This window comes from Quercus lobata, chromosome 6 (genome assembly GCF_001633185.2).
Source record: "Quercus lobata isolate SW786 chromosome 6, ValleyOak3.0 Primary Assembly, whole genome shotgun sequence".
NCBI lineage: Eukaryota > Viridiplantae > Streptophyta > Magnoliopsida > Fagales > Fagaceae > Quercus > Quercus lobata.
Genome location: NC_044909.1, coordinates 41,715,696 through 41,776,643, shown reverse-complemented (window position 1 = coordinate 41,776,643; position 60,948 = coordinate 41,715,696). Strand labels below are relative to the sequence as shown.

At 38.5% G+C, this 60,948-nt stretch overlaps 5 protein-coding genes across 6 annotated transcripts in view; 2 read left to right on the top strand and 3 right to left on the bottom strand.

Moving 5' to 3' along the window:
• Nucleotides 1-4,036: 4,036 nt before the first annotated feature.
• Nucleotides 4,037-5,111, bottom strand: LOC115949647. Its single transcript, XM_031066935.1, has 2 exons — nt 4,546-5,111; nt 4,037-4,436 (listed from the first exon to the last, which is right to left on the bottom strand). Exons 1-2 carry the CDS (start codon nt 5,011-5,013, stop codon nt 4,422-4,424), a joined length of 483 nt encoding a protein of 160 aa, XP_030922795.1. The 5' UTR covers nt 5,014-5,111; the 3' UTR covers nt 4,037-4,421.
• Nucleotides 5,112-13,812: 8,701 nt separating this feature from the next.
• On the top strand, nt 13,813-16,114 carry LOC115950307 (cell number regulator 2-like). The gene is made up of 3 exons (XM_031067528.1): nt 13,813-14,041; nt 14,159-14,371; nt 16,041-16,114. The coding sequence occupies exons 1-3, from the start codon at nt 13,813-13,815 to the stop codon at nt 16,112-16,114; spliced, it is 516 nt and encodes a 171-aa protein (XP_030923388.1).
• A 1,676-nt stretch (nt 16,115-17,790) lies between these two features.
• LOC115950648 (calmodulin-like protein 1) lies at nt 17,791-18,540 on the bottom strand. The gene has a single exon (XM_031067869.1). The coding sequence runs from the start codon at nt 18,460-18,462 to the stop codon at nt 17,893-17,895; it is 570 nt and encodes a 189-aa protein (XP_030923729.1). The 5' UTR covers nt 18,463-18,540; the 3' UTR covers nt 17,791-17,892.
• Nucleotides 18,541-28,735: 10,195 nt separating this feature from the next.
• LOC115995276 (eukaryotic initiation factor 4A) lies at nt 28,736-32,262 on the bottom strand. 2 transcript variants are annotated; one of them, XM_031119781.1, is made up of 7 exons: nt 32,106-32,262; nt 31,939-31,987; nt 31,704-31,841; nt 30,269-30,502; nt 29,447-29,486; nt 29,263-29,360; nt 28,736-28,963 (listed from the first exon to the last, which is right to left on the bottom strand). In XM_031119781.1, the coding sequence occupies exons 1-7, from the start codon at nt 32,162-32,164 to the stop codon at nt 28,946-28,948; spliced, it is 636 nt and encodes a 211-aa protein (XP_030975641.1). In that variant the 5' UTR covers nt 32,165-32,262; the 3' UTR covers nt 28,736-28,945. The 2 variants fall into 2 exon arrangements, with proteins under 2 accessions (XP_030975641.1, XP_030975642.1); XM_031119782.1 differs by having other exon boundaries at nt 31,704-31,857; nt 31,939-32,022; nt 32,106-32,194.
• Nucleotides 32,263-52,750: 20,488 nt separating this feature from the next.
• Nucleotides 52,751-60,948, top strand: part of LOC115994337 — a 9,432-nt gene continuing 1,234 nt past the window's right edge. The window contains exons 1-6 of the mRNA XM_031118428.1: nt 52,751-57,830; nt 57,916-58,169; nt 58,253-58,400; nt 59,298-59,496; nt 59,584-59,914; nt 60,004-60,712. Of these exons, the coding sequence (XP_030974288.1) occupies nt 52,848-57,830; nt 57,916-58,169; nt 58,253-58,400; nt 59,298-59,496; nt 59,584-59,914; nt 60,004-60,712 (6,624 nt within the window). The 5' untranslated portion in view covers nt 52,751-52,847. The remainder of the gene's footprint in view (nt 57,831-57,915; nt 58,170-58,252; nt 58,401-59,297; nt 59,497-59,583; nt 59,915-60,003; nt 60,713-60,948) is intronic.

Sequence of the window (60,948 nt, the reverse complement as noted above, 5' to 3'; positions counted from 1 at the left end):
GATGGAAATACCAACACCCATTTGGGCCACAACCAATGTAATGAATAAAATTGAGGAGCAACATGTGCCATTTTCAATTTTGGTAAATATGTTATCAAAATGAGATATGAGATAAGGAAAATGCTAAAACTATGAATTATTTTACAAAATTTGTTACAAACTATTAATGTTAATAATGAACTTAGATAAGAACCAGTAATAATTTGTCACATTAGAGACTTGTATAAATATTGTAAAATAGTTTTTTTTTTTTTTTTTTAGCATTATTTATAAGATAATCACCAATACTAAACATTTCTTAATAAAGATGATTGCATATTGATACCAACTAAGTCTAGAGGTCTAGGCTCTCAAAAAAGAAAAAGAAAAAAGAGTCTAGAGGTCTTCTTTCAAGGTCATCACCACCAAATTAGTCACACAAACACAATGAAAGCATATATAAAATCTTAATTACCATATGTTTTTATTCCCCATATCTTAGGTGTATGATTTAAGGCATTTGGTCATGTTGTGGGGAGTGAAATTATTAAACAATCACAAATTGCCACGTCATCCAACCAAGTTTATGTTGTTCTTTCAAAATGGCTAATTACAAAATACCACATGCTATTTAATGGATTCTGTAGTCATTATTTATGAATTGATAGAAATTTACCAAGTGTCACTGAATAAAAATGATAAAAAATATATTTAAGAGCCAATCACATGTCTATACGTGTTGATAATTTGATTTAAAATGAGGCTCTCATCAGAGATGTCTTTAAATTTTTTCAAGACTGCTATAAATAGAGACCTTCATCAGTTTTGTAGAAGGATATTAAAAAGTCTTGAAGTTACGTTCAAGCTCCAAAACCTCCAAGAACTTCAATTGTTGACCACTGTTAGATTCAAGTTCCAAAACCCCAAAGAATTTCTACATCAAAATCTTCGAATACAAAGAACAATCAAAGAACATTAATCCCTCTTCAAAAAAAGAAAAAAGAAAAATAAAAAGAACACTAATCTCTCCAAGCCTTAAAGTTTATTGGAAGTAAGCTCTAAAGACTCCAAGAATTTTAAGAATTTCGTCCTTTGAAACTCTATTAGATCAAGCTCCAAAGCTTGAAAAACTTTTACATCAAGATCTTTGAATACAAAGTGTAAGGACACGATTCGTGGCGGACCGTAACAGTGTCGGGTTCGTACGTGAAAAGGCCCTAACAATATCATTTGTAGAGCGTGGGTTTGGAAGGCTAGGCCTTGATCGACAGGCGGTGGGTTTTTCGCGGTGTTCGTACAAGGTTAAGTTTTCCTTCACCCCTGGAGTCTTTCTCCTGGAGGTGGGCTGGGAGGCTCTGGTTTTTGGCCATTTTTCCCCAACCTCCCTCTTTAGGTTACTTCTTTTTCCTTTTATATTTGCCTGCGTTCATTGTCCTTCGTCCACGTATAGGGTCAACCTTTCCAAGATTGATACTTGTCCCATCAGCCCATATTCAAAGTCGTTGGGGGTGGTTGTAAAAGCCAAAGAATGCGGCTCTGTCAGGTTCAGAGCATTGAATGGCAGTAAGGGCAGCTTTCCTTGGATTTTTTAGATCTTTCTTCCAAGTTTCAGTCCTATACCGTTTTTACCCCTCTTTCAGGGGGGGACTTTGGGTTTGCCGAGGACTGAGCTGTCCTCGGCGGTATCCATAGGCTATTTTGTCGAGTTTGGGCCATTGCCCTCCTCGGCTTGGGTCTTCGGATTCTCTCCGGGTAGATGGGCCTGGCCCATAAATCATTTGGGCCCCACACAAAGAAAATTCATTCAAGATATCATTCTAAATCTTAGAGTTGTACTGGAATCAAGCTCCAAGGCCTCCAGAAACTCTAGGGACTCTAATCCTTTAAAGTTTTATTGGATTCAAGCTCTAAAGCTTCAAATAACATCCACCCCAAATCTTCAAAGACAAATAATGCTCAAACAAGCATACAACTAGAGATTCATCGTAATTATGTTACAAAGACATTTAAATTCGTTTTTTAATCAAAGTAGATGACATTTTGTGTTTGAATCAAAACTGCACTGGCACTATCCTTGAGTCGAAGACTTTTCCAAAGAGACTAAATCAATGGATTATTTTGTTGGAATAAAATCTAAGTAGAGAGGATTGTACCCACTTATTCATAAATACAAATTTACATTTGTAAAACATTTTCAACTATTTGATTTCTAATCTTGAAATTTTATGTTTACACAAGTCATGTCGATACTCAATATGATAAATCTAGGATAGACTCAATTTCACAACTTATTGAAATTGTCAATTATGAGTAATGGACAACTATAAATTTTTTTGTTCTCCCACAATGAGAATTGAGAGTGTGCTAGGGTAGTCATGGTCCGAAATGGCCGAAGCCTCGCCTCTGAAGGCTCTCCTAAAGCCCAAGCAAGCTGAGGGTTCAAGAAAATGCCCTGGGGAACTCCACCTGCCAAAAACGAGACTTGACATCAAGCACAAAACTCACCTCAGTGACAGGAAAATGGGTCCCCCCCCCCCTGACATGTGATTTGATATGGAGGAACAGTAGCCTAAATCTAGAGGAGCACCAAAACCACGGGAATGGAATGACCCACTGACACACCTAAGATTCCTTCATCATGGCTCCCCCAATAACACGAGCCTATAAAAAGGAGCTTGGGGGGGGGGGGTGGAGGAAAGAGGTTGTAACAAAAACAGGAGAGGGATACACAAGAGAAAAGTGAGAACATAGCCTTATGATAGAGGTTTTGCTCGGACCTTTGAAGGGGAACTCGGCTATAACTAAGCCTTTTTAGCTAGGCTTAATTCAAAGTAGGCTAACAGAAAAATAGAATTAGGGTGTGATCCATCATAGCATGAATCACTTCAAGGATCTCCCATTATGAGCTAAACCCAATCCAGAATACAAATAAATTGGAGGTTTGAGCCCAACCAGCCTCGGGCCGTTAGGAAATAGCCACCACACTCATCATTACAGTAAATAATAAAATTAGGGGTACGTTTGGTATGTTGTAATAGCTCTTGTAATAGAATAGTTATTCATGTGTAATATCAATTCGGTCATTTGGTTACATCTTTATTACATGGATTAGTTATTACATTGGAATAACTATTCTTCAATTTGAAGAATAGTTATTCCTCTTTAAAGTGGATGTAATAGCTATTCCTTAGTGTATATAATAGGTTTTAAAATTAATATATTTCCAAAAATATAAAGTTTCTTTATACATCATCTTTTACAAGCTTTCTATATGTAACAACCAAACTTATGAATAGTAATAGTTATTCTATTACAATGTCTTCAATTCCCTATAATAAAAATTATTATTTCTAATGTAATCTACATTCAGTGTACCAAACGTACCTAGATGTAAAATTAGATGTCTTTAGATTTATTGTCTTCTATAATCCAAAGAATCACGTTAAAAAGGTCACAAATATGGAAAAAAAAAAAAAAAAAATTTATAGGTATAATGCTTATTAGTTATTACTTTGTCATGTCCTCTCCGTCCTGCACTCCCCTGTTGGCAATGGTGGTAAAAGAACTCACAATGGACAGGCAAGTAGGAACAGAGACATACAGTAGGGTTGGTGCGTGTTTCTAAAATGTTTAAAACTTAAGACGTTGATGGTTTGACCATTCAAATATTATCCGATTTAGGGCCAGACCATCTCTGTGGCCAGACCCGGTCCCCAATGCACTGAGATCAGATTTTGATTTTGATTTTGATTTATTTATTTATTTACAAGATGAACAGCCATGGCTTAGCTGTCACATTTATAGTCCCCATTAAACTATCTGAACCCTTCCTCAAGGGTGATTTCTTTTTTCTTTGTCAAAAAAGTGTTTTGACTGAGAGTAAGTAGCTAGGGTTAAGATTTTCATCACAATATTAAGGAAAAAGTTAAAGAAGAGAAAATCTTGGAATCTTGGAAAGTTGGGAAACATAATCAATGAAGGCCCTGCCTCTTTCTGTGCACAAAAACAAATTCTGACTTCTTACACTCCCAATTTCCAAAAGTTAAGATCCAAAAGGTGAGATACATAACATGCACGATTGATTTCTAGTCAAAATAAGATCCTCTTTGCTTAGGAAGAATTACAAATTAACAAGACAGATCACATATCATATCATTGATCAAACCATGACACAGGAATTCAACCGCAAACATTTTGTACAGTAAACATCTAGACACTCTTACTCCTACTTCCTAGAGAGTTCAAAAGAAAAAGTAAAAACAGTCAATCCCAGATCACAAAGAGAGCCCACTAAAGCAGATCAGGACCTCTAAATTTTGCCCTAAAACACCCCTATCTTCCTTCCCAAAACTACAAAAAAATTGCCACATTAGCTTTACGTATCTATCACCTTCAACAATAACACTATAACCCAATCTCCACTTTCCTGTAACTTGACCTCCTTAATTCAACTGCTCCTGAAAAAATAAACAAAAAATGAAGAACCTAATGAGACAAAACTCAAAATAAAGAAAATAGAATAAAAAGTATGTTTGTGTGTGTGTAAGTGTATTTTTTTTTTCTCACCTGTGAAGTGTGGCCAACATTGGCGTCCTCATGAACCAAACTAGACCTTTTATTTTCAACAGATCCTTCACCCTTATCAGCTTTCTTGGAACCAATGTGGGTCGATCTCTTCAGACCCAGAAGCCCTTTCCACCTCGTGGAACCCTTCGGTGGCCTAGACGACACGTCGTCATCATCACCAAGAAGAAGCTCATCCCTCAAAGTTGTAGTTCTCTGCATTTGGTTGTTGTTATTGTCCTTGAAAGGCAAGAACCTGCCTTTGCAGAAAAGCTCGTCAGCGCTCATCATGGAATAGTTTGACACTGAAAATTCGAAGTCTGAGGACACTGGTGCTGAGGCTGAGCCTCTTTCTTGCTTTGTGGTCTGCTGGACATCGACGAAGTCACTGGAGAAGGAGATTCTTGGGCTCATAGGAGCATAGTGGTGACCCTTATTGTGCTCGGAGTTATACATGTCTAAGCATGCCATGGACTTTCAAACTAACATGGAAAAGAAAATAGTGAGTGAAGGAATAGCACAATGAATGAACCCTAATAAATTCTATTCGGACCCTCTTCCATTGTATATAGATGTTTGTATTTATATACAATAAAAAAAAAAGTTATAGAGATTGATGGTTTTTTATTTTTATTTTTTAATTTCTTGCATTATCACATGCCATGATAACAATTTTAAATTTTGTCTTGACATGTTAAATTTCCATTTAAATGACATCCATTCTTTGCGGTACAAAAACGTCACTGTCTTCATTGGATGATAGTGAAGTTGCTAAGAAGCTCTCTCCTTCATTCTATCCCAAGATAATTAATATAAATAAAAATCTTAGAATAGTAAAAAGCTTTCCCTTTTTTACTGGAAACCCCTTATGTTCCACGTTTTAGGTAATGAAATACTGGAGATTTTATGAAGTTTCCAAGAAAAATATGCCTTCTAACTTTAAACTTTACACTTTTTTCACAGGACGTGGTCAAAGATTCTTGATATTTGTCATTATATTAGTACTATAGTACTCTTCGGACGTTGGTGTAAGAGGAGCAATCCAATCTTATCAAGATTCTAAGCGGGTCATTATTGCTTACCATAATACCATGCATATGGAAATCCAACGGCTAGAAATGATGCAGGGTTATATCAACCGAATCATACTTTCACAAGAGTGGTAATATTAACAGTGATGACAAAGCCCGCATGCACTATTTTTTACTAACTTGGTCCGAAAATGTGAAAAATATGAAAAGTAAATTTTTTTAAAAAAAAAAGGGAATCAAAGTGGGACAGGCAGGCAGAGATACGAAAGTCAGTTTAATGCAATGGACAGAGAAGGAAATATGAAATATATGGATGGAGGACGAAAGAGATTTTATTTATTATATATGGGATCGATGTCATGCATGTAGCTAGCCAGGTTTAAGAAGTTGATAACTGTCTTTGTTGCAGGCATGGAAAGCAACAGAACTCACATTCAAAAGGCAAATAATATTGGTGTTGAAAAACTGAGATAAGAATTTTATAGTGAATTTTAATTCTTCATAGCTAAAGTTTTGAGAGAGAGAGAGAGAGAGAGAGAGAGAGAGGGCACAGAGGCAGAGTGCAGAGTCCAGAAGGGGTTGGCATGCATTTGCCTTGTTGACCGAGCTTTGACCATTAGTAAAATTTGGCAGTGAATGAGCTGGCGATACAGACGGCTCAAAGGCTCCACGTGATATCACCCTGTGCCTTCCTTCGATAAAAATAAATAATAATATCATTGGCAAAACAATAAGAAGATTATTTCCTTCCTATCAAAGACAAATAGTTTAAGATAATTTTGCTTTTCTATGTTTAGATTTCTTTTTTTTCCTTTTGGTAAATGTAAAAATTAGTTAGAAGAGTGTGACTTTCTTACTTAAGCGATATTATAGTAATCTTTAACCGCTCTAGAAATCTTCAATTATGGTGAAATATAAGGAACACCGAACACTAATAAGTTGCTAGTGGAGGAAAGGTGACTCAAATCCAAGATGTTTTGCAAAGCGAAATCTTGTTGGCTCAAGGCTCCTTCCACTGTACCACCAAACAAGTTGGTTGTTAAGATTTCTCGTACATTAGGTTCTTACTTGTAACATCCAATCATGATAACTAAAGATTATTTCTAAATTTAATTTTCTCAAACCATTCATAAATGTTCTTATTAGTGATTATATATACTATAAAATCTAACAGGAAGGAAAAAAAAAGAGAGTCAAAAACAGAGGAAAAAATGAAGTAAACTAAGCCACTAGTATTGGCCGAACCAGACGGAGATTTATACTGCTTTGATGACCAAATGTTCGCATTGTAGAACATGTCGGAAGATTAAAGGGAAGTGGGGCTATTAGGATTTTAGAATGACCCCATTATATTAACTTCAACATTAAAGACATGGCTGTCATTCACATGGCTGAAATTCAAGTGGCTCAGCCAAATAGAGGTAGGACATGTGGTAGCTAGATTCTCACGAATCAGTGCCTACAATTGGGAACCAGTCAAAACGCAACGGAATCAGCAAAGTAATTTGACCAGAAAAAATTGAAAAACAAAGAATCAGCATGCTATAGAGCATGCAAGGTTTTGGGATTTTCTTTTTCATCCATTGTTTGGTCTCCCATCTTGTCAGCAAGAACTAGGGTCTTTCGAATGTTATGATTAATGATACTATTAGTACTTGTTTTGTAGGCTTTAATGTATAGTTTATTTTCTTATTAGCTCATTTTCCAATATCAGATCCAAAGGAAAAGAAAATCAATTTTCTAATCTTGGGTGCAAGTTTATGCTTCATGTTATAAGTGGCTTAAGTACGGAGGCGTACCAGCCACAAGTCTGGCAAAGTTACAACGGTAGCATATTCATAAAACTTCACCTTATAAATGTGGTAACTCTCATTGAGATTTAATATATATTCTTTGAAAGAAATAGATTCTATTAAATATTCTCTCCAACACTTCATTATTAACTAATCTCAAATAGTTTCTCAAAAAAAAAAAAAAAAAAAAAACTCAAATTAATCAATAGCTTAAACTTTTTTTTTTTTTTTGAGATGTAGCCCCTAGAATGTGGGGGTATTGTTCATTAATCAAACATAAATCATAGTTGCAAACATAAAAAATATCAGGAAGAAGAAGTTCTATCCAGACAAGAAAAGGACTACAAATAGCCCTTCTACCTAACCTATGATTACACAATTTCTTTGTCTTCTAATATGGTAAAAAGAAATATCTCTAAGAGAAGAGCTAAGAAACTTAGGATATGTTTGGTAATGGTTTTTGTTTTCCATTTTCAAAAACTTGTTTTTGGAAATATAAAGAAAAAACAATTTTCTTATAATTTTGAAATAAAAAACATGTTTGGTTAGTTGAAATTAAAAAAAAAAAATAGTTTTTTGAGGAAAAAATAGAAAATACTAAAATATGTTATTACTAGGATTTGAATTCTAATGCTAACTCATTAAATGAGACAGATTCATTTAATCAAATGTATGTTTTCATTGATTTTTGAAAACTAGAAACTAAAAACAGTCTTTTGCATGTTTTTAGTTTCCTTCACAAATTGAGTTTTGAGAACAATTTTTGTTTTCTGACTATTTTGGATTGCCAAACAAGTTTTTTAGTTTCAAAAACAGAAAATTGTTTTTTAAAACAGAAAATAAAGGGAAAAAACAGTTACCAAACATACCCTTAATGTTCTATAATAGATGACCATGGTCAGACAAGTTTATATTGTCACCCTTAATAGCATTAATAATGATTTTAGAATCACCTTCCATCACCAAACTCTCAAAACCTAACTCTTGAGCAAAAAGGAGTGCTCGAAGTGCCGCTAACACTTCCACTATCTCTACTGAAGTAGGTAATAGAATTTTTTGTGATAAAGTAGCCGTAACTAATCCTTAATCATTCCGGATTATTATATCGAGACCATCAATTTTATCTCAAGAGAAAAAAGCACCATCAAAATTTACCTTGACTAACCCAGGTGGAGGAGGGCGCCAACGTACTGATCAAGCTGTTCGAGGAATCCTACTGTGAGTGGAGCGGAGTTGCTGAAATTCCTGAAATGAATCATAGGCCATGGAGCTAACTCGAGTTAGCTGGTAGGAATCTTCACCAACTCTCATTTTATGCCTTCGCAACCATATCATAGAAATTGTAATAGCTAATAAATCAAATCATGATAGATTATGTTGGGCACGTTGGATAACATCCAGGAAGGCAATGCAACCTGAAGTAGCAGCTCATAAGTTTGCAAAATGAGCTTGCCACACAGCTGATAACTCAGGGCGGGACCATACAGCATGAAGGCTATCCTCGGAGCTAAGTTTGCAGTGGGGATAGAGAGCATCATCCAGGAGTTTTATCTTCATCAGATTTACTTTAGTTGGTAGAGAATCATTCCCTGCACGCTATAGAAGATTTCTAACACGATTAGGCACCTTGAGCTTCCAAATTCTGCTCCAAACACCCTTCATCACATTTGCAGTAGCCACACCAGCTACGTCTTTGCCATCCTCCTTCAAAATAAGTTTGTATCTAGATTTAATTGAATAAATTCCATCAGGTGTCTTCGGCCAATAAATAGAATCTGCACTCATAGAAAAACTCAGTGGTATAGCTTTGATGATGGCCACTTTAGATGGTAGAAAATTTCTATCAATTTCACTGTCTCTCCAACCACGTCGGTCATGGTCAATGAGGGTAGAAACTGTAGCAGAAGGAGGAATATTCCTAACAGGGGAGAGTACTCTTCCCGATTAAGATTCCTACAGCCAGTTGTCTTGAAAAATCCAAACACATGATCCATCCCTAATCCTCCATCTTAAACCTTTCCTGATGATGTCTCTTTCTTTAAGTATACTATTCCACGCAAAGGACCATCTATTCTCTTTAGCATCAAAAATCGTCCCATGAGGGAACAATTTTGCTTTGAAGAATCTATAAAAAAGAGTCTTGATTACTCAATAGTTGCCAAACTTGTTTCGTCAACATTGCATCATTAAATTTCTGCAACTCCCTAAAACCCATCCCCCCTTCATTCTTAGGCCAACACAATTTACTCCATTTAATTCAGTGAATTTTCCTCCTTTCATCTCTTTGGCCCCACCAAAATTTACGTATCAGTTTCTAGTTCATGGCAAAGTGTTTGGGGTAACTTGAAACAATTCATCGAATAAGTCGGAATAGCTTGCACTATCGCTTTCAAAAGCACCTCCCTACTCGCTTGAGAAAGAAGCTTCTCTTTCCATCCCCGAGTTTTGACCAAAATCTTCCCTTTATGTACATAAAGCTGGCTTTTTTCCTACAACCTACAAAAAAAGGAAGGCCCAAATATTTTTCATATTGTTTGATCTCTAGTACTCCCAATATTTGAATAATATCCTCTTGAACCTCCGCATGAGTAGCTTTGCTGAACAAAATTGTTGTTTTGTCTCTGTTTAGTTGCTACCCCAAAGCTTCCTCATAGGTTTTAAGTAAACCTTAAATGTAATGACACTCTTAGACAGAAGCTCTGCAAAACAATAGGCTATTATCTACAAAAAATAAATAAATTGGTCTAGAACCACTTTTGCAAATGGAGATGCCTCTAAAATGGCCCAAAGTAGAAGCTTGGTTGATCAAACCATGAAGTCCCTCAGTACAAAGGAGGAAAAGATAGGGAGAAAGAGGGCCACCCTATCTAATATCTCGGCTGGGATGAATAATATCAGAAGGTTCACCACTTATAAGCATAGAGTAAGAGACAGTAGTCATACAATCCATCATCAATGCTACCCTTTGTCATGAAACCCCATTTTTTTCAACAAAATCTCCATAAAAGACAAATCCACTCTATCATACGCCTTACTAATCATATCAAGTTTAAGGACCATAAAACTTGATTTCCTAGACTATTGGTGCTTCATATGATGTAAAATTTCAAAGGCCATCAAAATATTATTTGTAATAACCCTCCTTGCTTGGAAAGCACTTTAATTTTTAGAAACAACAAAAGGCAGCAACTTTTTTAGCCTATTAGCTAGCATTTTAGAGATCAATTTATACACCACATTGCAGAGACTAATAGGTTTGAATTCAGAAATTTATTCTGATCTCTTAATTTTAGGAATAAGAGTCACGTAAGTATGATTAAGCTCAATAGGAATATGACAATTATTTAGGCAATCTAAGACAGCAATAGAAACATCATCACCCACCAAATACCAAAAAGATTGAAAAAAGATAGGAGGCATACCATCCGGTCCAGGAGCTTTAAGTGGCTCCATATGTTTTAGTGCAAATTCCACCTCGGTTCTAGTAAAAACTTTGATTAAATCGGCATTCATCTCATCCGTGCTTGAGGGGCTGATGGCATCTAGAACAATCCGTGAAGCTGGAAGATGTGCAGAAGTAAACAAGTTTTTATAAAAGCTGACCATAATTTCATAAATCTGCTCATCAAAAGTACACCAAACGTCATTATTGTTCTTCAAACCAACAATACGATTTCTCCTGTGCAATTAATAGAAAAGTTGACAAAAAACATCTATTACGGACTATAATGAAAATGTAAGCAAACATGAGAAAATCGCTTGAACTACTGATCATATTGGCAAATAATTTTGAAAGGATTAATAGTTTTTGGTAGTATTAGTTATTATCTCTCTCAATGTATTACTACCATTTTCAAAATATATTTATTTCACATTCAAATGCAAGAGCACAATTTATAAATTTAATTTGAAAGTGGTCTCTTTTTTATATTATATCTTTTTCTACTTTAATAATTAAAAAACACAATATTTATTTATTCTTGAAAATGATGAATATTCATTTGGAAAATGCTTGAATTTCTTTAGATATTTTTTAATCAATTTTGATAATTTTAAAAAAAAAATTACCTTTATTTGAATTTTATTAAATATTAAGTTAATTATGAAATCATCATCCAATTTAACTTCATAAACTTCACATTTTTAATTCTTTAAATGGTTCAATTTTTAAACATATATTGGTGAGAACAATAATGCACATATATGTGAGCGTTTGGATTGAAATGAATCCGGCGTCTGCGTTTTCAAAGTTCTACGATTTCCTTTTTTTTTTTTTTTTTGGCCCGCATTTGTTGACTTTGGGAGACAAATTTTGCTTTTATGAATAGTGTATACACTGTTCATGTACTGTGCATACACTGTTCACGTATTAAAAAATATTAAAAATGGGTCCCACAATACCATTTACACATTTAAAAATTATTTTGTTACAGTGTTTTCAGTTTCAGCAACAGTAAATTTAATCCAAACGGACCCTATATATTGGTTACATAAAATGATTTTTATGGTCAGAGATATCAAGCCCAATTGTCAAGGTGCAAGCACCCGGTCCTTGGTGTGCAAGCAAAGAATCCTCATTTAACTATACAATAAACCATGGTTATTGAGAATTCTTCGCTTGCACACAAAAGATTGGGCTTGGACCTTAAATATTGGACTGGATATCTCTAACATTCATATAATGTGTAAGAGTCATAGATTGTGATTGAAAGGTAACATGGATCTAAAACATGGTATTCTTTTTTCTTGTGTTGAGTTTTGGATGGCTAGATGTGTGAAAACAATACACTGTCGGTAGAGATTATATGCATAAGATACACCAAATACCATCTCCAACCCAAGACCAGAAGTTTAGTCTAACCGAAACATGTTTATAATGGACACCTAAAATAACATTCACTGGTATATATGCAACCCAATTTTTAAATAAGGTGTGGTTGGGACAATGCAGTGACGACATGCAACTGCTACGCCTATCAACAGCAATAAACAAGGAGAAGAAAATTAGTCATCCAAAAAGAATATAATAAGTAATCAAAGAATTCAGCTGCACAATCAAGTTGGCCCTCTCCTTTGGGCTTTAGGAAGGGCGGGTTGGTGGATAAATTTTATTATACCAAAAAAAAAAAAAAATTAATAATAATAAAACATAGAAGTGTTCAAGATTTACTTAAATGATATATCAGGGTTATTTTTTTTCATAGTCTTTTCTTAAGATGATTTAATAATATATAATATTGTTGCTATTAGAATCGGATTTAATTTGCTTTCAAATCAAAAATCAACAGGTTGTCTTTATTGCATAGGTCTCATAATAATTGCATTATGACAATTATATACATGCACGATGGAGCATTTGGGTAGCAAATGATAGTAGATAAATAGCAGGAAAAATAGAATTTTCAATCGGTATTTTATTGTTAAGTGACGTATTTGCTTAGGAAGTAAATTAGACATTTTTTTCGAAATTTTGGTAGTATGATCTGCGCAAAACTGGAATATTTGTCCTACGAATTATGAACTTCTCTCCCATGCAGGAAACCTTAACAGGCATCTTCAATATGTCATCTACTGTAATACTGTTAATGGCATACCTGGTCATCAACTCTGAAAATTAATCAATTTAGTCTTCCAACAAATAAGAATTACAACTAGTTCTGCGCTCTTCACATCCAATTATTATTATTATTTTTGATGAATTAAAGTTCTTTATTTTGTCATTTGCATTTGACTATTACAATGAAACTCGAAATCTCACCATCTTCAATGTGTATGATTTGGATTCACGTGGACACCATAAGATGTCGGGTGTTTAGTAAGCTCTAAGTCTTTTTATATGTTACATATTCTCTACTCTATATATTTCGTACATTGGGATATGATCCTTTCACATTGATAGAATACATTGCCATTTTCAACTTTCAAATTTTGGGGCCCGAACGTAGCTGCCAAGAATAAGATATACAGTATATCTTATGATCTTAAAAAATGTGTTTTAAAGACAAGTGAGTTTGACCCTTTGCAACGAAGAAATGACTTTTACTTAATGAGTCTTATTCTAGCTCAATCCTTTGCAAGTAGATTAAAAAACAAATACTAAATTTTAGATTTTAAATGGCAAACTTCTTCTGATAGGAGCAAACTTTTATTACAGTATTGTTTTCAACCTTTGGAGCGAGCAATTTCTTGGAAATGAGACTCAACACTTTTTCTTCTTTTTAAGGATGTTTAATATAGGTATATATGACTGTATGAGTACGAAATTTCCAGGCTTAAAACTTTTACATTAAGATAATGTTCCTACATGTTATATCTAGTCTCACTTAGAAACTTCCCCAGGCATTATCTTCCTAACAAAAAAATCCCTCTTTTTCTTCACTCCAAAGTTTTCTTTTTGGTTCTTACCTTTTTTCTCTCACATACTTCAACTGAACCAATAAGAGGAAATGTATTCTTCATCAGATGGGGATGGAAAATATGGTCCACAGGGATATCCACGTCCATTGAACATGGCCCCTAGACAATCTTACCCTACTTCATATATCCCCTCCGCAACACCTTGGTCTACAGGCCTTTGCCATTGTTTTGATGACCCAGCAAACTGTTTGATTACTTGTATATGCCCATGCATCACCTTTGGACAGATTGCAGAGATAGTGAATAAGGGATCTGTTTGTAAGTTTTCGAAGCACAATCTATTGGTGCATTTTATTTTTTCTTTTTTAATGGAACTCAAAACTAGTCTTATTTGATGTTTAAAGTATATGATTGATGTTTGAATATTTGGTGCAGCATGTGCGGCAAGTGGTTCACTTTATGGGCTACTACTGGGTCTCACTGCCTTACCATGCTTGTACTCGTGTTTTTACCGATCGAGGTTGAGAGGGCAATATGACTTGGCGGAGGACCCCTGCGTGGATTGCTTGGTTCACTTCTGCTGTGAAACTTGTGCACTTTGTCAGGAATATAGAGAGCTTAGGAGCCGTGGTTTTGATATGGGAATAGGTTAGTGAACTTGCTCTTTTATTTCTCTTTTATTCAATGAAGCGAGATAAAACAAAGTTTACGGAAATTGTTGTTTTATTTACTTTCCTTGATGTACACTAGTTTACACAATGTCCACATTTTACACAGCCGGATATCATAATTTTTATTAGTGTGCATACTTAAGGTGTGTATTATCAGTGTGTATTAGATAGTGTACAATATGATCAGTGCTCCAAAGTTTACTTGCTTTTGAGCCAAGTGGCACACATCTGGGTATAAGTTGGATATTCTTAAAACCACTTTAATACTTTTGTTTGCATGTGTCCATAACTCTTTGAAAGTCTAGTTACTCTCTTGAGTGTGTATAATTTTCCTATCCCACAAATATGAGAAAATTACTGCCAGAAATCTCTTGGGTATGGTTCCAAGGAGTAATTATTAGATACTCCTATAATATGGTGATATAATGCTTTCTCTTCTCTCACATTCATGATTGATCTCACTAATTAAATTGAAAATGGAGTTTATCATAAATGTGAGAACAAGAAACACCAAATTATCATACTTTGGGGCATACCTAATAATTTTTTGTATTGAAGATGCTTACCATAAGTTTTGAATTAAAAAATTTATGGATTTCATGAGACCTTAAAAAATAAAAACTACCGGACTAACCTTTAGGGTTAGACTTCTTCACCACTTGCATTAAACATTTTTTTTTAAACATTTTTTTAGATAATTTCAACCTACGGCGTCTACTCCTGATGATAGCTCTTTATCATTAAACCAAAGTATCAATCAGTTTTTTATTTAAGTGAGGATTGAACTTCAGATCTCTTATTCAACCATCAAAGATTTTACTAGTTAAGCTAACTGAAACCTACAAAAAAAAAAAAAGCAATTGTGTTGTGATAACTTATTGAGGACAAATATTTAGCGATCAGCTAGCTAGTTTTATTTTTGCTTAAAACTATTTGAGCTTGGAAAAATTAACAAAATAAATCAATAATGAACCAAGGAAAAAGTTTAGCTCTAAACTCGTTTGTGGCTATATCTTCCTCCAACCCACTATGTGGAGATTAAAAAGACTATCCATATATATGTAGTTTTAGTTACATGACTTTTTAAATGAGTCATATGATTTTTTTAAGTAATATGCATGGATAGTCTTATAAATCACCATGTAATAGATTGAAGAAAATAACCTCAATTTGGTGTAGAACTAAACTTTGTTTATAAACTAACTTAGGCAAAAAGGGGAGGGGGGTGATTGACTCACCAAATCAAGGTGAAAGACGTATGCGAGGTGGGGTGGGGAGTGGGGACTGGATTCTCACCCTTTGAACCTCTCCTCCATGCCATCTCGTGTACTTTTTGCCATTTTAATTAAGGAAAAAACTTGATATATTATATTACGTTCTTTAATTAAATTCAAATACATGGTTGTATTAACCAATGAAATATAAATAGTGTTTACTTTTATTAAGACAATTAAAATCAATACAACCAAGTTTCTCAAAAAAAAAAAAAAATCAATACAACCATGTGATTGGATTCAATTGGAGAACATAATATATTGCACCTAAGTTTTACCTTTTAATTAATTTCTTTAATTTGTTTTCCTTATTTGGATTGCTTATTTTCTTTTTGATTTATTCTTTTGTTGATTACTCAAATTGTGATATAGGTTGGCAAGCAAACATGGAAAGACAGAGCCGCGGCGTCACGTTACCTCCAGTTGTTGGTGGCATGACCAGATGAAGTTTCAAATGCTCTAGTCATTCTTAATCCACACTATCATTCCTTGTATTGCTGTGTTTTGCATAGTCTTGTGTGTCTGCATTCTGCATTATGCTTGCTTTGTTGTTGACTACTTGTTAAGTTGTAATTGTTACAATGAAGGCACAACTTTTATTTTATCTTGCACAGTGTGATTGAAAAAAGGTTGATTTGGCACTAGGTTAAAACAAGAGATCATTATTGTGGTTGTTAAATTGTTATGTCACGCGATCACATGCCCTCACCTTTAATCAATTTTGTATGTGAGATGTACAACTAGTTGATAGTTGATACCACATATTGTTTAAACTTACGTTATCTAATGTAGCCACTCCAATTGCAAGACTTTTTCCCATTTCCGCCAAATCAAATCTTGTTCATCTTCTTAGTCAGGAAATTGAGCCTCAGAATTTGCTAAAAAAAATTTTAGCTCATGATTTAGTCCAAACCTACTGAGTGATTCAAGAGAGAAGAAATAACATCAAAGTATTTCTGTCATGTTCTAGAAATTAGAATGCTAGAATTTTATTATGAACAGGAAGGTAGAACTAAAGTGCATAGATCATATATAATTTTTGCATTTCCTACTTAATCACGTGTTTGTTTAGATACCCTGTAGTTTCTAGTAGCTTTTAGGGGTTGTTTGAATTTCGGTGTTTCTATTATCCATTACTCTGTTTTCATTACTCATCACTCAAAAATGATAGGTCTCACGGAGCAATAGCTTGTTCTAGTGTGTTTTCAGATTTTGTTTTCATCACTCAATTCTCACCAAAGTGAGTAATAAATTAGGAAAACAGGAAAACAAGTTTGAAGTGTTTTCAGATATTTGAGTTATGAGTTACATGACAATTTGGTAATTAAATGAAATATGTAGGACCAATGCTTTGTGTTGTCACATCAAACACCAAAAGCTTTGTTATTTTTTTTTTATTATTTTTTTTTTTTATTTTTTTATTTTTTTTTCACATTTGCTCCTCCTCCATTCTTTCCATCCGTTGCAGCTGGATTCTTCTTCTTTTTTTTTTCTTCCTTTCTTCACATCTATTGCTTCTTTAGCTGAAACACCATCTTCCATTAAATTCACCAATTCTTTTTTCTTCCTGACAAGACTTCATGACAGCCGTTGAATTCTCTGCAGAAAATCCTTATGGAAAAGCCGTGGCTTTGCTCAACCTTAAATCTGGCTTCCTAAAGGTTTTTTTTTTTGCTTTCTTATCTGTTTTTTTGGAAGGCTTAGAATAATAATGATGATGACGATGCTTGTAGTTTATTATTTGATGAAACAGATCAACGAAGTAGAAATATTTGATCAAGTGCTCAGGTATGGGTTCTACAAAAAGTAGAAATATTTGAGTGATGAGAAGCTGAAAACAGTGTGTCAAATGTGTAGGGTTTAGAAAATTTGGATATTTTAAGTGATGAGTGATGAGTGACGAAAATTGAATGAGGAGTAATGAGTAATGATTTTTTTAAAACCAAACAGCCCCTTATTGTTGTATGGTTTTATATATATATATCAAAATAAATAGTTTTTTTGTAACTTTTATATTAAATGTGTGACAAAACTAACCGATTTTCAAAAAGAGATTAAAAGTTAAATTATTTATTAAAAAAAAACATAAAACAAAAGGCAAAAAAAAAAAAAAAATCAAACATTTGTTCCAAACTTCCAGTACATATTATTAAGAACCAACACAACCACACAAGCACAAGAACAAGAGGTCCATAAAAAAGAGCTAGAACATATATAATATCACTCATGCCAGTTTCTTGGAGCTTGCCATCATGGCCATGAATTCATTTATATCAATGAAACCATCCCCATTGGTGTCCACTCCTTTCATCATTTTCCGGCAAGCCTTCAGACTATAACCCTCTCCTAGCTTCTTCAGAACCTGAGACGGTTCCTCCGCGCTTATTTTACCATTGCCATCCAAATCAAACACTTGAAAAGCACTTTGAATGTCACTTGCTTTAACCCCACCACCCGCGTTGTACATTTCCATGAACTCTTTGAAATCAACGAAGCCATCTCCGTCAGAATCAATGCTCTGAAATGCCTTGGCCATCTCAATTTCAGAAATTCCTGAATCCAAAGCCTTCAGGGCTAACTTGTACTCCTCCTGGGAGATTTTCCCATCTTTGTTGCTATCATATTTATTGAAAACCCATCTCAACTCCTCCACGTTTGCCTGGAAATTACCACTTGATGACATGCTCTTGCTAGAGCGTTGTCTTTCCTTGGAGATGCTTGGCCTCTGGGCTGGTTTTAGTGAAGGTTTTCTTGAAACTCCATATTGGAAATTCAGAAAACTCAAGTTCGACATTATTAATATGATTAATGGAGCTGTGTTGCAAGAAAAAGTCACACAGAGAAAAGATAGTTTACTTTTACACTATCAAAGACCATGCATTCTTCATATATATATATATATATATACAAGCTTTGAATTCGTCCCTTTCATCTTATAAGAAAGAAGATTGTGCTCGAGTTTATTCTCATTCTCATTCTAATTAATTTGTAAGAACGCGTACAAACAATCACTTTCATTTTTTTTCTTTTTCTTTTTGGTTAACCACTTTCATTTTGCCACTTGCCTAAAAATTCTATTCTAAGTTCGTGGACATTATCACCGGAGAGATAAAGAAGAAGTAGGGTAAATTAGTGCGAGGTTGACGCAGATAAAAAGATATTCTCCCTAACAAGTTGAAACACGTCTTGTTGATTCTTCCCTCTTGCCATACGGCGAATAAAGCAAAAGGAGAGTCTATTACGTATATATATAGGAGGATCTTCAACCATTCACCGCCTACAATCTAATATTATATATGTGATTTTAAAATTTCAATCATTATCCCAAAAAAGTATTATAACCAAAATTATCAAGTTAATAAAATTGACAAAATTTTGCTACAAACTTGATTGTAGCCTAACTACAACTTTTATTAAAAAATTAATATGGTTATATATTTTGAAAATTTAACTGTTTAAATTGCATGGTTTTAATGGTTTTAATACACATGTTACCACCGCGCACCCTTGATATAATGGTCACTCTGCAAGTATAAGTGCTTGTGGAGTGTAAGGTGTGGGAGGTAAGGGCTGAAGTTCAAGTCTCCAAAATGGAGTTTTATACACATATAACTTAGATTAGGTAATTCTAAACTACAAAAAATTGAAATTTAAACATTTGATTGATGAATTAACTATTGATCTATGGAAGATATAAGAAGAAAATGTAATTAAATTAATGGTGAATTTGTCAAAATTTACATTCAATTAAAAAATATTAAGTGGAGTTGTAAGCGTACGCTACAACAAAGTTTGTTAAAAAAATATCAATCACATCCAAGAATAAACAAATTTACGTGAAAACTATTTTCTTCTTAAAAAGAAAAATAAAATGTGATAACCCAAAATAAATTCACAACAATAAAATCAATCATGATATCTTTTCAACTTTATGCCCAAAACTTGAGTCATTAACAAATACAAAATAACAATCCTCTAAGAATTAATATAAACTCCTCTATCTGTAATTGCACACACCAAAAAATTCTTTCTAGCGGAAGTGGAAACCCCCAATCTCCTTGCATGTCTTCCGGCTAAAGAAAGAATACTTGTTTTTCTTTGTTCCCATATAAATGCACTAAGGATTTGGATCCTCTCCATTTCTAATAGAAATGGAGAGTGTCCAGTTAAGGGACCAGATTCACTTAAAATAAATCAAAGGCTTAAACTATGCCACGTCAATTAAAATTAAAATCATTTAACTCTTCAAGTTTAACCGGAGTTAACAAACTAAACTCTTCAAGTTCAACAGGGTTAACAGATTTTAACTCTTCAAGTTCAACCGGAGTTAAACCCTTCGCTTAAACTCTTCAAGTTCACTGAATAGAAAAGCTTATGTTTTACTTTGTGTTAACTCTATTGAAAAAGAAGAATGCAGAGATGGACACTAAGAACACAAACCAGATTTGATGGGGTTGCAAGGTAGACATGGGCGAACGGTGGCTCACTCCAAGTCGATGAGGTCGGGTCTGGTAGTGCTGTGCTCGCTGGGGCTGGTGGCGGTGGCAATGGTCATTGGCGGTGACTTGATGGGATCTGGTTTGGAAGATGAACTTGTGGATCTTTCTTCCAAATATTTATGATCCATTAAAATCATTAGGAAGAAATTTATAAGTTTCCTTAATGGTTGTCATGTCTAAAAGTAATGCCTCTTTTGACAAAAACATTTGGCTTAAAGTTACTTAGTCCTGTGACGGCAACTTGGTACAGATATTGGAGAGAAAGATGACTGGGAAGGCTGGGACATGTGTCTTACCTTGTACTCTGAGAGAAATCTGGTTGCGAGAGTATACAAGTTCTTCCTTAGATGAGCAAGTAATTTATTATTTTTATGAAAATGATGTCAGTTCTTGTTAAGGCTTTGGTGGTAGCAATTATTCACCGAATATATCACAAAGCTCCAAAAATCCCCCGTCCATGGTCTGTTTTGATACTAGAGAAGGAGATAAACCTGGAGAAGATATTGGTAACCCCGGTTGAACTTGAAGAGTTAAGCTTGTTAACCCCGGTTGAACTTGAAAAGTTAAGTGATTTGAATTTTAATTGACGTGGCACAGTTTAAGCCTTTGATTCATTTTAAGCAAATCTGGTCCCTTAACTGGACCCTCTCCATTTCAAATAGAAATGGAGAGGGTCCGGATCCTTTATTTTTTAGACTTATGGCTCTCACCCTCTGTCGATGGTAGGAGTGGAAATTTTTTTATCTATATCCATATCCATTAAGCCATCTATTATCCACCTAATTTGGGTAAGCTTTTGACCCAACCCAATTAAACATTTGGGTTAAATGGGTAAAGACCCATTAGGTAAAATAATTAAATGAGTTTTAATGGGTAAACCTATTGGGTACTGTTGGTAACCCATCTTTATTTATTTATTTATTTTTCATTTTTTCCAAAAAATCTAAAAACTAATGTGGCATTTGGTACGGGAGAATCCACATTACTCCTGACATCCAGATTCCTAGAAATGTGATTCCTTACAATCTGGATGCCTAGGAATGTAGTTATTCCTATGTTTGGTTTCATTGGGAATCTCTTAAGATTCTTAGGAATGTGAAATGATAATGTTTGATTTATTCCTAGAAATCTTAAATAAATTATTTATTTTTCTCATTCTATTCTTAAGTTTGAATGTGAACTACCAAGTCCTTTAAAAAAAATCCCCCTCTAAATAAATAATGAAAAACAAAATATAAACTATTAATAATTTGTTGAGTAGCACACACACAACAGTAAAAGTGAATACCTGACTAGGGCTGTCCAAATAAACCGCCCACCCGCCCAACCCGCCCCATCCGACCGGACCCGACCCGGAATCACCCGATCCGACAGCTCCGGTGGTCGGACTCGGGTTTCGACTTCAAAAACCCGACTCCGGCGGGTCGGGTGTCGGATCTCTTCCTCTAAAACCCGTGAAACCCGACCCGCCCGACGTCCATTAAAATCCGGCCATTTTTTCCAGATTCCGACCATTTTTCCCAGATTCCGACTAGTTTTTCCCAGATTCCGACCACTTTTCCCAGATTCCGACTATCTTTCCCAGATTCCGACAATTTTTTCCCAGATTCCGACCACTTTTCCAGATTCCAGCGGCAACTTTTTCCAGATTCCAGCAACTTTTTCACTTAAATCTGTTGATTTCTGGCACAATAAACATCAGATCTGGCCGAACCAGTGATTTCTCATCACGATTTGGCAGAAATCTCGCCGAATCCAACTGGATCTCACCGGATCTTGGATGGCTCGCCGCGTTTCGAAAGATTCCAGTGATAATCGGGTTCACCCGAAACCGACGACCACCCGCCGGCAATCCGAACCGACGAACCCGTTACTGCTGTGGGTCGGTTGCGGGTTGAAAAACGACCACCCGATCTTGTACGGGTCGGTTGCGGGTTGGGCAAAAACCCAACCCGCCCGACCCATGGACAGCCCTATACCTGACAATAATGGAGGGTCCCTTTCAAACTTTTTTTTTTTTCCACACGTGAAACCTAAATAGTTTGTTAAAAGAATATATCAACAGATTTGTCTATCATGTTTATGTTATTTTGACGAAAATGATAAAGACAAGGGAAAAGATATTGATGATTTGTTTTATATTTTATCTTAATTGCTTAAATGATAAAGAAAAATGGTTAAAATTGTCAATTTATAAAAAATATAATTTCCTTTAAACTTGGGAATTTGGATACCCACCCGTTTTAAAGGGAATCCACATTCCTATTGAGAGGGGTTTAAAGGGGGAATCTAGATTCTCCTGGCATCTGATTCCCTGGTATGATTTGAAACCAAACATGGGAATCCTAAAACATTCCTGAGAATCCTAAAATATTACTCTGTACCAAACGCCACATAAGGGAAATATTTTGACAGCAATTAATGTTTTTATGGAAAAAAAAATTAATATTTTAATAGTTTTTTTCATTTCCCATAAAAAGCAGTGTCAAAACTTTCTTAAAATGTATTGTTAACCAATACCCTAAGGGCACTTGTTAGTGTGACCCAAAAAGTAATAAGAAAAAATAATTTCTAACCCTAACCTTCTAAACACAGCCGCCAAACACCATGCACCCTCCCTCTCCTAAGAGAAAAATTAAACCCTAACTAGAAATTTTCTTATTGATTTTTTTGAGTTTTCTTCTCACTTACATATCCTAAGATTGTCTGGTTCCTCTAACTCTCTATTTCTCTTTAGCCAAGATCTCAACCTCCCTGTCTCTCTCTCTTTCTTGTGCAATGATCTTGTCGAAAATGGCTTCAGGTTGGTCCTTTCTTCTCTCTCATCTATTTCCAATTTAGATCTCAATCTTGTTGTTCATTTTCTTCATCCTTTGCTCTCGATCTGTGTGTTTGGATCTGTGACTATGAATTTTCTTCGTTCTTTGCTCACAATTTGTGTGTTTTGATATTTCTATGGATATTTGTTCTAACACCAGGAGATTCTCCAATGAATTCAACGTTGACTTTTGTAGGAGACAAAATTTTAAGCCAATTATAAAATGCCACATCAAAATTTAGTGGCAAATTCTGAATTAATGTTGTAGGGACACGATTTGAAGCCTAAACACAAAATGTAAAGGGATATTGGCCCAATGAGCCTAATACAATAAATTTGTAGAGAATGGGTTAGAGGACTAGGCCCTAATGAGTTGGACAACAAATATAATGGATTTGAAAGGTAATCAAACTAAAGCAAAAGAGATTGATCCAAATAAATTCGCTCTCGGCACGGTCCGAGGAGGTGAGTTCTAATATAAATCAATTGAGTAGATTACAAATATAATTTTGATTGCTACCATCTTCTCTTTCTCTCTTCTCTCTCTTCTATGCATGGAGGATCTCTTACATTATATAGTTCCTCTTGGACGATCTTGATCCTACACTTGTTAATCATTTGAGCCACTATTTGAGTGTTTGTCCCATCACAGACACCCTTTCTGGCGCTCTATGAGTTGGGATAGTCAATGCAGCACTGTTCAGGGGTCTTCTCCACATAAATGTGGTTAGAAAGTTAGCTGCAGTGCATTCAATACAGTGGCAACAGCTTTTCCTTAGATATTTCATAGCTTCCACTCTTCCAGTACATTCATAACGCACGCCCCCAGTAGAGGAGTTTCCTGGAAGGTTACTTTGAGTGATAGGATATGCATTCGATCTGTGCTTGGCCTATTCGAGGAGATATTCCTCCTTGGACCACTTTTCCCAACCTTTCCACTTGCATGTTACTTAGGAGATTCTAAACTTAACACTCTCACTTCCGTTTATTCATCCTCGGACTAATCAACATTCTCGGCCAACGCCCAATGCCCAATATACGATTTTGGGCCCTTATCCCTACAAATGTCATTAAATTAATTAAATCAAATGATGACATGTGTCATCCAAATTGATATTACATTGCCATATTGAAATTTGTCACGTGTCATTTGGCCCACAAGATAAAGATAAATTTCCTATTCAAAATTTATGGATAATTATCTTTATAAATAAATAAAATAAAGATAAATTTTCTATTCAAAATTAATAGATAATTATCTTTATTAAAATAAATTAAATAGAGATAATTATTTATCTTTGTTGATCATTATCTTTATCAAAATAGATAAATAGAGATAATTATCTCAAAGAAGAATTTGGGCCAATCAAAAGTCTACTACATACTTTAAAGTATATCAATTCGAAGTGGAGCTTATCCTCCAAAATCACGATAAATAGAGGACATCCCCTCTCATTTTCGACACCAAGTTTTCAAGAGGCCCAAGTTCTGGAGAAATTCTGTCTCAAGAATCTTTGAAGACTTGAAGGACAATAAATCTCTAATAAGCTCAAAGCTTGAGATTTATTGTGAAGATCGATCAATCCATCTTCCAATTAAAGTCAAGAAGATTTCTTGTTCGAGTCATGTTCAAAGAAGATAGAATCAAAGGGTATTCTTTTGTAAAAGAATTGAAATAGAGATTGTACTCATTATTCATCAATACAAATTTATATTTGCAAACCATATTTCTTTTCAATTGTTTGATTTTCTGCAATTGGGAAATTTTGTGTTTACAACTTCATCTCCTCTGTCACCTCCTTCAGTGAATCCCTCGTCTCCAACTCTAAATTTGGCACTGAAATCATCTTGTGGCTAAGAGGTTGCTCACTTGTAGAGCCATTTTCAACCCTCAATAACCTCTAAGATATTATCGTGGTGGCCAGTATCTTGTTTGTTTCACGAGAAAATTGAGGAAAATATAAGTTAACATATTGTTTGGCTCAAGAGAAAATGTTGGAAAATATAAGTCAAGTATGATGTTTCGAACTTTCTCTTAAAATAATTGACTTTTTTTCCTTTTTCTTTTTTTAGAAAATGTAGTCCTAATTGTCCAATGGGTTAAATGAGTTGGGTGGGTAATAGATATTTAATTTATATTATATTGTTAATAAATGGATAATGGGGTAATGTTGTATCCAACCCATTTATGACCCAACCCAAAACCTATCCAACTGATAAATTTGACCCACTTCAACATGTCATTAGGGTGTTTGAAATAGATTAATTTTATCAATTAATTTTTTAAATAAATAAATAAACGGTAGAGAGTACAATTATACTTTAAAAAATTGAAAATTGTAAATAAAGTAAAAGAAAATATAAACTGAAATTTTAAACAAAAACAATAAGACCCTTAGTAATCAACCTCAACCGGATTGTTTGCTAGGTGCTCACTGCTCAGAGACATTTTTTGTACAAAAGATATTGCACTAATATTGGGCTAACCTATTTGTCATCAAAGGAATTGGGTGAGCCATCTGTACCTCATGGACGGCCCATTTCTTGTCATGATTGGGCTCCTTTAGGAACCATTAGAGCTTGAGTAGCTAGCCCCTTTTAGTGATCAATTGTTGTCTAAGTGTAAACCCACCTCTCTCTTTGCCCCCGGTCCCTCTCCCTATAGATTTCACGGATTGAGGCTAATACACCAAGCAATTACCACATGGATGTAGAGTTAATAAGGCAAAATAAATAAATAAGTTTTATTATTATTTTTTAAAATTTACATCATTAATTTTTACATCTTACATGGATATGGTAATTGCATGGTACAGTAACCCTAACTATTGCACCAGATTCAAATATGAATTTCATTGAGTTCATTTAAAGTTAACCACCATTTTCTCAATCTAATCCACACAAAGTGCAAGGATTCCCTATGCTGGGGTGACATTGGAAATGGGGAGTTTAGCTTTCAAAGTGCTTACAAGTTACAACCTTGCAAATCATGAGCTTGTCTCCTATTTGAACCCCATTAATCTTAGTTGGGTTTGGAATAATATTCAAGTTGTGGTAAAAGTTATGTATGTAGAAGAACTAATAAACTTAAGACTCATAGATCTTTGACGGGGAACCAAAACTCTTTAGGTTGATATAAACTTAAGTAATTTTTTATGAGGGACCCAAGAATGCAAGCTAGCTCATATATTCAATGTTTGAAATTCATGATTGAGTGTGGTATTTATAAAAGAGAAAGTATTACATTCTCTTTCATTTTTCCAAGGTGTGACTCTCAGTCTTTCTCACAAAAGAAGTCTCACAAAAGATGAAATCAAGAACTAGCAACATCTCTCCTCTAAGCTTCCAAAACAATTGGGATAAAGAGGAATTATTACAACATAAAAATAACCTAGGATGGGCTACAAACTTGGTTAAAGCATGTGTTACCATAACAATTATCAAACGGTGACTAAATTCCCTAGAATCGTTACAAAGGGTTAAAATTGCCTAAGACACAAATCAACCGAATCTCCATTTAAAGCATCAATACATATTTTAGCAGCCCCTTCCACTATGATTCTCTAAGATTGTTCCAACTTTGCCGATTGTACTGCCCATTAAATTCTTGTTGCTTCTGCCACAATTGGTTCCCTGTTTGAACTTCCTTGGTCCATGCTTTCAAGATAGCACCTTGTTATCTCAAGCTACCATAGCTATGGTTGCTAAATCCTTTGACAATGCCGCATCTACTTGCATTTTCACTGTCTCAGGTGGAGGCCTTGACCACAGCATTGCTTCCTTAACTTCATGCTAAGAGTCGTCACGTATTCATTAAACCTGTACTCCAATGCCTTGATTGTTGTAACAATATTCATCTTATACCCACCGAGTTCTACATGGTTTTGTAGGTTCCATACAGCTTCTAAGGTAAGAGCTATTTGTAGTGAGCTCTGTTCTTGTAGTAGCTTTGACGAAAGGCTTGTATTGTTCACATTGGCAAGTGGATCTATAACCAACTTTGCAATGTCTTCATTGTAGGTGATCAAAATCAGGTCTAAAATGCAGACCCCAGTTACATCCAAACTGTATTGTTCTAGCAACATGGCATTTGATGAACTTGCGGATACTAGATTCCGAGTCTTCATGACACAAGGTGCAACTTGTATCAATTTAAACTATTCCCTTTTAAGTTGAATAAATTACTTTTATTCATTGTCGTCTATAAAATTGTTGTTTAACTGTTAAGTCCAGTAAAATCACATTGCTTCACGTGTGAATAGTGTTTGTTTTAAAAAGGACAATCGTCAAAATGACCAATTTGATAGGAATATTATATTTAAAGGCTAAAATGACCAAAAAAAAAAAAAAAAAGTCCAATAAAATCACATTGCATCAAATATGTGAATAGTGTTAGTTTTCAAATACTAAAAAGGATAAGGGAAACAATGACCAATTTGATAAGAATATTAAATTTAAAGGCTAAATGACAAAAAAAAAGGGTTTAGAGACAAAAATGATAATTTATGTAAACTTAAAGGATGTTACTTTGGATGTTAGGTTAAAATTTTTTTACCCAACAAACAAAAGTTATCACTTCTGGTATTCTTATTTTTACTTTTATAGTAGATTGATTTTAGTTCTACCTAGGGTCTGTTTGAGATTCGCTTACTTTGCTGAAATTAAAAAAATTTTGTTGAAAGTACTGTAGATAAAAGTAAAAGTTAGCTGAAATAGTATAGTGAGACCCATAAATAGTACCGAAAAGTACAATGAGACCTATAAATAATAGCAAAAATAAGCTAAATAGTAAAATAAGTTAGCAAAATTAATCATGCCAAACAAACACTTAGAGTTTATTTGGGATTCGCTTATTTTGCTAAAACTAAAAACTTTTTGCTGAAAGTAATATAAATAAAGGTAAAAGTTAGCTGAAATAGTACAGGACCTATGAATAATACCAAAAAGTGCGTGGAACTCATAAATAATAGTAAAAATAAGCTGAATAGTAAAATAAGCTAGCCTTTTAAGTTGGAGCCAAACACACTAGATTCTAAAAAGAATCCCTCCAAACATCTAACTTGGAGTTAACTCCATAGTCTAATCAACTAAAAAAGCGATATAATTCGATACTAAGTACACCATTTTAGATACTAAGTACATACTTCACCCAAAATATAAAAAAAGACTGCCCTTAAAAACAATACACTCTTTTCTTTATTGGTAAATTACACACATGAAAAGGATTTTAAACCCATAACCTCACCCTCTACCTATTCTAAAATCTAAAGGGAGGAAAAAAAAAAAAAAAAAAAAAAAAAAAACTGCCTTTTGAGCCATAGTTCATTGGTTCTAAAGAAGGCAATAAGCTATAAAACAATTACTCAAATTTTACAGAGACTAAAGTCTGATTTTCCTTCAATTTTACTAATCATCTCCTTGGGGAATAACTTTTTCCCCTCAAATATTCCACGAGTCAGAGCAGGTTTTCAGTTCAAATTTTCCATTGCTTCTCCATCAAAATTAAATTATTATATTTGAATTTTATCCTAAACAAATCAAGCTAAGTTAATTCCATTATTCTTTTTCAACATGAAGCATATTCATTGTCATGGTTGCCACTAGAAGCCTATGCGCCACCACCAGCTTCCAAGAGCAAGTGCCACCAAGATGACCACAACAACACCAAAGTTTTAATTCTAAAATCTGGGTTGACTATGGATCCTTAAACTAATTGAGGTTAACATCTATTTCTAAATTAGAACAGGGCATCCAGCAGCCAAATTCAGTTTAATTTCTTTTCTTTCCTTGCAAAATTCTGGATAGACGAAATAGATCATTTAACTTAAAGGTACAAATAACTCGTATATATTTTTTTTTAAGCTGAACAATTCAGACAAGAAAAAATAAAATAAAAATTTGAGAGTACAAAGAATCAAGTCCTCTTACAGGTTTCTGGCATTGCAAAGGACCAAACCTCTTCACAAAATCTCAGAGATCTGCAGCAGACCACATTTCAAAATCATCTCATACCCAAAAACAAAAAGAAATATAAGATGACATTACTTCAGTGAGAATAAAAAGGATTTCAAAGTCCAAACACGGGACATAAATACAGTCCAGCCAATTGAAATGTTGTTTATTTACATTTTTAATTATATTTTAAAAATTAAGGGTAACTCCTCACCACCCATCAGTTGCAGCTGATTGGGCTTAGATTCACTTTTATCAAAAGCCATGTCACCATTGTATCTTCTAAGACATAATTATGGGAAGACAAAGTAAGCAAGGAACTTACATTTATGGGCATTTCAGCTATGACTAGACTACTGCTTTCTTCGACGCTTTTGAGAGTGACCACTTCGCCCCCAACAACCATATTGATTACAATCCCATCTGCAGATATTTATATGAAGTTATAATGAGCATGCAAAAATCATCCCATCTTTACTAGTAAAATGTTATGGCATAGGTGAAAGAACCTGCTGCCAAACAAGTTGCCATGCGCCTCATATATATTTCCTGCAAGCCAGCACAGACACTATGAAAAATAAGAAAGGGTACAAGGGAAACATATCAGATAGAATTAAAAAAATAAAATGAATGCACATGAAACAAAGATATTTCAGAATATAGAATCTCATTCTTTAATGACTCTGAGAATGATGGCTCTGAAACCACCTTTGGCTAGGTACAAAATACAGGGAATTAGTACAAGTCTTTTACTCTTTTGTATTGAAAATCAAATAGCCAACAAAATTGAGGTTCTTCTTTCTATGTTTGACTGTGTTCGTTATAAAAGCAAATGACAAGATATTATGTTGTTCTCAGCTAGTCTACAGACACCCTTGAAAGACCTCTCAAGGCACCACATGGAAAGAAGGATTTTGGATGCTTATGGTGTCTGGGACAATATATCTGATCTAAGCTAATGAATCAATTTTTATGATACTAATATCCTTTAAAAATCAATCCCAGCCAATTGGAAGATCAAGAGAGAAAAACTAAACACAGAAGATTCCAGCCTTCTGGAGGCTGTAGTCTTGGGTACTCAACTTGCAATTACACAATAAGAATAAGGTGTAGCAATCTGTTGACAAAGAGCTCTGTAGGATCATTGCAAGGTAAAACAAGCTCAAAATTTAATTTCACAATAATATAATGCGACTTCTTTCATACTAAGAGAAAGAGTTAGGATTTTATGTGAGAGTGAGGAAAACCAACAAGAGTTAAATACACAATTCTACAAATGAAGGCGTGGAATTGTCCCACATATCAAATCATGAAGAAAGGATGGACTGCACCTTCTTTGTTGGCAACTCATAATTTATCAGAACACGAGCAGAAATGGTTGATTCCCCACAAGCAAGAAATGGGAGGCAAGCATCAGTCACAACTACCATATGAGATTTTTGTTCATCTTTTCCAACTTCACTGTCCTCTCCTGGTTGGGCACTGATATTCTGGTTCCAGTTCATTGTGGCTTGCCGAAATTTGTCCAAAACTAGAGCACGTTCTGCCTCCGCAAGGTCACTGTACTGGCATACATAAAACAAAATGTATGCTATCTTAGAAAACTTTCAAAGTTTTAGCAAAATCTAATGAAATGAATACCTCAAAAGAGAATATTATCTCCCCCCCCCCCCCCAACAAGGGAATATAATGGAAAGTCAATAGAGATAGTTATGATTTACGAATGTATTGAATAACAAATTTTCAAATAAGTAAATTCAGTATTTACAATGGGAAATATCCCTGAAAGTAATATTTCAATTGTTTGCAAAAATACTTGCCCTACTAAAAAAAAAAAAAATGAAACTGCCATGGTCAGCCGAACATGAAATACAAATAAACTAAACAACATTTGACACAAGCAGCAAAATAAGAGAGCATACTAACATCATAAAATGACTTCATAACATCTATAAAGAGACTAATTCACATTGTCAAGCTCAACCACAAGTTTATACTGATATCACATTCTGTTCATTTAAAAATTTCAAAAAAAGTAATATATGAGCTCCTAGCTGACAAAAAAGACAACAATAACACATGAATTATGGTTACAATTGCAAAGACACCTCTCAATTATTATTACTTGTTAATTAGGTTCCAAGTTACACTGAACGGTTTTATCAAAGCGACACTGCTGATCCAGATTGCATAACTCAACAAGCAGGAAATTTCATATCAGAACTATTTAACAAGGCAAATTAGAATTCTACAATGGCCGATCTACCTGACAAGATTCATCGACTATGGAACAAATTAAAAAAATACTTGATCTCAATCTGTACACTAAGAAAACCCCAAAAGTAAGGTTTTTTTTTTTTTTTTTTTTTGTGAAAATGTCGGGAACCTTTCTAAATAAGAGCCCTTTGCACTCGCCTTTAGCCAGTAAAACCTACGGCCAACTGATCCCATCCGCCAGAACCAATGGCCATACTTTATCCCACCCGGCTTCCAAGAGCAAGGACGTTCCAAAGGACTTTCAACTTAATTTGGTATATATACAAAGTCCACAAGTAACCATATAGTTTGTAGGTGACAACAATGTGTTAATCAAAGCAAAATTTACTACTAAAAAAAGTAGTATTTTACAAGCCACAAGCACAATTGGACTAAATGCATTGAATGGCATGGGATTCCAGAAAATAAAAATCAATTTATGATTAGTACAATACCAATTGCAAATAAATTATCAGTGCAATTTGAGAAGAAGTGTGAGAAGAAGAATACCAGAGAGGTCAAAAAAATGTAAGGGAGGTTAGAAACGGCGGAGCAAACGGCGTCAAGCTCGTCCCTTGAGCTGCAGCACACCACCATTGGGAGGCACGAACGCCGTCCCGCCACGCCCAACAAATCCACTAACGTCTCCTGCCAATTATACATACTACCATGATTTATTTATTTTAATATAAAAAGAGAAATTGAGAAATTAAGATTTAAAATAAACAAATAAAGTAAAAAGTACCATCTTGAATTGGAGCCTGTCCACGGCTACATAGAAATGGCGTTGTTGACTGCAAGGGACCCAAAAACAAAAACAAAAATAAAACTTTTTGAAATTATTAGAATTTCAAGTAATAAAAAATAAAAAAGAAGAGGGAGAGGAAATTAGAAGGAGAATAAAAAAAGTACGTGAAATGGGAAGTGGGGTGAGAAGGAGGAGAGGGAGCTTCGCTTGCTTCAATGGCCATTCTTCCACTCCCAATAACTCAACTGAGCTGTGACTCTCTCTTCCCTTTCTTTTAGTTCGTGCTTCTTTATGGTTTCTACGGCGTCGTTTCGAAGACAATCTTTCTTGGCTTTGCGTTCTTATTGGGTCTTTTTATAATCTATATATATATATATATATATATAAAACCAAAGCCTTTGCTGGCACCACAATTTTTCACGTCAGCACAATATTTAAAAAATAAAAAATAAATAAAAATTATAATTCCTCAAAACCCTAGCAACCTTACCCCTCTCTCAAGTTAAGAAATATAAAGCCACGGTTTCTGCAAACTCTCTCTCTCTCCAGACGTAGGAAACCCTAAAGCATTCAAGATCTACAAAACCCTAGCAACCTTACCCCTCTCTCAAGTTAAGAAATATAAAGTCACGGTTTCTGCAAACTCTCTCTCTCCAGACGTAGGAAGCCCTAAAGCATTCAAGATCTACAATGCACGGTATAGATTTTAGCTTATAAAGTTTAGCTTTTGTAAGGTTAGTTTGTTTATATATTTAGTCCTTACGTTTAGGTTTAGGTTTTAAGAGATTTATATATTACTACTATGTGGTTGAATTTCCCGTGACATCAGTTTTATGTTTTTTTTTTTTTTTTTTAATTTGTTTTATGTAAGGTTAGTTTGTTTACATCAGTTCTTTATCTCAAAGATAAGGCTTTTATTTCTACCGTAAGAACTATTTAGGTATGTATCCCTTGCAAGCACACATGAACTTAAATTGTCTTTTAATATATGCATGCTTTATTATTTTCTAATAGTTTTCTCGTGCATCGCACGGGTTAGCGACTAGTTTAATTATTAAAGCATATTCTATTACATTCCCTAAAAATACTTCTTCTTTTTTTTAAAAAAAAAAAATTAAAGAAAGACCGAAAATATTTGTCTGTCCCTTTTCTTTATCTTGTCAATCTAATCATAGACAAACTCACTTAGTTAGTGTCTTAGAGCACTAGCATTGAAAAATGCTATCCTATACTATTATACCATCCCAAAAAACCACTTTATTACTTATACCATCCCATTTTACAATACCTCTCACATCGTAAAACTCTATTCTTATTAAAATATTATTATTTAATCTTTTTTTATTATTTCTTTTTAACCAATTTTTTTTTTCAGTTCTACTTTCCTAGGCTTTCCAACCGTTTTTTTTTTTTTTTTTCCTCAGCCTCCCTCAACCTCCCTCAACCTCTAGCACCAGCTCCTCTCACAGAACCACACAGACCCATCAACAGAGCCACACACAAACCATCAAACTAGAGCCAACAACGGCCACCCGCCAACAACGGCCACCAAACCCCGGACCCAACCACCACCCACAACCCCTTTAAGCACCGGTCATAGCCAGAAAAAAAAAAAAAAAAAAAAAAAAAAAAAAAAAAAAAAAAAAAAAACAGAGAACCGAACAAGTGACCACACACAGCCACACACAAACCATCAAACTAAAGCCAAGACAACGCCACCAAACAAGCCGGACCCCAACCACTACCCACAACCCCTTTAAGCACCGGTCATTGAAAAAAAAAAAAAAAAACACAGAGAACCAACAGTGACCCACACACAAACCATCAAACCAAAGCCAACAACGGCCACCACACCCACCACCGATCCGAATCCACACCGCCGATTTGAAACCCAGCCTATTCGAAACCCACCGGAGCAAACCCATTCAAAAAAATCATCACCGGAGCTACCAATGATCTACCCACTGATCAACAAATCTACTGTTTCAAACCGATCCACCCACCGATCAACCCAATCGATCCACCCACCAAACCCAGCTCGACGATCAACAACACCCACCACACCCACGCCGTCGCCCACGAGCCAAGCACCGGACCCACAACCCAACCACGACCCAAACACCGGACCCACAACCCAACCACAACCCAAACACCGGACCCAACAGAGAAGGAAGAGAGAAGAAAGAGAGAGCAGAGGTTGCGTTTGGGTCGGGTCCGTAGAGAGGAAAGAGCAGAGATGGAGAAAAGAGAAGAGATGGAAGAGAGAGAAAATATTTCTGGGCTGTGAGGAAAAAAGGGACCGAATAAAATATATATATATTTTTTTTAGCATTGTGCTACAGTACAATTCTAAGTTTAGAATTGTACTGTAGCACTATTGCAAAAATTTTTGCAATAGTATGGTTTAGCATTGTTTGATACAGGTGGTTTTGTCCTCTAAAATGTTAAAAATGCCTTAAATATGCCTTTAGCATTTTTCAATGCTAGTGCTCTTAGAGATGACAAAATGCTTATGTTCATGCAAATTGTACTTTACTTCTAAGAATGGATGAACTGATAATGGGACACCCATAATTCAATCTCATCTTGGCCATTATCATTCTTAATAAATGACATATTCTATTCCCAGTAATAATTATATTGTACATTTTTTTTTTTGTTAGATAAGGTTAGCTTAATATGGTTTTATGCTTAATGCAACAGCTCTAAGTAATGTCTCTTTATATTTAAATTATAAATTAAATAATATTTAATTAAATTTATATTTAATATAATTTTTTTTATTGAAAAATCATTATTCTTGCTTTATTATATGCAAAATTACTAATAAAATTTTCATATTTAAGTTTTGCAAACATCTCCTTTTCAATTGAGAAGGATTAATCTTCTAAATCTTCTTGTAATATAATCAATTCTACGCAAGATTTTATTAATTTTAATTTTGAAAAACTTATCTTCACACAATCAAATGTAACAAGCATCGTTGGTAAAATTTTGAAACCAATATATGTATTTGGGGAAAACAAATTGTAGTTGCACGATTTTCCTGACCCAAATTCTATTGATCAGGCTTTGGCCCAAAGCGCAACCCACAATAAATATTTGTAGAGGATGGGTCAAAGAACTTAGCCTCAGTGAGCCTGTTCGGTCTGGTACATGGACAGTGTTATTGCAGAAAACAAAAGCACAAGAATGGATCTCTCACGTGTAATTCTATTTCTTCCGTTCATAATACAGTTTCTCCGTCCCCTTTTTTGAGGGACTCCACTACATTATATACTTCCCTTCCTCTCATCTCAACCTTACACTTGTTGATCATCTAAGCATCTATTTGAGTACCTGTCCCATCAGACGCCCTCATCTCTCCCTTTGTGAGTTGCAGAGGCCAAGGCGGTACTGTTCAGGGGTCTTTTCCTCATTAATGCGGCCAAGAGGGTGGTTGGGGTGCAATTAATGTGGTGGTAGCTCTCCATGAGATATTTTGGATTTTATTCATTTTATATGTTGGGAGGATGAACTGAAATGGCTGGGGAGAGTTCCTCGTTTGGGTTTCGTGATGTCCGAGGAGGATTTACTCCTCGGACAGGTTTCCTTGGCGTTTATTAGGATTGAGTAATGCTTCATATGTGATTTCTCTTCGGACAGGACGCTCCTCGGACGGGCCTGAATTTGGAGTAGCCCATTATTTCTGGGCCGGGCCCCACAATAGCCCCTCAAAACTCCAGTTTCTATCTCCTTCCGAGGAGAAAAACGGGGTTTTGATGTTTGGGAGAGGATGGAAATAAGGAGAGCGTGTGGCGCGCGTGCAGACCGTTACTTTTGACGCGCTACAATTTACGAGGCGCGGCCATTAACTTCTGGAGGCGTTATGTTCCCTCATTCAACGGTGTGGCGTAGATCGAACGGCCATCGTTTTTTTCTCGTATTTTTAGGCAGGAGTGATCTTTTCTCTCTCCTCCTGGCTATATAAGACGCCATAGGGGTTCAGTTTCTTCTTTTTATCTGCATTTCATAAACCTCAGAGGCTTCTAGAGAACTCCATCGAACCCCAGAGATATACGAACACTTGCGTCCGTTACGCCATCGTAACCGTTTTTTGTGAAGCGTTTCGTCCACGAGAGATTCCCAGGCGTCTCATTGAGCGTTTTATGAAGGTACCAGTACATTTCGTTCGTCTCGCTGTTTCAATTCCCTCCTCGGACTCTACTTTTCTTCTCAGTCTTTACTTTCGTTTCCTCAGTTCAGTTCAGATGGGTAGATTTGAGAAATTAGTAAAAACTCCAGCCGCTATAGAGGCCTTTAGGGCTAAATACCACATTCCCCCGGGGGTTGGGCTGCAGTACTGTCCTCTTGAAGGAGTATTGACAGAGAGAGGTATGGGAGAAGTTGTTATCCCCATGATTGCTTTCATAGAGGGAGGGATGACACTTCCCATGCGTAGGATTACAAGGGAATACATGTTCAACCATAGGTTGACGCCGTATCAGTGTGCCCCGAATATGTTCAAGATACTAGGCTGTGTAGATGTCTTAGACGAGCGGATGAATCTAGGCCTTACTTGGCACGATGTGGCTTATCTGTACGAATGTCACCGCCTCGGGGATGATGGGTATTATCTTAAATCCCGGAACGAGGAGGTTAGGTTGATCTCTTGTCTCCCAATATCCAATAAGACCGTGAAGAATGACTTCCTTATTGCTTCTGCGGAGTGGTTCGATGGTATTCATTGTCCAACTCGGGCAGGAAACCCAGGTGCGGCGTTTTTAGGATCGGTCCTTTTTGGGAAAGGATTTAGTATTGAGGGGTTATTTTTCTTGCTTTCTTTGTAATTGGAAAATCTCATGTACTAACCCCACTTTTCTTGGTTGTTTGCAGATAAAGTTCACGTCGCTCCTCGGTTGAACTTTGTGAACGTGCCAGCGTTGAACTACCTTCTTAGGTCGGAGATTTACGTTTCCGAGGACGGACAGTTGCGTGCGGCCCATCTGGTTTTGGGCTATCAACCTCTGAGCAACCCTTTCCAGGCTATCGGTCACGCTATAAGGGTTGGCAGTCCGAGGTTGGCTAGGATTGACGTGTCCAAGGACGGGTTCCTAGCCGATCACGATCTGCCACCAGTTGTGTTGCCCGGTGTCAGAGATCCCTACTTAGCAGAGCAGCTACCTCCGCCAAACGAGCCCGGTGTTGCCGTTCAGGTTGAAGAGGAAGCTGAGTCATCTCGTCTTTCCCTTGAGGAAGAGATAGACGAGTTTTATTTTGATGAGGAAGTTCAGCAAACCCCCTTGGTGGAACTTTCCGATCCTGAAGGAAAGCGGGACCGGCATTCTGCAGTTGGCGTTCCTTCCATTGTTATCTGCTCGGACGACACTTCGGACGAAGAGACACAGCCCATGGCAGGAAAAGGAAAAACTCTAAAGGAGTTGATGGCCTCCCGAGGGAAAGGCCAGTCATCGAAAGGACAGTCATCGAAGGGACCAACTCCACCAAAGGTCAAAACCCTCCCTCCTGTGGCCCCTTCGGACACCTTGGACCTTGGCCTTAAGGTTAATCCGGACTTAAAGAAGAAAAGGCCGGCTGACACTCCTGAGGAGGGCGAGGTGGTTGCCCAGCCGACCAAGCAGCAAAAAACCACTCGCGCGCCAAGGAGCAGAAGGGGCAACTCCTCGGAGAGTCGGGACGAGGAGAACCTTGCGGAGGTACGTGCTACCCCGCGTGTATGGAGCCCCAGGTTGGAGCTGGATGGGGTTGACATCCCCTACAATGCTTCAGTCCGAGAGTACAATCGAGGCCGAGCAGGGTACGTGGCCGAGGCCTTAGAGCAACCCCTACTCCTTCCTCGGGACATGGAGGCTTATAGGCGGTTTTCTCAGCCCGAGATCTTCCTATCCCTTAAAAAGGATCTCGCGATGGTAAGTAATCCTTTTACTGTTTCATTAATTTTTTTGACCTTGTTAGATTAAAGCAATCTTGTTTCGTTTGTAGATTACTCAGCAGGTATTTGTAGCTGAGGAATTTTGCCGCGGTAACAGTAGTCGGGCTGAGGTCGAGAACCAGGCTCGGGCGGAGATGGAGAAAACCTTGGGGTCCCTCAAGCACGATCACGGTGAACTCATGGACAAGTTCAAGGAGTTGGAGAACCGGCGCAAATTTGCAGAGGCTGGTTTGAAGAGTGCCGAGACCCAGGCGGAGGACCAGCGCAAAGAGCTGTTCATGACCCAGATTAACCTCGCCACAGAGAAGCAGGCAGTGCAGGACCTCAAGACTGCTCTGCAAAAAGTCGAGGATGAGCTGCGGCGGGTCAAAGAGGAGGCCCAGCTGATCCGAGAGTCTACAGAGGCTGAGAAGAGTGCTGCTCGCCAGCTTGGGGCCGAAGAGACGGAGGCCAGGCTATCCGAGGAGATCCCTGAGGTGTGCAGGGATTACTGCAGTATTTTATGGGCTCATGCTCTCGATGCTGCAGGAGTTCCTGCGGATTCGGCACTAAGACTGCCCGAGAACATCTTCTATCCTCAGGAGATCCGAGAGAATCCTGATGACACCCAAATGGCTTCAGAGCAGGACCTGGCGGCGCCTGATGCCGTCCTTGTGCCTGATATGGCGAAGGATCACGTCGCAGACCTTTTCTTCTTTGTACTCTTTCCCCTTTTTTTTTTTAAATGAGAGTCGTCCTATTTTTCCTTTCTTTTGTAAGGACCTCTCTTTCTAATGTACTCGGAATATTAATATAAAATGTTCGTTTTGCTTACTATGGATGTATGTCAGTAGCGCTCTTCTTTAAACACTTCCAATTACGTAAATACGGGTAAACGGTTAAAATAAAATGGGTTTGTGGGCTGCACGTTTGAGGGTTGCGATAGTGCCAGACTGCGCGCACGTATTAAAATGATTTCCTTTAAGTAATAATCTCCCAATTTATCATAAGTAATAATTTCCCCTTAGTCTGTGGTCCGAGGAGCCATGCAGGACTTAGGTTCTGTTTAAAATTATGAATAGTTGCCTTAAGTAATAATTTCTCCTAAGTCTGTGGTCCGAGGAGCCATGCAGGACTTAGGTTCTGTTTAAAACTATGAATAGTTGCCTTAAGTAATAATTTCCCCTAAGTCTGTGGTCCGAGGAGCCATGCAGGACTTAGGTTCTGTTTAAAACTTATAAAAATTGTCATGAGTAATAATTTCCCCTAAGTCTGTGGTCCGAGGAGCCGTGCAGGACTTAGGTTCTGTTTAAAATTATGAATAGTTGCCTTACGTAATAATTTCCCCTAAGTTGGTGGTCCGAGGAGCCATGCAGGACTTAGGTTCTGTTTAAAACTTATAAAAATTGTCAAGAGTAATAATTTCCCCCAAGTCTGTGGTCCGAGGAGCCATGCAGGACTTAGGTTCTGTTTAAAACTATGAATAGTTGCCTTAAGTAACAATTTCCCCTAAGTCTGTGGTCCGAGGAGCCATGCAGGACTTAGATTCTGTTTAAAACTTATAAAAATTGTCATGAGTAATAATTTCACCTAAGTCTGTGGTCCGAGGAGCCATGCAGGACTTAGGTTCTGTTTAAAACTATGAATAGTTGCCTTAAGTAATAATTTCCCCTAAGTCTGTGGTCCGAGGAGCCATGCAGGATTTAGGTTCTATTTAAAACTTATAAAAATTGTCATGAGTAATAATTTCCCCTAAGTCTGTGGTCCGAGGAGCCGTGCAGGACTTAGGTTCTGTTTAAAACTATGAATAGTTGCCTTAAGTAATAATTTCCCCTAAGTCTGTGGTCCGAGGAGCCATGCAGGACTTAGGTTCTGTTTAAAACTTTATAAAAATTGTCATGAGTAATAATTTCCCCTAAGTCTGTGGTCCGAGGAGCCATGCAGGACTTAGGTTCTGTTTAAAACTATGAATAGTTGCCTTAAGTAATAATTTCCCTAAGTCTGTGGTCCGAGGAGCTATGCAGGACTTAGGTTCTTTTTAAAACTTATAAAAATTGTCATGAGTAATAATTTCCCCTAAGTCTGTGGTCCGAGGAGCCATGCAGGACTTAGGTTCTGTTTAAAACTATGAATAGTTGCCTTAAGTATTAATTTCTCCTAAGTCTGTGGTCCGAGGAGCCATGCAGGACTTAGGTTCTGTTTAAAACATAAAAATTGTCATGAGTAATAATTTCCCCCAAGTCTGTGGTCCGAGGAGCCATGCAGGACTTAGGTTCTGTTTAAAACTATGAATAGTTGCCTTAAGTAATAATTTCCCCTAAGTCTGTGGTCCGAGGAGCCATGCAGGACTTAGGTTCTGTTTAAAACTTAAAAATTGTCATGAGTAATAATTTCCCCTAAGTCTGTGGTCCGAGGAGCCATGTAGGACTTAAGTTCTGTTTAAAACTATGAATAGTTGCCTTAAGTAATAATTTCCCCTAAGTCTATGGTCCGAGGAGCCATGCAGGACTTAGGTTCTGTTTAAAACTTATAAAAATTGTCATGAGTAATAATTTCCCCTAAGTCTGTGGTCCGAGGAGCTGTGCAGGACTTAGGTTCTGTTTAAAACTCTGAATAGTTGCCTTAAGTAATAATTTCCCCTAAGTCTGTGGTCCGAGGAGCCATGCAGGACTTAGGTTTTGTTTAAAACTTATAAAAATTGTCATGAGTAATAATTTCCCTCAAGTCTGTGGTCTGAGGAGCCATGCAGGACTTAGATTCTGTTTAAAATTATGAATAGTTGTCTTAAGTAATAATTTCCCCTAAGTCTGTGGTCCAAGGAGCCATGCAGGACTTAGGTTCTGTTTAAAACTTATAAAAATTGTCATGAGTAATAATTTCCCCTAAGTCTGTGGTCCGAGGAGCCATGCAGGACTTAGGTTCTGTTTAAAACTTATAAAAATTGTCATGAGTAATAATTTCCCCTAAGTCTGTGATCCGAGGAGCCATGCAGGACTTAGGTTCTGTTTAAAACTTTTAGTAATAATTTCCCCTAAGTCTGTCCGAGGAGCCATGCAGGACTTAGGTTCTGTTTAAAACTAATTGTCATGAGTAATAATTTCCCCTAAGTCTGTGGTCCGAGGAGCCATGCAGGACTTATGTTCTGTTTAAAACTATGAATAGTTGCCTTAAGTAATAATTTCCCCTAAGTCTATGGTCCGAGGAGCCATGCAGGACTTAGGTTCTGTTTAAAACTTATAAAAATTGTCATGAGTAATAATTTCCCCTAAGTCTGTGGTCCGAGGAGCCGTGCAGGACTTAGATTCTGTTTAAAACTCTGAATAGTTGCCTTAAGTAATCATTTCCCCTTAGTCTGTGGTCCGAGGAGCCATGCAGGACTTAGGTTCTGTTTAAAACTTATAAAAATTGTCATGAGTAATAATTTCCCCCAAGTCTGTGGTCTGAGGAGTCATGCAGGATTTAGGTTCTGTTTAAAACTATAAATAGTTGCCTTCAGTAATAATTTCCCCTAAGTCTGTGGTCCGAGGAGCCATGCAGGACTTAGGTTCTGTTTAAAACTTATAAAAATTGTCATGAGTAATAATTTCCCCTAAGTCTGTGGTCCGAGGAGCCATGCAGGACTTAGGTTCTGTTTAAAACTATGAATAGTTGCCTTAAGTAATAATTTCCCCTAAGTCTGTGGTCCGAGGAGCCATGCAGGATTTAGGTTCTGTTTAAAACTTATAAAAATTGTCATGAGTAATAATTTCCCCTAAGTCTGTGATCCGAGGAGCTATGCAGGACTTAGGTTCTGTTTAAAACTATGAATAGTTGCCTTAAGTATTAATTTCCCCTAAGTCTGTGGTCCGAGGAGTCATGCAGGACTTAGGTTCTGTTTAAAACTTATAAAAATTGTCATGTATACCAGCAAGCAGTGGATAGTCACGAAACAAAATGTGGGCGAAGTCATTTTCATTAATAATAATATCTTCTGAGGTTATTTACATTCCATGGTCGAGGTACTGTTTTTTCATCCAAATCCTCTAGATAGTAGGCGTCTATCCCGGCTACGGACGTTATACGATACGGTCCTTCCCAATTAGGCCCCAACTTGCCCCAAGAGGGGTTCTTTGCGCTGCCGAGAACCTTTCTCATCACGAGATCACCTCGACCGAGGGGTCGTAGTTTAACATTGGCATCATATCCCTGCCTCAGCTTCTGGTGATAATAGGCCATATGAATCGTTGCTTTTTCCCTTCTTTCCTCGGCTAAGTCTAGACTTCTTCCCAACAACTCATCGTTACCGTCTGGGGTAAACGAGATAGATCTTAGCGTGGGAAAGTTGTTCTCGATTAGGAGCACGGCCTCTGCCCCATAGGTCAATGAAAAGGGCGTCTCACCGGTTGACCGCCGTGGCGTTGTCCGATAGGTCCATAGAACATGTGGGAGCTCTTCTACCCATCTCCCCTTTGCCTCGTCCAGTCTTTTCTTCAGTCCGTTCACTATGACCTTGTTCACGGCTTCGACCTGCCCATTTCCTTGAGGGTAGGCGGGGGTGGAGTATCGGTTAATGATTCCAAACTCGCGGCAATACTCCCTAAAGTTCTTACTGTCGAACTGCAGACCATTGTCGGAAATGAGTGTACGCGGAGTCCCGAAGCGGGTGATGATGTTCTTCCAGATGAATTTTTGGGCGTCCACGTCCCTAATGTTGGCCAAGGGTTCAGCTTCCACCCATTTAGTGAAGTAATCCGTTCCGACTATTATGTATTGATTGTTCCCCGCAGCTTTGGGGAAGGGTCCAACTATATCAAGGCCCCATTGTGCGAACGGCCATGGGCTAGAGAGGGGGTTGAGAACCCCTCCGGGTTGGTGGATATTCGGGGCGAATTTTTGGCACTGGTCGCACTTCTTAGTGTATTCTTGGGCCTCTCTTTGCATGTTCGGCCACCAATACCCTTGGGTAAGTGCCCTGTGTGCCAGCGACCTTCCTCCAGTATGACTTCCACAAATCCCCTCGTGTAACTCCTCGAGTAGAGATTCGGATTCTTCTGGATGTACGCAGAGTAGGTACGGTCCAGAGTGAGAACGTCGATATAGTTTGTGGCCCTCTGATAGCCAGAACCGAGGAGCATTCCTTTGTATCTTCTCGGCTTCCAATTTTTCTTCCGGCAAGACGTTGTTTTGAAGGAAGTTCTTTATGGGGTCCATCCAGCTGTGACTCTTTCTGATCTGATGGACTCTGGCCGGGCTTCCGCTGATGGGGCTGGCCTGGGCTAGATCTTCAACCAGGATCATTTGCGGCAGATTATGTGCCGAGGACGTGGCGAGAGTGGCCAGCGAGTCTGCATGGGTGTTTACACCCCTGGAGATGTGCGTCAGATTGAAGGATTCAAAATTCGCCTGCAGCCGCTTGACTTGTCCCAGATACTCTTGCATCCTAGTATCTCGAGCTTCCAGCTCACCCATCACTTGTCCGACTACCAGTCTGGAGTCCGAGAACGCTTCTATTATTCTTCTGCCCAATCTTTGAACCATCGTCATCCCTTGAAGTAAGGCTTCGTATTCGGCTTCATTGTTCGTAGCCGAGAATCCGAGCCTCAATGATTTTTCAATGGCAGCACCGTCCGGGGATATTAAAACTATCCCAACTCCTGACCCTCTCTGGTTAGCTGCGCCATCTACGTAGACCTTCCAATGCGTGTTCCTCCCTGTTGAAATCGCACCAACCGACTTTCCATCCATGTCTTTCTTCTCGGTTATTGTTTCTATAGAGGGCTAAGCAAACTCCGCTACCAAGTCTGCGAGGACCTGTCCTTTGATGGAGGATCTGGGCATATATTTAATATCAAAGGCCCCTAAAAGCGCACTCCACATGGCGATCCTTCCGGTGTAGTCAGCGCTTCGAAGCACTGCTCGAAGGGGAAGCTGAGTTAGAACGATGACCGTGTGCGCCTAAAAGTAATGAGGAAGTTTTCGGGTTGTATGTACTATCGCCAGAATTGCCTTTTCCAAAGGTAGGTATCGCACCTCGGCCTCATGTAGTGATTTGCTCACATAGTACACCGGTCGTTGCACCCCATTATCATCCCGTATCAGTACCAGACTTACAGCGTGGGGAGCTACGACGATGTAGACAAACAGCACCTCATCTGCCTCAGGGCTGGACATGATGGGTGGTCGGGACAGGTAGTCTTTAAGCTGCTGGAAAGCCTGAACGCAATCCTCCGACCATTCGAACTCTTTCCACTTGTTTATCAGGAGGTAGAAAGGCCAACATCGATCCGCCGATCGCGATATGAACCGATTCAACGCCGCAATCATGCCAGTAAGCTTCTGTACTTCCTTCGGATTCCGAGGAGCCTGTAGGCTGTTAATGGCTTTGATTTGGTCGGGACTTACTTCTATTCCCCTGTGGGTGACCATATACCCTAGGAATTTCCCATACCCGACCCCGAATGAACATTTAGAGGCATTCAGCCGCAACCGGTGCTCCCTTAATATAGTGAAGATTGTTCCGAGGTCCTTCACGTGCTCGGACACCCTTTTACTCTTAACAACCATATCGTCTATATAAACCTAATGATCTTGCCCAGTTGTGGTTCAAACATCCGAGTCATCATCCTTTGGTAGGTTGAGCCTGCGTTCTTTAGCCCAAACGGCATCACCTTATAATGATAATTTCCGATGGGTGTCATGAAAGCCGTTTTCTCTTGGTCCTCTAGCGCAAGGGGTATCTGATGATAGCCCTGGAAGGCGTCCAGGAAGCTCATTCGAGGGTGCCCCACGGTTGCATCCACCAATCGATCAATTCGGGGTAGGGGGAATGGGTCCTTTAGGCACGCCTTGTTCAGGTCTGTGAAGTCCACGCAGACCCTCCATTTCCCTGTCTTCTTCTTTACCACCACAGTGTTTGCCAACCATTCCGGGTAAAATACCTCTTTAATAGCCCCCGCTCTTTTTAGTTTTGCCACTTCGTCTTTTATGGCACTAGCATGTTCCTTTGAAGGGCGTCGGGGTGGCTGCTTCTTCGGAGTGGAAGAGGGGTTGACGTTCAGGTGGTGACAAATAAGGCTAGGATCAACGCCCGGGGCGTCGTAGGCGTCCCATGCGAACACGTCGACATTTTCTCTAAGAAATCTGACCAGTTCTTCCTTTTCTTGAGAGGGCAATTCAGAGCCGACCAGAAAGAACTTCTCCGGGTCGTCGTTGACAGCGATTTTATCTAAAATTTCACACCTTATCTCCTCGGCTAGTCCATCGTCTTGCTCTGCCGAGGCGGCTGATTGCTATAAACTTTCAGGGGCCGAGGACTCGGCATGGGGCCGATGTAAGACGGCGGCCACCATACACTGCCTGGATACGGCCTGATCTCCTCGGATCTCTTCTACTTGTCCTTTGGATGGGTATTTTACTTTTTGGTGAAGTGTGGAGGTCACGGCCTCTAGGGCATGGATCCACGGCCTTGCAACTATTGCGGTGTACGGTGAATAAGCGTCGACCACAATAAAATTTACCTTCACTATCTCCGCCCCAGTCTGCACGGGTAGTCGGATTTGCCCTTTTGGCGTAACAATCCTTCCCTCGAAACTGAGAAGGGGAGAATCATAAGATGTCAAATCTTCCGGCTTCAGGTTCAGCCCCTTGTATAGATCGGGGTACATTATCTCTACTGCACTTCCCGAATCCACCAACACCCTTTTCACGTCGAAGCCCCCAATCCTCAGCGTGACCACCAAGGCGTCATCGTGAGGTTGAATAGTTCCTCTCTTATCCTCATCCGAGAATCCTAATATCAAAGAGCTTCCCTTTTTTGACCTTTTGGGTTCCCTTTGCTTGCCCTCGGAGAGGAGCTGATCCACAGCCAACACCCTGGGGATGGGTGGCCCCGTTCTTCCTGGTGCAGCGAGAATGACATGTATCGTCCCGGTGGGGGGTCTTAAGGACACGTCCTTTCGAGGCTCTTGTGTTGCTTGGCCGGGATGGCCACTCGATGGGTGCAGCAGGTGGCGCAACTTTCCTTCTCGGACCAACTGATCTAGGTGATTCCATAGATTCCTGCAGTCCTCAGTAGTATGCCCGTTGTCCTGATGATAGTGGCAGTACAGGTTCTGGTTACGTTTGGAAGGGTCTCCAGCCATCTTCCCCGGCCACCTGAAATAGGGCTCGTTCCTTACTTTTTCCAATACCTGTTGTACTGGCTCTCTGAATACGGCATTCACTGTTTGCGGGTTGCTCTACCCAGCCTGTCACGAAAAATCTCTCCTCGGCTGACCAGGGTTGTGTCGTTCTGACCTGAAATCAGTCGCTTTGGGGGGAATAACCTTCTCCTTTCCCCTCCCTTGCATCTGATCTTCCTCCACCCTTTTGTATTTGTTGATCCTATCCCTCAACTGATCAGCGTTGGCAACCGGTTTACCAGTGAGGGACTTCCTTAAGTCATGGTCGGTGGGGAGCCCGCTTTTGAATGTGCTGATAGCGACAGCATCATGGTTGTCATCCAGGTCGTTATACACTTCCCAGTATCTATCCGAATATGCTTTCAGAGTTTCTCCCTCGTACATGGATAAGGACAATAGCGAACCGAGGGGCTTGGGGACTCTGGTGTTGGTGATATAGCGGGAGCAGAAATCCTGAGTGAGCTGCTTGTATGAGCTTACGGAATTTGTCTTCAGGCCGTTGAACCACCTCATCGCCATTGATCCCAAGCTGGACGGGAAGATTTTACACATAAGGGCTTCATTTTGCAAGTAGATCGCCATCTTTTGGTTAAATTGGCTCACATGCTCTACCGGGTCTGTTCGACCGTTATAGATGGAGAATGCCGGTTGGTTGAACCGTCGAGGCAGCTTAGCCCCTTCAATTCTATACGTGAAGGGGGACCTTGAAACCTGGTCCAACGTCTTCTTCATGGCATCGTTTCCCGAACCCTTGCTGGATGTGCTCTCAAATTTCCGCACAGGGCGTGGCTCCTTTTCGTAGGAAAAGGTTTCACTTGGGGGGGTCCTTGACCTCCGTCGGTAACTCGCATCCTCCGCATTAGAGGACTCATCTGAGTCTGAAGGAGATCGTTTTCGCTGTACCCGTCGTAGCTTCCTCTTCAGATCATCTATCTCTCGTTGCATGGCCTGGTGACTATTTCGCCTCTGGGACACGTGACTACCTATCTGAGTGTGACTCTGGCTTGTCCGGATAGTATCCGCACTTCCCTCACGATTTCCCCTGTGGCCTGGGTTGACGGGGTTATTTTGCCTCTGGGATTCGGCGGGTTGTGTCTGTTGGGAGTTAGCCTGACGGGGATTCTCCTGGTGCGGACCTAATTCTACCATGCTCGACCGTTGTGCTAGCTGATGCCTCAGTTCTTCCCACAGACGGCGCCAATTGTAGTTGCACGATTTTCCTGGCCCAAATTCTATTGATCAGGCCTTGGCCCAAAGCGCAACCCACAATAAATATTTGTAGAGGATGGGTCAAAGAACTTAGCCTCAGTGAGCCTGTTCGGTCTGGTACATGGACAGTGTTATTGCAGAAAACAAAAGCACAAGAATGGATCTCTCACGTGTAATTCTATTTCTTCCGTTCATAATACAGTTTCTCCGTCCCCTTTTTTGAGGGACTCCACTACATTATATAGTTCCCTTCCTCTCATCTCAACCTTACACTTGTTGATCATCTAAGCATCTACTTGAGTACCTGTCCCATCAGACGCCTTCGTCTCTCCCTTTGTGAGTTGCAGAGGCCAAGGCGGTACTGTTCAGGGGTCTTTTCCTTATTAATACGGCCAAGAGGGTGGTTGGGGCGCAATTAATGTGGTGGTAGCTCTCCATGAGATATTTTGGATTTTATTCATTTTATATGTTGGGAGGATGAACTGAAATGGCTGGGGAGAGTTCCTCGTCTGGGTTTCGTGATGTCCGAGGAGGATTTACTCCTCGGACAGGTTTCCTTGGCGTTTATTGGGATTGAGTAATACTTCATATGTGGTTTCTCTTCGGACAGGACGCTCCTTGGACGGGCCTGAATTTGGAGTAGCCCATTATTTCTGGGTCGGGCCCCACAACTATCATATCTACATAAAAGAAGCTAACGTGTCAGCATAAAAATAAATAAATAAATAAAGTCAAAGCTTTAGTTTTATATATCTCTTAGATAATTCTAACTCTATAAAATAAAAAATAGTACATTTTTTCTTTTTCTTTCACCCCGAAACCTAACTTAATTAAAACTAGAACTTTCTTTTAAAAAAAAAATCATAAATTATTTTACATAAAATTTATATGCAAATATGAGGCTTAATTTTTTTATAAATTTGTTACTATAAATATAAAAAAATTTAATGATTTTAGATTATAAAAAATTTCACATATGAAAAAAAAATCACCAAAAGGAGTTAGAAGATAATATGGTAATGAAAATTATCACAATAGTGATCAAACATTTGATAACAATTATTTGATTATATAAATAGACAATAATTTGTGTGGGGCCCGACCCAGAAATAATGGGCTACTCCAAATTCAGGCTCGTCCGAGTAGCGTCCTGTCCGAAGAGAAACCACATATGAAGCATTACTCAATCCCAATAAACGCCAAGGAAACCTGTCCGAGGAGTAACTCCTCCTCGGACATCACGAAGCCCAGACGAGGAACTCTCCCCAGCCATTTCAGTTCATCCTCCCAACATATAAAATGAATAAAATCCAAAATATCTCATGGAGAGCTACCACCACATTAATTGGCCCCAACCACCCTCTTGGCCGCATTAATGAGGAAAAGACCCCTGAACAGTACCGCATTGGCCTCTGCAACTCACAAAGGGAGAGATGAGGGCGTCTGATGGGACAGGTACTCAAGTAGATGCTTAGATGATCAACAAGTGTAAGGTTGAGATGAGAGGAAGGGAAGTATAAAATGTAGTGGAGTCCCTCAAAAAAGGGGACGGAGAAACTGTATTATGAACGGAAGAAATAGAATTACACGTGAGAGATCCATTCTTGTACTTTTGTTTTCTACAATAACACTGTCCATGTACCAGACCGAACATGCTCACTGAGGCTAAGTTCTTTGACCCATCCTCTACAAATATTTATTGTGGGTTGCGCTTTGGGCCAAGGCCTGATCAATAGAATTTGGGCCAGGAAAATCGTGTAACTACAATAGTATTTTAACTTATAACCGTTCACTTCATAAAGATTTTTTTTTTTTTTTAATTATTAGGCAAACACAGCAATCAATTTTAAGTGTAAGCAGAGTTCAAACCCTAAATTCGTTATTCAATAATAAAAGACTTTTATTGGATGAACTAACTGAAATTCACTACACCATCTATTAGAAATTTAGAATATCACCAAATCATATATTTTTTTAATAATAAAATAAATAATTTTATATACAAACAAAATCATAATAAATACATATTAATAACCACCATAATCATCAAATTATATAGAAAAAATAAATTAAAGAGAATATCATATTTTACTTAATTTTCTTGTGAATTGTAAGAATTACTAACTAGTTTTATTTTAAATGGGGTAATAGGGAGCTTTGAGCTTAGGAATTAGCAGATCTTGAGAAGGAAATAAGGTTTGAACCTACTATACTTCATGCACTATAGAGGACACACAATACCATTTGACCATCTCTCACATGCTAACAATAATTATTTTATGCATTATATACATGTAGTATATAGTATACCTCTTATAATGTATGGATCTTACCTAACTAGAACTTACATTTTTTTTCACTCTCAAAAAAAAAAAAAAACTTACATTTTTTTTTTTTTTTTTTTGCTGAGAACTAGAACTTCCATATTATGAAAGACATGTTGAGCATATCCAATGAAAGGATACTTTCCAGAAAGTTGCAACTAAGAAGTTGAAATAATCTTTTTTTTTTTGTGGTTAAAAGGCGATTTTTATTCCGAACTAAACAACAAGAACAGAAACAGGGCAGAGTCTGTTAACAAACAGCCCTACAACATCCTCCTCTACAATACCTCTAATGTCCACAGGCGGACAGTTGAAAGAAACAAACTCAGTAACTTGATCTAAACTCATCCTAGCTAACAAATCCGCACAGCAATTAGCCTGACGGAAGTAGTGTCTGATCTGAATTTGCTAAAACCGGAGCAACAAATGAGAAATAATGATATAATAATTTATAATGGTTTTGTTTCATTGCCAAACCAGGTATTTAAATTATGTGCAAGAGATATGCTTATTAGGTTGAAATTATTTCTAAAAAAAAAAAGTGTTAAAAATAAGATTACAATTCAGTTTTTGTACCTGTATATATATATATATATATATATATGTGGTGGGTGGGGTAAAAGACTAGTAGGCCCATCTTGATGTTTATATTGGGCCAAAGGCCCAGCTCAAGGGAAAAATCTCTCCTCGGTCGCGGGGAGGAAAAGCCCTTCCTCGGCCACGGGGAGAGCCCTCCTCGGCACATTGTAGCTGAGGATGGGAGAAGTGACCTGCCACTAGCAGTAACACTCTCTATCATCCTACGGAGCGGGAAGAGTACCAAAGCAGGAAAGGACAACGAAAGTGTTTAAAGGAAAGGCTACCATTATCGCATTCAGTGCCATGCGCCTAACACGGTCATACTTCTCTGTCCTTACAACCACTCCCAACAACTGGAGGGAAGGGCTGATGGGACAAGTACCTACTCTAAGGGCCCCATTTAGGAGGAAGAAAACTACTTTAAAAAGGGAGTAAAGAGAGACAGAGAGGGTGGGGCGGAGACCCCCCAACACACCAGAGGCATCAAAGAAGGCTCCCCAGATCGTGGCAAGGACCAAGCCTCTCTAAGGAATCCGATCCGCCTCAATCTGATCGTAAAGAGCACCATGATGACTGTTGTTCATACGCTAAAACCTAGCTCTATAGCCCATTCTCTACAAATTCATTGTAAGGGGCTCAAGGTCTAAGGTCCCATTCATTTTGGGCTTGGCCTGAAAAACATGACCCTACAATATATATATTTATTTATTTATTTTGTTTTTTAAATTCATTTTGGCATCGCATTTTTTTTTCCAATTTTTGTATTATTTATATAATTATATTACGTGGTTAACAATTTGATAGCGTGACACATTTGACATGATGTTACATAAACAACTTTAAAAGTAGCATGTGTTTTTTGTTTTGTTTTGTTTTGCTTTTTTTTTTTTTTAAAAAAAAGCATATGTTCGGTTGCATTTTTTGTTAATAATTTTATTATGGTCTTTTGGTTAAGATTAGGCAAATTAATTTAGCATGGTTGTTGGTTTTTCCCATAAAGGGGGAACAAAAAGAAGAGTTATGTATTTTTGTGGCACATATTGCCTACTTTTGCAATGGGAGTGTTTGAATTTTTCTTGGGGGGAGAATGTTTGGATTTGGTTAACCCAAGTAGGATGGAATCTTCTTCCATTTAAAAGCTAAAATTTCCTCTAATTTCCATTAAAATGTGAGATATATGGCATTTGTTTGATTCTGTATCTTACACATGGATTAAAATATGAGAGTTCATTTCCTAATGGAGGTGTTTAAAAGGGGAATTGTTAGGTCTTCATAGTATTCCGCTCATTTGACCTATTATTTTACTTTTTGATTATTATTTTTCAATCTCTTTATTCTTCTCCAACCCTTCCCATCACCTTTTACTTTACAAGTAATAATAAATTGTAATAATAGGAATATAAACTCTCAAAAAATAACGACACTTTAGAAAATACATTATAGCTATACTTTTTATTTTTAAAATCTGAATTATAGTTATTATACTTAACTTTGTGCCAAACACAAAAAAAAAGAAAAAAAAAAGAAAAAGAAAAAAGCTTTGGAAATGCGACAAAGTTTTTTTTTTTTGGGTACATCAGGTGAGTTTTGGATTTATTATTATTATTATTATTTTGTTTAGAAAACTTTTAGTTTTGGATTTATTCATTTTAAGTATATGTAGTTTTATAAACTTATAGTAAGTAAACAAATAAAATATCAGCATAAAACGACTCTATAAAAGCATACAAAATCAAGTGATTAACAACTTTTTTCTATATCTCCAAACCAAGGTCTTTTGCAGAATCGGTGGGTAAAAATAGTCCAGGGGTATAGGTGAAATGATATTTTTGCTTTAAGTGACATAAAACCAGAGAGAAGTAAAAAGAGCATAGAATTAATTTTGGGAGGGGAATAAATAAAAATACATAGAAATAGAGAGTAAACAAACACGAAAGACAAGAAAACAGTTTCCTTACTTTCCTCTCGTGTTTCAGCTCATTTCTCGATCTCTCTCTCCGGTTACAGTAGGGCTTCTTCTTCTTCTTCTTCTTCTTCTTCTATCTGACGCTCTCTTCTCTCTTCTCTCTCTCTCTCTCTCTCTCTCTCATCTTCGATTCTTCGCGGCGCACGATAACCACCGCCGTCCTTAACTTACGCCCCCCCGGAGGTAAGCTCCTTATCCTACGCCCACTTCCTATTTAATTTCGGTTCTCTCTAAACCTAAATCATCGAAACCCTAAATATATATTCCATATTTATTTCATCACTGTTTTTATTTACTGTTAATTAATCAAACTCTGAACTCGATCGTAGCTCTAAATTTTGGTTTTTTTTTTTTTTTTTGTTTGATCAGGGTTAGAGGGAGACTCTAGGGTTTGTTTTGATTGGATCACTGATATATATATTTTGTATACTGTAAGATCTGTGAGAGGGAATAGTAATCAGCGAGTCCATTATTTGTTGGTGGAGGTGAAAACTAGGGTTAGGGTTTTTGATGCTTTTGGCGGGGATCAGAATCCGCCAAACGGGTTACGTTTCGGGTCGGACCGTGAGATGGCCAATCCCGGAGTCGGTACCAAGTTTGTGTCTGTGAATCTGAACAAATCGTATGGGCAAAACCCTCACAATCGTCATCACCACAACCACCACTCGTCTAATGGGAGCTTGTATGGATCGAATCGGACGAGACCCGGTGGACATGTCGTCGGCGGCGGTGTTGGAGGAGGAGGAGGAGGAGGAGGAATGGTGGTCCTTTCTAGGCCTCGAAGCTCGCAGAAGGTTGGGCCGAAGCTTTCTGTTCCACCCCCCTTGAACTTGCCCTCCTTGCGAAAAGAACACGAGAGATTTGATCCGTTGGGATCAGTGGGAGGGCCTGCCAATGGGGTTTCGGGAAGTGGGCCGAGGCCAAGTTCGTCTGGGATGGGGTGGACGAAGCCCAGCACGATTGCTTTGCAAGAGAAAGAAGTGTCAAGTGATCATGGGAATGGAGCTGATGGAATTGACCAGGGTTTGCTTAATGTTGACGGGGCAAGTAAGGGGAGCAGTGTTTATTTGCCGCCTTCAGCTAGGTCAGGTATGGTGGGACCCTCGGCTTCTGCTTCAGCTCGAGCTCAACCACCAGTGGTGGAGAAAGCTGTGGTTTTGAGGGGTGAGGATTTTCCTTCTTTGCAGGCTTCTTTGCCTTCCACGGTAGGGCCTGTGCAGAAGCAAAAAGATGGATTGAATCAGAAACAGAAGCAAGTAGTTGGCGAGGAGTCTCCCATTGAAGAGAGTGATGGTTTGCGATTGAGCTCTCTTGTTGATATGCGGCCTCAAATGCAGTCGTCCCGTTATGCTGTTGGCAATGGTTTGATTGGTAATGGTGGTGAAAGTCACAGTTTCAGTGGTTCTCGGACATTGGAGCAGGCCCGGAAGAAGGAAGAGTTTTTTCCAGGTCCACTGCCACTTGTTCGGTTGAATCCTAGATCAGATTGGGCTGATGATGAGCGTGACACGAGTTTTGGTTTAATAGAACGGGGCAGAGACCATGGGTTTTCTAAGAGCGAAGCTTATTGGGAAAGAGATTTTGATATGCCCAGGGTTAGTGTTTTACCACACAAGCCGGTTCATAATCATTTTGACAGGTGGGGTCAGCGGGACAATGAAGCTGGAAAGGTTTCTTCCAGTGAAGTCCCTAAAGTGGACTCTTATGGCAGAGATTCTAGAATGCCTAGTGGAGAAGGGCGAGAAGGAAACTCATGGAGAAATGGCCCTCTTCCAAAAGATGGAGTTGGTGTTTCAGAAGTTGAAAGTGATAGAAATGGTATCCGTGCAAGGTCGTCTAGCCTACATAGAGAAACAATAAAGGAGAATAAGTACAGTCCATTGCCATTTCGTGAAAATACTAATGATGATAATGGAAGGAGAGATATCGGTTATGGACAGGGAGGCAGACAACCATGGAACAACACAGCAGATCTATATAGCAGCCGGGGGGCTGAAAGGAATACACGAGATCGGTACAGCAACGAACAACACAACAGATACAGGGGTGATGCTTTGCTGAATAACTCAGCATCAAAATCCTCATATTCTTTGGGTGGTAAAGGGCTTCCTGTTAATGATCCGCTACTCAATTTTGGTAGGGAGAAACGTTCATTCTCAAAGAGTGAAAAACCATATTTAGAAGACTTTGGAGCTACTGGTTATGATGGAGGGGATCCCTTCTCTGGGGGCCTTGTTGGGGTGGTTAAGAGGAAGAAAGATGTGCCTAAACAGACTGATTTTCATGATCCTGTTAGGGAATCTTTTGAGGCTGAACTTGAGAGAGTTCAGAAGATGCAAGAAGAGGAGAGGCAGCGCATCATTGAAGAGCAAGAAAGAACTTTGGAGCTAGCTCGAAGAGAAGAGGAGGAGAGAGTGCGGTTGGCTAGGGAACAGGAAGAAAGGCAGAGAAGATTGGAAGAGGAAGCCAGAGAGGCAGCATGGAGAGCAGAACAAGAACAGGTGGAAGCTTTGCAAAGAGCTGAAGAACTGAGGATAGCTAGGGAAGAGGAGAAACGAAGGATTCAAATGGAGGAAGAGAGGAGAAAACAGGCTGCTAAGCAAAAGCTCTTAGAATTGGAGGAAAGGATGGCGAAGAGACAGTCTGAAGTATCGAAGGTGGGTAGCAATTCTCCAACTGCTGCAGATGAGAAAATGTCTGGCATGTTAAAAGAGAAAGATGCCTCCAGGGTGGCAGACTTGGGTGATTGGGAAGATGGTGAAAGAATGGTGGAGAGGATCACCACTTCAGCATCTTCTGATTCATCCACTCTTAATAGGTCCTTTGAGGTTGGTTCTAGGCCTCACTTTTCTGGTGATTCTTCCACCTTTATGGACAGAGGAAAACCTGTTAATTCATGGAGAAGAGATGTGTATGAGAATGGGAGCAGCCCAAACTTCCTTATCCAAGACCAGGAGAATGGTCACCATAGTCCCAGGAGAGATGCATCTGTTGGTCGGAGATCATTTTCTAGGAAAGAGTTCTATGGAGGAGCTGGGCTTATGTCTTCTAGGACTAATCATAGAGGTGGTGTTCCAGAGCCTCATGTGGATGATTTCTCTCATCTGAGAGGGCAGAGGTGGAACCTTTCTGGGGATGGGGATCATTATGGAAGAAACACAGAGGTTGACTCTGAATATCAAGAGAATCTTGTTGAAAAATTTGGTGATGCTGGATGGGGCCAAGGTCGTCTTCGTGGTAACCCTTATCCTCAATATTCTGAACGATTGTATCCAAATGCTGAGGCAGATGGGCCTTATTCCTTTGGGAGGTCAAGATATTCCATGAGGCAGCCTCGTGTTCTTCCCCCTCCATCACTAGCTCCTGTGCACAAGACCACCTACAGGGTTGAGAATGAACGTCCCGGTCCTTCTACTTTTCTGGAAGATGAGATGCAGTACAATCGTGCAGCACGAAGTGAACCTAACATGCAGATTGGGTATAGTGATGGTTGTCAAGAGAATCTTGGACAGCCTGAATTAATTAATGTTCAGCAACAGAATACTGAGAACGAGGAGCAAAAGCTGGATGATAACGCTACACTGAGGTGTGATTCACAGTCTTCACTCTCTGTTTCAAGCCCTCCTAATTCTCCGACTCATCTGTCTCATGATGATTTGGATGAATCTGGAGATTCTGCAGTGGTATCAGCTGCTGGAGAAGGCAAAGATGTTTCTCTGTCAGAACAGGAGAGTGAGCCTGTTGCCTTACCCACCAAAGCTGAGAATGAGAATATGATGATTGCCTCAAGTGCTGGTTCTACAGGTGATGATGAAGAATGGACCATAGAGAATGATGAACATTTGCAGGAGCAAGAAGAATATGATGAGGATGAAGATGGATACCAGGAGGAAGATGAAGTACATGAAGGAGATGATGAGAATATTGACCTGGACCCGAAGTTTGAAGATATGCATCTTGAGGAGAAAGGGTCATCCCACATGATGGAAAATTTGGTTTTAGGCTTCAATGAGGGTGTTGAAGTTGGGATGCCAAATGATGAGTTTGAAAAAACTTCTAGGAATGAAGAAAGTGTTTTTGTAATACCACAGAGATCCACGGGCTCTGTCGAAGAATCTGAATCTTTTGATGGAAGTTGCTGTGATAGACTAGCCCTTCAACCTGTGGATGTTAATCCTCCAGTGAGCATTGATGATTCTTCCAGAATGTTCCAGGAAACTGAGAAGGCAATGCAGGATTTGGTTATTCAGCCAAATAATGCGCCTCATTCGTCAGCAGCATCTGAGATTATAGATGATGTGGAGGCTTCTAGCAGCTCTGGTATGTCTGCTCACCATCCTGCCCCTTCTTCAATCAAGTTGGCCTCACATTCTTCGTCTGGTCAGACTGTCATGTCTACTGTACCTGCTGTACCGGGTCAAGCTGAGGTGCCTGTTAAACTTCAATTTGGGCTGTTTTCTGGTCCTTCCCTGATACCATCTCCTGTTCCAGCCATACAGATTGGCTCAATTCAGATGCCTCTTCATCTGCATCCGCAGGTTGGCACATCCCTTACCCACATGCACCCATCTCAGCCTCCTATCTTCCAGTTTGGTCAGCTTAGGTATACATCTCCTATATCTCAGGGAGTACTGCCATTGGCTCCTCAATCCATGTCATTTGTTCCACCCAATGTTCCAGCCAGTTTTCCTGTAAATCAAAACCCAGGAGGTTCTCTGCCAATTCAACCTGTTCAAGACACTTCTGTTTATAATCTTATGAAGTATGATGCTACATCTCTTTCGATGGATAACCAACCAGGTCTTGTTTCAAGGCACTTAGATCTATCCCAAGGGAGTTTATCAAAAGCGGGAAATTTGTTGCCTGCAAGAGAAAATTATGGAAACACTGGTAAGATGCAGCAGGGTCAAGCAGAGACTTCTCATTTTGGTGATAATCACAATGCTAGGTCTGAATCAAGTTATCAGGTGGAAGATCAAGGGCATCATAATTCTGTTGTGAAGAATTATAATTCCTTATCCAACAGGAGAGAATTAGAAAGGCAGCCTCAACATTGGACAGCGTCATCTCAGCTAAAAGAAAAAGATTTAAGTGGGTCAAAGCCTCAAGGACCAATTTCTGGTGGCAGAGGGAAAAGATATGTCTTCACTGTGAAAAATTCTGGCTCAAATCCACCTCCTGATGCTTCTCGCACAGACTCTGGTGGATTCCAAAGGAGGCCCCGACGTAATATTCCCCGCACTGAGTTTCGAGTTCGAGAAAGTGCTGATAAGCGGCAATCAACTGCTTTGGTTTCATCTAACCACATTGGGATGGATGAGAAGTCGAATACCAATGGAAAGGGTACAGAAATCTCAACTAGAAGTGTATCTAGGAAGGCTGTTGGGCCAAATAAGCAATTGAAACAGACATTAGTATCAGAAAGCTTGAGCTCAGGTCCATCTAGTTCACGGGATATGGATTCTGGAAGCAGAGCTGATAAGGGATCGGGAAAGGAAGCCTTGACAAAAAGTCAGAACATCCTACACTCAGGAGAGGGAAACCTTAAAAGGAATATTTGTTCTGAAGAGGATGTTGATGCTTCTTTGCAAAGTGGCATTGTGCGTGTTTTTGAGCAACCTGGCATAGAAGCTCCTAGTGATGAAGATGACTTCATTGAGGTGAGGTCAAAGAGGCAAATGCTGAATGACCGGCGTGAACAAAGAGAGAAAGAAATCAAAGCGAAGTCCCGGGGCTTGAAGGTTTAATTGCACTTTCATTTTCTATCTGTTCTCTTTTTTGCATTGCATGACTGTCTTGTTTACTTTAATGTGTTATCTTTGCCAGATGCTGCGTAAACCTCGTTCTACTTCACAGAGCACAATTGTCCCAGCCAAATCAAGTAAAATTTCTGCATCAATGAGTGGAGAAGCATCAAAGAGCCTTCGGCCTGACTTTGTTTCTTCTGAGGGACGCGGCTTAGCAAACATTGAGGTATCAGCTGGATATAACACTGCCATAGTCTCACAACCATTGGCTCCAATTGGGACTCCTGCTGTGAAAACTGATTCCCAAGCTGAAATGAGATCCCAGTCTATCAGGTATCTGGTTTTTTGAAAAAAATTTATGCTGCCAAGAGAATCTGAACAGAAACATGGAAATCTCTTGTTTCTTTCTTTAACAGGCCCCTACAAACTAGCTCCATTCCTGTAGTAAATGCTGGTGGAAAAAGCATTGGACCAGGACTGATATTTGAGAACAAAAATAAGGTCCCTGATAATGTTCAAACAGCATCTTTGGGGTCTTGGGGTAATTCACGGATTAATCAACAGGTATGCATCTTTACTACTGACCATTGTACTGTTCTAGCATTCAAATCCTAGCATCTCTAATGTTCCTAGTCAACTCTACTCTTTGCATGTATGTTAATATCTTTCTTTAGCTGAATTCAATCAATCTTGAGTAGAAAATTCCTCAAAAGAAAAAAAAAAATCACTAGATTAGAAAATAATTGGAGTTCTTCTATGTGAGGGTTCTGGAATACTCTTTGTTCATACTATTAAAATTCCTGACATCCTTACTCTGAACTGTACCGTGCTCTTTGCTGTTACCATTTGATGTTTCTTAAGTGAGGGCTCAGCTTGCTCAAGGTTATCTATTGGGAGTAAGACTTCGTGAAATTATCTTGTGTTTGGAAAAAATTGTGTTACATTAGTATGGACTTTTTTTGCTCAAAGAAAATATTTTGGACCTGGGTTAGCTGGCTATTTAATGGAATGTAAGGTTTTGCATATATTCTGTATATATTGTGTGCTGCATGAGTTTTTTCTTGTGATATATGGTTGCCAGAACGTGAGACTGATCATTTTACACTATTTGGGGCACCTAATGTAAGGTTTTGCATATATTTTGTAGATATTGTGTGTTGCTTGAGTTTTGTGTATGTGTGTAATGGATCTCCGTTAGTGAAAAGTTATTCATTGAAAGTTCTGTAGACTGGCAACTGACTACTGATTGTGAGAATCAACATAAGTCAATATAGCATGGGTTGTATCAGTATTTTTTTTGGGTGTGTGTGGTCCGTTTTTTGAGAGGGGGGGAAGTATTATTGAACCTTTGTGTAATCACACGGATTTATTTCTAGCTGGTTATACTTGTATCTGGTGTCATGTTTTGTAATAATTTGCTCATTATATCTCATGAGAATCTGAAACTGACTTATCTGGCAGGTTATGACCCTAACACAGACCCAACTTGATGAGGCTATGAAACCTGAACAATTTGATTCTCATGCTTCTGTTGGAGATCATAATAGCTCGGTTAGTGAGCCCACTATGCCGTCATCATCCATCTTGACAAAGGACAAGTCATTTTCTTCTGCTGCGAGCCCAATCAATTCCCTGCTTGCTGGGGAGAAAATCCAATTTGGTGAGCACATACTCTTGCAAACTTGAGAATATTCTTGGAATTGCAATTCTCCCACTTTCTAAAAGGAGATTATCTCTTTGAATTCAGGTGCAGTCACATCTCCAACAATTCTCCCTCCTAGCAGCCGTGCTGTTTCCCTTGGGATTGGTCCTCCGGGTCCATGTCGGTCAGACATCCAAATTCCTCACAATCTTCCTGGAGCTGAGAATGATTGTAGTCTTTTCTTTGAAAAAGAGAAACATACCCCTGAATCATGTGCTCACTTAGAGGATTGTGAAGCTGAAGCTGAAGCAGCTGCTTCAGCTGTTGCTGTTGCAGCCATCAGTAATGATGAGATCGTTGGAAATGGACTGGGCACTTGCTCTACCTCTGTGCCTGATACCAAAAATTTCAGACCAGATATTGATGGCTCTCTCTCTCTCCCCCCCCCCCCCCCCCCTTTTCCCCCTTCCCTCTATTGTAGTGTTAACATGGCTTATGCCATATTGAAGTGTATTTTTAATCATTGGCTGGTGTAGGAGGGGAGCAGCAATTAGCAAGTCAATCAAGGGCTGAAGAGTCTCTAAGTGTTGCTCTTCCTGCTGATCTCTCTGTCGAGACACCACCGATTTCCTTGTGGCCACCCTTACCAAGCCCACAGAATTCCTCAAGTCAGATGTTTTCACATTTTCCCGGAGGACCACCTTCTCATTTTCCCTTTTATGAGATGAACCATATGCTAGGGGGTCCTATCTTTGCTGCTTTTGGACCACATGATGAATCTTCATCTACCACTCAATCACAGTCCCAGAAGAGTAATGCATCAGCTACAGGGCCACTTGGGACCTGGCAACAATGCCATTCTGGTGTAGATTCATTCTATGGTCCCCCAGCAGGATTTACTGGCCCCTTCATCAGTCCTGGAGGCATACCAGGGGTTCAAGGCCCTCCACACATGTTTGTCTATAACCATTTTGCACCAGTTGGCCAATTTGGACAAGTTGGCATGAGTTTCATGGGTGCCACGTATATCCCATCTGGCAAGCAACCTGACTGGAAGCACAATCCTACATCGTCTGGTATGAGTGTGGGTGAGGGGGACATAAACAATTTGAATATGGCTTCTGCACAGCGCAATCCTTCCAACATGCCAGCTCCAATCCAGCATCTTGCCCCTGGGTCACCTCTCCTGCCAATGCCTTCTCCGATGGCCATGTTTGATGTTTCTCCTTTTCAGGTAAATGATTGGAATTGTGGTTCTGAAACTGTGTATGAGTATGAATGGCAGAATGAAAGCCCCTCAGTTCTCCCCCCCATCCCCTAACCAAAAAAGAAAAAAAAAAAAAATGAAAAAAACCCTCCAATCCAGCAGTATAATTCTTGAATAGGTACATACCCTACCTTTGGTAGCCCTCCTACCCTTTTTCATTGAGCCCAAAAAAAAAAAAAAAAAAAAAAATCTTGTATGGGTAG

Bases quoted from the DNA above. Each gene is read 5' to 3' on its own strand.
- LOC115950307 (XM_031067528.1), top strand. From the start codon at position 13,813: ATGTATTCTTCATCAGATGGGGATGGAAAATATGGTCCACAGGGATAT. The intron at 14,042-14,158 runs GTAAGTTTTCGA...TATTTGGTGCAG, and splicing joins AGTGAATAAGGGATCTGTTT to CATGTGCGGCAAGTGGTTCA. The intron at 14,372-16,040 runs GTTAGTGAACTT...ATTGTGATATAG, and splicing joins TGGTTTTGATATGGGAATAG to GTTGGCAAGCAAACATGGAA.
- LOC115995276 (XM_031119781.1), bottom strand. From the start codon at position 32,164: ATGGCCATTGAAGCAAGCGAAGCTCCCTCTCCTCCTTCTCACCCCACT. The intron at 30,503-31,703 runs GTATTCTTCTTC...TATGTATGCCAG, and splicing joins ACATTTTTTTGACCTCTCTG to TACAGTGACCTTGCGGAGGC. The intron at 29,361-29,446 runs GTTCTTTCACCT...AAATATCTGCAG, and splicing joins GGCAACTTGTTTGGCAGCAG to ATGGGATTGTAATCAATATG.
- LOC115950648 (XM_031067869.1), bottom strand. From the start codon at position 18,462: ATGTCGAACTTGAGTTTTCTGAATTTCCAATATGGAGTTTCAAGAAAA.
- LOC115949647 (XM_031066935.1), bottom strand. From the start codon at position 5,013: ATGGCATGCTTAGACATGTATAACTCCGAGCACAATAAGGGTCACCAC.